Source organism: Cyprinus carpio, chromosome A16 (assembly GCF_018340385.1).
Source record: "Cyprinus carpio isolate SPL01 chromosome A16, ASM1834038v1, whole genome shotgun sequence".
Classification (NCBI taxonomy): Eukaryota; Metazoa; Chordata; class Actinopteri; order Cypriniformes; family Cyprinidae; genus Cyprinus; species Cyprinus carpio.
In genome coordinates, this window is record NC_056587.1 from 11,757,444 (window position 1) to 11,809,105 (window position 51,662).

At 35.6% G+C, this 51,662-nt stretch overlaps 5 protein-coding genes across 5 annotated transcripts in view; 2 read left to right on the forward strand and 3 right to left on the reverse strand.

Moving 5' to 3' along the window:
* Positions 1-531: 531 nt before the first annotated feature.
* Positions 532-11,470, reverse strand: rhbg (Rh family B glycoprotein). The gene is made up of 10 exons (XM_019073603.2): positions 11,166-11,470; positions 8,730-8,916; positions 7,984-8,134; positions 6,460-6,607; positions 6,201-6,367; positions 5,979-6,116; positions 5,756-5,889; positions 5,339-5,460; positions 1,668-1,741; positions 532-1,436 (listed from the first exon to the last, which is right to left on the reverse strand). Exons 1-10 carry the CDS (start codon positions 11,353-11,355, stop codon positions 1,359-1,361), a joined length of 1,389 nt encoding a protein of 462 aa, XP_018929148.1. The 5' UTR covers positions 11,356-11,470; the 3' UTR covers positions 532-1,358.
* Positions 11,471-21,752: 10,282 nt separating this feature from the next.
* hapln2 (hyaluronan and proteoglycan link protein 2) lies at positions 21,753-25,734 on the forward strand. Its single transcript, XM_042772660.1, has 6 exons — positions 21,753-22,198; positions 22,278-22,375; positions 22,546-22,905; positions 23,295-23,411; positions 23,551-23,733; positions 24,790-25,734. The coding sequence occupies exons 2-6, from the start codon at positions 22,297-22,299 to the stop codon at positions 25,065-25,067; spliced, it is 1,017 nt and encodes a 338-aa protein (XP_042628594.1). The 5' UTR covers positions 21,753-22,198; positions 22,278-22,296; the 3' UTR covers positions 25,068-25,734.
* A 121-nt stretch (positions 25,735-25,855) lies between these two features.
* Positions 25,856-41,606, reverse strand: bcan (brevican). Its single transcript, XM_042772659.1, has 14 exons — positions 41,340-41,606; positions 35,407-35,489; positions 34,704-35,084; positions 33,980-34,154; positions 33,496-33,623; positions 33,014-33,307; positions 31,707-32,708; positions 30,404-31,372; positions 29,142-29,249; positions 28,822-28,980; positions 27,869-27,951; positions 27,573-27,717; positions 27,312-27,497; positions 25,856-27,213 (listed from the first exon to the last, which is right to left on the reverse strand). The coding sequence occupies exons 1-14, from the start codon at positions 41,342-41,344 to the stop codon at positions 27,095-27,097; spliced, it is 3,837 nt and encodes a 1,278-aa protein (XP_042628593.1). The 5' UTR covers positions 41,345-41,606; the 3' UTR covers positions 25,856-27,094.
* Positions 41,607-44,091: 2,485 nt separating this feature from the next.
* Positions 44,092-48,098, reverse strand: isg20l2 (interferon stimulated exonuclease gene 20-like 2). The gene is made up of 4 exons (XM_042772670.1): positions 47,950-48,098; positions 46,542-47,209; positions 45,454-45,654; positions 44,092-45,219 (listed from the first exon to the last, which is right to left on the reverse strand). Exons 2-4 carry the CDS (start codon positions 47,151-47,153, stop codon positions 45,082-45,084), a joined length of 951 nt encoding a protein of 316 aa, XP_042628604.1. The 5' UTR covers positions 47,154-47,209; positions 47,950-48,098; the 3' UTR covers positions 44,092-45,081.
* A 597-nt stretch (positions 48,099-48,695) lies between these two features.
* Positions 48,696-51,662, forward strand: part of mettl25b (methyltransferase like 25B) — a 5,227-nt gene continuing 2,260 nt past the window's right edge. Inside the window, exons 1-6 of the mRNA XM_019073602.2 lie at positions 48,696-49,063; positions 49,264-49,382; positions 50,065-50,281; positions 50,418-50,480; positions 50,579-50,713; positions 51,581-51,662. The exon at positions 51,581-51,662 is cut by the window's right edge and continues 736 nt beyond it. Of these exons, the coding sequence (XP_018929147.2) occupies positions 48,962-49,063; positions 49,264-49,382; positions 50,065-50,281; positions 50,418-50,480; positions 50,579-50,713; positions 51,581-51,662 (718 nt within the window). The 5' untranslated portion in view covers positions 48,696-48,961. The remainder of the gene's footprint in view (positions 49,064-49,263; positions 49,383-50,064; positions 50,282-50,417; positions 50,481-50,578; positions 50,714-51,580) is intronic.

Genomic DNA, 51,662 nt, shown 5'->3' on the forward strand with positions numbered 1-51,662 from the left:
CACTTCAGCATTAGCGCCTATTCACATCCCAGCTGTCCACCTGTCTGAGGCCTGGGAAAAGACCTTGGCGCTGGTTCACGCCGCGGCGCCGTCTCTGTAAAACACGCACTGCACGAATGAAAAGGGGCGTAGAGCTGCTCCTCGCACAGCCCGCGAGCTCCAGGCGCTCCTAATAACGTGCTATCAAAATAAGACCCCCCACTTTCTCTTCTCCGTTTGATCCTGTAAGTGAAACTGTGCTAATAACGCGACGGAGACCATCTGGACTCTTCGTTAACCCCTTCCACAGTGATTGTTGGTGCCATTAAGTATTCTTGAATTAAACGGCGCCTTCACTAGGAATCAGCGTGATTCGTTGTTTATTGTCGATCTGAATAAACTGTAGAATTCACGCCCTGACACGTGACTGAAAAATATCTTAGCCTACATTTCTGGAAAAAAAAAACACATTCCCATTTCGAAAAATAAACAGTGCCTTTCTATCAAACACCTTCAAAGGATTAATGAAATAACAATGACTTTTCAGCAATATAAATCTTAACAATTTATTTAAATGTCACTCCATACAAACCCAGGTTATGCGGGGTAGAAATAATCCTTGTAAAGAATTTTTTTTCTTTCCTTAAAACAGATAAACATATAACTATATACATTTAAAATCTTAAATCAATCCAGATATTTTTTTCCTCCAATTTTAGTAGTTATTAAAATATGTTCATCAATGTCCCATATTCACAGCATTTATAAACTTTTATGTAGCCTATTTAATCTGTGAAACAAATAATCCATATAAAAATCTCAGATAGAATGTGTGCTCCTAGGAAACCTTTTAGAAAATCTCTAAATCACCGAGAGTTTTATGTTGTAGGCATTAAATTCCAACTGTTTAGGATTAATACATTTCATATTAAATTTTAGGAAATTAAAAATATATAGCCTACCAAATGAATACAAAATATTTTCCCATATATCCCACAACAGATACTCATTGTTCTTGCAAAAATATTCAAAATAAAAGGAAAGCATAAACTGTATTTTGCAGTTAAATTACAAATATTTCTAGAAGCTAATCATGAGTATAATCTAGTCCTCTGAACCACTGACAGCTCTGCATCACCACCTAGTGGTGTTATAAGGAATCACAGATTTGTTGACTCGGTTGTACATTCTAAATATTCCTCAGGTAAACTGGGCAAATCATTTTATATAATAACATATAATGATATTAACAATAATGTAACAAAGTTTACCATTTTATTTCAAGAGTGTAAGTAAAATAAATGGCACTTGCGGCGAACATCACAGGTGACAGGACTTGTGCAGGTTTATGTAGTAATGAACAAATGCAAACAGGTAATTTAGCTGTTGAGTTTTTCCGTTTCGTTTGGCGTGGCCACTTCGTTAAGCTCATGATGACCTTCCTCCTCCCCTGGTACCTGAAACACATTCACATTTCCTAATAGCACGACTAGACTGAGTATAGTTTAAAATACTCAAACTGTCTCTGCATACTGTACATACAGTGTCCCATAATTCATCACTGCACATTAAGCAATAATGCCTAATAATTACACTGTCAAAGACAGTCAAAGAATCTTTGGTTGAAACTGTCTTATGGAATACAGCATAAACTATAAATGCTAAAAATGATATTAAAAAATCTTCACCTCCCAGTAGAGTCCATCCTCAAAGCAGTGAGTATCAGGAGGAGCACCGTAGATGGGCAGCTTCAGAATGAACCCTGAGAAAAACACAGGCATATTTTGTTTGATCTGAGTTCAATAAATCACAACATACCTCGCACACATGTATAGCCTACACAGCAAAGCATGAACAATCTAGAGTTGTCATGATGATAAAATTTTGGCTGATGATTAATTGTAACTGTAATTTAAGAATTCAAGTTGGAGTTACACAATAAAAAATTATGATTTTCTTTAAAGCTTTGTAAACAATCACTGAGCATTACTCTTACAAAAATTAACCATGGTTTTACTACAGTAAAAGTGTAGTAACCATGTTTTTTGGCGTATTGATTACTGTATAACCACAGTTTTATTACAAATACCATAGTTAAACTATAGTTAGTGTAGCAAAACCATGGTTAATTTGTGGTTACCATGGTTTAACTATAGTAAGCATGGTTTTTGGTTTTTATTTGTAGTAAAACCATGGTTCATTTTTGTAAGGGTAGGGGTGTAACACTACACAGAAGTCACGGTTCAGTACATACCTCGGTTTTGGGGTACAAAAGGGTACAACAGGAAATGTATTTTTTCATTTATTTTGAACAGACAGAAGTGCTACATTTATGTAGCATGAGCAGTTTATTTTTGATTTGAATTAGATTGTATTATTTCAAGATTTAAAGCAAAAACAGAATGGTCTAACTCTAACTTTGTGAAATTATGCTACATCAGACAACTGCACAAAACAAAAACAGCAGACTGACTGAAAGAAAATGCAAATTTATTCTCTGACAGCAGGTGGTGCTTGTGGAACAGCAGCAATATACTGTTTCCTTGGTTACCGCTGTAAAGAAAGCAGCTGCACTTATAAACATATATACTAAGGGGCTGTTGAATGCTTGAATCTGATTGGCTGATGAACGTTTGAAGGTGTGCAAAAAGTAGTTTCAGTCACAAAATAACCCAATTATATAAAAGCCCCTAACACCCCACAAAATCATTTCAGTTATTTCAAAGGTCCTTACAGCCTACAACAGCAAAAGAACCAAAACCAAAAATAACACTGACCAAGCAAATTAATATAGTAAACAACCAGATAAAAACGCCAAATTATTTTCATGTTTAACATGTACAGAAAGCATTCTTTCTCCCACTCTCTCCCATACAAACACACACTCTCACACGAAAACACATGCACAGAAACATGTTCAGTAAAATATTTCAGCAACTTAAAAGCTACCTGTCATTTCTTACTAGTGAGGTAATAGGATGCTTTTATTTAAGCAGATGAACTGTAACAGTTTCGCTATTAGTAAAGACGCTGCTGCTGAACACTGTTGAGAGACACATAGACTAATTCTAACACACTTAGTCTCTCTCTCTCTCTCTCTTGCTCTCTCTCTCGTGGGATGAGATGCATAAGAAATTAATCCTACACATAAGACCATTTTAAGGACAAAAACCTCACTAGTGTATTGAAATATATCATCTGAATAATGTGTTAAGGTTTGGTCACCATAGTATAATTGGAATAATTGGCTCCGGTCTGTTGAATTATTAGAAAATAATGTACACCTGCTTCAAATCGTGGCCACATCACCACCTTGGGTGTGCATTATTTTCTAATAATTCAATGGCTCGTCATCAATTATTCCTTACTTATGCAAGGAATAAAATGGCATCAAATCTTTTCTGAAGATAGTTCCCCTCAGAAACACATTCATATAACTTAAGCATCTTAAGCATCTTTGGCCTCTGTTAGCATCCTGTTTGCAGACTTTGTAATATTTCCACACAAATTGCATTTTGGTAAATGATTGCAACACAGTTTGTGTGCAGTTTAGGGGCTGAACGACTTCTGATTTTTTAAAGTCAACTGTTATGTGATGAAAGTCAAGTCAAAGTCGACTAGTCGCTGATGACGTCATTAATGAATAAATAAGTCTGGAGCTGTGACAAACCCCTTGTGTACAGCTATGGCATAAGACACAGCGCTGCCTACATGGCTATTGCTCCTATAACAGCTAATTTTTATCAGTTCGTTTGCCTTAGGGTCGTTTTATTTCTCACAGATTTCTGTTCGTTCTAAATCAGATATAGATAAAGTAGCACAGTAAAGATTACATTTATATGAATGCATTAGTGAGAGCGATTGCGTGTGTGAATTCTACATGGCAGCGTCTCTCTAGTAGTAGTGATGCTGTGGGATTTAGTTATAAAGAAATATATGCTTGAACTTTTCAGTTTCTAAGCTATTTTATTGAGAAATTACAGAACAGTTTTGACTGTACATTTCCGCGCTCAATGATTCTGTGCGTGCATGATCTGCACGTGACGTACGAGCTACTGTCTGTGGCCTATGTGTGTGCGATACAGTGCAGCAGCGCATTAGATTAGAACAGTGATTAACTTACCTGTACAATAAGCTGTTTAGGATGTGTATTCTCCCGTTCAATTTCGAGTATCCAGTAATATAATCACACATGTCTTGTGGAGCTTTCGGAGTATACATTTATTTTTAATTTTAACTGTTTGGAAACGGAGCATAAATGCGGAAGTCCTTCAAAGATTTCTTATCCTGTTGCGCCCTCTACAGGACCAGCGACTAGATGACGTCAAGCTTAAAGTGTCATGGCAGAGAATTGAAGTCGACTAGTCGATTAGTCTGTGTAACCCCTAGTGCAGTTCCAGAATAGAGAAAAATAAAATAAATAAAAAGCCAAAATGAAACTATTTTTTTTTTTTTTTGATTTATGTGTGGTCGACTGTCTTATCTCTAGAACCCAAAACTTTCCCACACTGATTTAAAACAAGCAGGTGGTTCTTCGAGCCCTTGCGTGCCATTTGAACTCGCCATTCTTGGGTGCTTTTTATTTCTTATTTGTGCATCCTAGTTTCCTTTCCTCACTTCCTTTCCTTTCTCTGTATCCTCGTTCATGACTTTTAAGGAAGCTTCCTCGCGTCCTCATGGTGCAATTAGAAAATTGAGATGCCCTTCAAGATCAAGCACCCCTTGTTTCGGGTTTGTGCGTAGATCATCTCTTCTTCTGCTCTTTCCTGTTGTGACAGTTAGCGTTACATTACTGCCCCCTTTTGGATTGATCGCCTATGACTGACTGTATTCGTTGTCTGACCGCATGAACCGAATCATGAAGTCCGTACCGTGATGGTTCAGGACGGGTTCATGTACCGTTACACCCCTAATGTGCAAAGACTGAATGTCATTTATTACAAAATATTTCTATTTTCTGTTTTGTTACTGTTTTTAGTATATGTTTAGTCTGTATTCCATTCACAACCATTTAACCAATCCAAACTGAATATATCACAGTGATTATTATTGTTGTTGTCATTGTTGTTGTGAATATTACAATATTATTATGCAATAATAATATATTTCTGTCCTAAATTGATGATGAAATGGAAATATTTGCCATTTTGCAATTAACAAAACATTAAGCTCTATGCATTTTGCCTTGTTTATGTTTTCAGTGTGTGGTGCAAATGTTTCGTAACTTTTGTATATTTACTTCAAATTCTCTCATTTGAATGGCACAGTATGATAACAGTGGTAAACTTAAAATAGATCAGATCAAATGATTTGCCTAGTGGAAGCATGCACTCACTGCACTTTCCAACTTTATACCCACCTGTAACTAGACCACCAATCAGAGCCATTCCTAGTGTGACAACCAGAGAAATAGCCTGAAATCCACCCCTAGATTGAGCGTTCCATTCCCCAGGTTCACCATCAGCGAAAACTCTTTGCAATCTGTGTAAGATGGGAAACAGAGGCACATATGTGTCAGTTCTCATACAGAATTAGTTCTGCAATATTTTCAGCAACAAAGCAAAAATATTAACCTTATTAAATAACAGTAATTAACATTAAATATGAAAACAATTCAAACCATCATAAAATAATAAAGTGTAAATTCCATATTGTTCCTAAGCAATTAAAATAAATATACTGTTGTGTGACAGATGTATTCATGGACCAAATTAATAACACAATCACAAATCATTAATTATGGAAATATTTACATATTTATTAACTACTGACTTACCCATTTCCATATACGGCTGGAGATGCCAGGGCAGAGGTGACGGCACCCACCACAGCTCCCAGAACCCCTGGCATTCCATGCAGGTTATGAATGCCACAAGTGTCCTGGATCTTCAATTTTGATTCCAAAACGGGCTAAAAGAGCATAAAACAACAACAAGCATGATACTGAGGCTTCTTGTGGACGTTCACAGTTATGTGTCAAAGAAGTGTGCTCTACTAACCGTGAGGTATTTGTATCCCAGTACTGAAATAGTTCCAGCTAGGAATCCCACAATCATAGAGCCAAAAGGAGTCAGCATCATCTCTCCAGCTGTTCCCACAGCAACACCACCAGCCAGTGCGGCATTCTGAATGTGCACCTGAAAATGACAGAGGCTCGTATGAGGGTTTGTAATGTGAAGTTTGTAACATAATATCAAAGATGGCCACAAAGAGATACTCACCATGTCCAATTTGCCTTCTGGGTTGACTAGGGCAGAGAAAGCAAATGTAGCCAGTGTGCAGGAGGCCAGAGAGTAGTAAGTGTTCATGGCGGTTCTGTGCTGGGGGTCCCCATAATTTGTAATGGCGGAGTTGAAGCTGGGCCAGAACATCCACAGATAGATGGTACCTGAGCAGAACCAAAGTTTTAGAGGATTGAAGACTTCTAGATGACTTTTAAGCTAGAATTTTTAAGGTATGTAAGTTATTCAAGTGACTCACCGATCATAGCAAAGAGATCAGAGTGGTAGACAGAAGAGTTTCTGTGTTTGCTCTTGTCCAGGTTTGGCCTGTACAGGACACGGGTCACCACTAGGCCGAAGTATGCACCAAATGTATGAATGGTCATGGATCCGCCAGCATCATTGGCCTATAGATACCATTGACATTTACATTTTTACTGTTATGATAACACTCATAAATGTTTGGATACAAATATGTAAATAGTTTTTGAACTGCTTCTGCAAACTTCAGCTTATTTGTATTAGTTTTCTCTGTGGGTATTTAAAGGGGTCATGAATTAAGAAATCAAGTTTCAGAACTGTAAATATCCTTGTTACTGAAATAAAAGCTTTTATTGACACCAGGCCCAGCGAACGGCAGATCCTGGAATGTACCTACCTATGATAGGTTAAACACCGCCTCCACAGAAGAATATCAACACCTAATTATGTAGCCCGCCCACTGATTCGCGCATGACATAGTAGGGAAATAACATAAGTGACGCTAAACCGGATCAAGCAACCAAGCAATAAACATGCTGTTGAAGATTGCAAAATATCGTGCAATGCCTGGTTGTGGAAGAACACAGTTGCTGCATAACCTCCCTTCAGATTCAAATATTAGAAATGTGTGGTTGAACTTTATTTTTAATGATGTTTCAGCTCATGTGAGTAAAACATTGAGTGTTTGTTCGCTTCATTTCACCGCGGATTCTTTTGTAAACAAGACACAGCTCGAAGCTGGATTTGCAGAAAGACTGATATTAAAAAGCAATGCTGTGCCGTCTATATTGGATTTGACAGGAATAGTGCAGCACACTTATGTGAGTAAAAAATATTTGAACTATCATATGTGTCATTATCACTTTGTTAGAGATCACTTGATATGTCCTAATTATCTTCAATGTTATAACAAAATTCAAAAAAGTCACAAAATAATAACAACATAGCCTTCAAAACAGACACACAGAAAGTTAGTTAACTATGGAAACTGTTATCCAATCATAGCAGTGAGCATTTACTTACAAGTCTTCAATGCAGTACGCCCATAAAAACTGAGCATTTCTCGAGCCGGCCTCAAAACCAGGGTAGAAAATAGCCTTTTACTTATTGATTTGGATGTTTTTGAATGTAAAAACCACACGAACATCATAAGTGGACCTCAGACAAAAGTATAAAATAATAAAAAAGCCAGTTCATGAACCCTTTAAATGTAAATGTAAATTAAATGTAAATGTGAAGTACTCAAATGTAATCTAGTCTTTATTATGCATGTAGGAAATATTAGAAGCTCATAATATATTGGTACCATTTCATTTAACAGTCACGATTACAGATTTTTAAAATTTCTTGTATCAGTCGATATTGGATATTCAATTGTGCAAGCTCTATTTTTACATTTAGATCACCTTTTTTAGAAAAGTAAGTTATTTCTGTGAAAATCAAATTTAGTAATAATCTTAAAATTCCAATGACATTTTTTCTGGTGCTTTTGTAGATAAACAGATTGTGTGTTCACACTTACCCCAAGGATAGTAAGCAGGATGAACTCGTTGACGGCGAACAATGTCACCTCAAAAATGGCCATTACAAGTAGCTGCACAGGACTGGTCTTCCCCAAAACAGCGCCAAAAGAGATCAGCACAGAACCCGTGCAGAAGTCTGCATTTATCATGCTGCAGAACAAACATATTCACTGTGAGTAATTATAAATTCATTAGTGCATGTGCCTGTGAGTCAGGGGCTGCACAGTCTAGTCAGCTGCTCAACTGCCACGTCCACTTGGTGGTGCTGTGTTCAGCTGCAATTCACTTTACACACAAGGCCACAGCAGCAGAAAATGTGAAGCCTCACCTAATACTTACACAAATACAGAATTTTATCTGTCCTTTTTTCATTAATTACCTTTTCCTGAAGTGATTAGACCAGGGCTGTCCATACTCTGTCCTGGAGGGCCGGTGTCCTGCAGAGTTTAGCTCCGACCCTAATTAAACACACCTGATCCAGTTAATCAAGCTCTTACTAGGTATAGAAACGTCCGGTTAGGTGTGTTGAGGCAAGTTGGAGCTAAACTCTGCAGGACACCAGCCCTCCAGGACAGAGTTTGAACAGCCCTGGATTAGACTGTTGTAGCCCATTTTTTCTTTGATAACAAATCTTTATTAGCCACTACTCCTGCTGGCCTTCAGACATCAGCAGTCTCTTTAAAATACAAATTGCTGGATGTAGGAAACAGAAATGTAAGTCTGATATGTGTGGTTCAGGTTTTACCTAGTCACGCCAACGTGGATCTTGCCATGGTGCATGCCGTGGAAAAAGCCCTGCATAAGTGTGGCCCACTGTAGGGAAAAGGCTGCGATGAGGAAGTTAAATCCGACACTACTGAACCCATAACGCTGCAGAAACGTCATTAAGAATCCGAAGCCCACGAAGATCATGACATGCACATCCTGGAAACCTAAAACACACAGTCAGTTAGCCGTTTTCCTATTCTTCTCCCTCACATTTCCATAGTTTTACATTTTAATAGTCATTTCATAAACTGTAACTGCGCACTGATATGTGTGTAAACACATACAGAAAGATGTTTTTCATGATGCGGGTACTTAGCAGCACCATTCAGGGCCAATTTTACACTATGGGTATACTGAACCCAACATTAACCCCTGTGTTCTTCCTTGTGTAGTCCCATTCATTCACCTATTTCTCTTCTTTTGACACAATTACACTGTTGCCAAGCAACTGGCCATTGACCTGGGCACCAATGAGGATGGCACAGTCTCTGTGGGCAACTGTCCTACATACCTTTCACACTCACTCTTCTTTGGCACTCCATAAATAAGTCTATGAACTCTATGTGTAAGCTGAGTTTACTGTAGGACAAATCTTAAAGTCTTAAAAATGGATAGTTAACTAGTTAACCCAAAATGATACTAATGTCTCTCCAAATCAGCATGAATTTATTTCTTTTTTTATCTCTTTGTTTTTTTATGGTCCATACAATAAAAAGTCGATGGGGTCCAACAACTTTGGACCCCATTAATGAAACCAATAAGTGCACTGTGAAGCAATGTATTTGCATCCATACAAAGCAGACAACCTAAACTGTGATCAGCAGAGACCTCTCAAATAATTACAATACATTATAATTTATTGTATTTGTAGACATAATATATAAAAATGTGATTGATCAATCGTCGTACACCCCTGAATGCAGATTTTTCTTATGTCACACCTGTTGTGTATGTGTCCAGCTGTTGAGCAGTGACAGTCAAAACAGATGCGACCACACCCAAAAAGGTGAAGATGCATATTGTTAAAGATTAGTGACTAAATAATGTACAGACAAGATGTCTTTTACAAGACCAGTGTTTCCCACAAATATATTTTACTTGGGCGGCCGTCAATACATCTGGGCGGCCCACCAAAGTAAGGTCTATGAATAGAACACATTTATGCCAAGCAATTGCTTATGAACTCAAGTTGATGAATTATGAAAATGTCTACTTTATGACCTTTATATATATTATGTTTTAGATAGTTGTAAAAATGCATATTTTATCTCTCATCTGAAGGATCGGCCTGCAGTAATATAGAAATTTCATAATAAGAGTTCAGGGGTTTTTCTGGTTTGTTTATAATTAAAAGTCACACGTTAAGTTTTTTTTTTTTTTTTTTTTTCTGGGCATTATTGGTATTTTGGTAACACAATAAATTGTATTTAATATAATTTCCATTTAATTCATAGTAAATTGCTGTTTCTAGCTGGGATGCTTCCCCACAGGAAGAAAAGTCAAAGAACATCCTTTGACATATGTTACGCAATATATAGGTTTGACTAGTATCAGTAAAATCTGTGTCCCATTCACTGAGAGAGACACTATATGATAAAGCAAGGAGAACTCTACCATTTAAATGCTGTCATTTTGCATAATTTACAATGAATAATAATTTATAATGAGCATGTAATTAAATGTAATAGTAGCTAATGTAATTATAAAAATCACATATAATTTGTTATTTGTCACATGTAGAAGACAATTTTTGTGCCGTGGGTAATAGGAGGATTTTCTACCTGTCTACCACCGCAAGTATATTTCAAACCTGTGGAAAGACAATAAAATCAATTTGTAGAAGATTTGCCCCTTTATCCTACCTGATTTATGAAGAATTCTGTTAAACCTGATAAGTGAAGTCTGTGAAATCTGTCATGATTTATGTGAGTCACATGTAGGTGTGTTCTGGGCTTGCAGTGCAGACACAATAATGGAATGCAGTAAATTTAATTAAGTGCTTCGCACAAATCTGGTGCTGAGGGTAAGTTTAGTGCAAGATCAAAGGACGAGACAGTTTTAGTAAAGAGAGATGGGTGGGAAATCAATTACGTTTGAAATTTGCACAATACAAGCAATAAATCAAGCTTTTAAAGACATCAAATTCTGCATGAAATGTAAACATGCTTCACTTAAACCAGTCAGACCACTCAAACACAAGTTACACAATTTAGGCCAATGTTCATCTGCAGTTCAACCAATCAAACACATTCTTTGGTTATCAAGTTAAAGACACCACATGTGTGTTTCTACTGGTGAACTCAATAATTACCCAACTGCATGATCATTATAGTTATGTATATTAATATGTTCTCAACAATGAGTGCTGAACATAAAATCCAGCCCTATTTTTTCATTTAAAAGTGTCACTTACTAGGATAACGATAGTAGAACTCATTCTCATAATCATGTCTAGTAGCACTTTGGTTTTTGTTTGCATTCCACAGCTTGGCATCAGTGTCTACGTTATACTCCACCAGCGTTCCAAAGAGGATGATGAGGATGACTTCCAAGATGATGCATAACAGCGGCAGCCGTAGCCTCATGTTAGTAGCCTCAGCCATGGTGCTTCCCTTTTGCCAGTATCCTTTGCTCACTCTCTTTCCCCTTTTCCCCCAGAGGTTTCTGGAGCAGGGCACAGGGCTCTGATGAGTCTGGAGGCAGAGTGCAAGAGAATATTAGCTCACACAAGTCTTTTTATTGTTAGTTTGGCCACTTGATGATCTTGGTAACGCCCACCTGCTCTCTCAAGTCTGCTGATTTGCAGCAGTTCTGAGCTCCTCCCTCACTTTTTTGCTCATGAGGTGCACGAGGAGTACATTTTGGGCCAATGAGAATATTCAAGTAAAATGTGAACAATGCTATTATAACAGAGCGATTTTTTAAACAGGAAGATCAAAGAGATCGTAAAAGATTTGTGTGGATAGATGAAAAATTAATTTCTGGATTTTTCACTGGAAATGGGAGGCATAAAGTGGCTAAGTGTAAATGGGCTCAGTGTATTGAGGTCAATAATAATCGCTGTGCCATTAATATTGCCATTGGGAGATGTAAATAGAAATCTAAAGGTGAGGCATGTCTCATATTTGAACATGGTGGCACATGTTTTATCCACATTTAAAGCAGTTAAACATAACAATTACAAACACACATTTTTCCCCCCACAAGAACTTTTTTTTCCCAGGATTTACTTTCAAACACATTCCACAACCGACACATACATTTTGAATTGACAAGGACATGAACTCAAAACCTTCAGTATTGGTTATGATTGATGAATAGTATCTGTCTTTGTGACAGATGGCATGTCAGCTAGAGATTGGATATGAAACTGCAAGTGACATAATGACCTGAACTGTTTGCCTTAGATATACAATTAAAAGCAGCTTTACAAATCCACTGTCATATATATATATCCACTCACACACAAAAGTTTGGCAAGATTTTAAATATTTTTGAAAAAAGTCTCCCATATATATTTGATTAAAAATAAAGTACGAATGGTTTTATTGTGAAATATTATTAAAATTTAAATTGACAGTTTATATACAGTATATTTTAAAATGTAATTTATTCCTGTGATTAATTTTCACCAGCCATTACTCCAGCTTTCATAGTCATGTAATCCTCCAAAATTTTGAATGGTAGTGTCTATATATATATATTATATAATAGTGCAAAATATTAGTAAACATACATGTGTGTAGGCAGGAGTAACACTAGAAAATGTAACATGACATTGTCAAAACCAGCAAACATCCCACTGGCTGGTTTAAACTGTTTCTAAATTCACAGGAATCATTTACACTGTGATGTTTATACAACACCGTTGATAAAGGCCTACAAAGGAAATCTACTAATCCAGAACTCAGGCTGACAAGGGCAATTTAAAGGAAAGCATACAAAAAAAAGAGGGTTTAATCCCTTCTTGCACTCTTGTGGCTGAAGTATGATAATAGGATGAGAAGTAATTCTACTCGCTTTGGAAAATAAATAAAGAAACTTTTGAGTGTTACCTCTTTGTGTGAATGTGTTACTCCCCAAACCACCAAACTGACGTCATCAGAGAAGGAACATCATTCCAAAAGGGAAGCAAATTTTCAGATTTCAACTAAGATTCAAATTTCAACATGTTTTCTTTTTTGTGTGGATTAACTTGCACAGATTAACCACAAGACTAGTAAGGGTCAGTTTTGATTTAATGTGATCTTTAACAAGCTGACAAAATGTTAAAACAACTTCACCAAAAATTAACTAAGAACTTTTTAGGCACAGCTTTCTGGACTAACCCGAAAGCTACACCCGTCAAGTGTCACTTTGACTCTTCTGGTCAACAGTGCTTGACCTTTCACAATCTCTTTCACCTCTGCTTTCATCTATGAGTAGCTGAAGAATGCTGGGTTTCCAAACACCTGTGTGTACAAGTCCTTTCTCAAATCTCACTTTTCCCTTTCAGACTGAAGCTTTGTGAGAACACTGATATCTCAGGTACCAATGTTTCAAGCTCAGAAAAAGTGGGTTGGATACGTTTGTAGGAAATAATAATATGACAAGTGCACTCTCTCTTGTCTGAAGTGCTTTTAAAGGAGAGTGAGAAAAAAAAATAACAACAAAACCAATCAAAAGAAGCAGTGTAGCTCTCATGAACAGAAGTTTTAACAAGACAAATATTCTCCGTGTGAACCAGCACATTGTACACCAGAGGGAAATTCATGGTGCAGGAAATATCAAGTAAAACCTGCACTCCCACTAAAGTCTGTCACTGCTTTGGGTGCAAAAGACAAAACTGAACAATTACTGAGTGTTCAAAGAGGTGAACTTGATGGTAAACAAGGCCTGTAGCTAAATCCTTACAAGATAACGCCACTTCCAAAGGATTCTCTTCTCCATCAACAAAGCTATTGGCCAGTGGGGGTCTGTTGAAAGATCTTGAGATCCCGTACTCCAGGATTCCTTTACATGCAGCTACAGGCCCTGGTACGCACATACATTCATCTTGTACAAGAGAAAACAGTTACTTTAAACTATAACCAGTGAACCGCTAAATGTCTTTCAGAAACTTAATGTACACTTTTATATAACTGCCATGAAGGAATGCCAAATGTCCTCATTCTGACAAAGGGGGGAAAAACATTCTTTATCCAATGATGAAGAGCTGCAGCAACCATTAAGGAAGCAGGTAAAAATTATTGTGTTGCATCAGTGCAGGACAATTGTGAAGATCGATTTGAAATGTCTCATTTAAAATATTGTTAGTAATCCAATTATTTTAACAGCTACTGATAGGAAGGACAATATCTTTAAAAATGACAGAAGTCATATCTGAACCCATTACTTTATGTATTAACTGGGAGTGAGTGACCTCGTAAAAGTGTTTAGAAACATCAACAAATTTTGTATATTGACAGTAAACAAACAAGAAGCCTAAGTGGCCCTCTGAGTCAGAGAGCAGCCTGAGGGTAAGGACAGGACTGTTACCAGGGCATGACAAGTCATTTCACCTTGTCTCTTTAAACTCAGTCTTTAACTGATAAAATGTTTGCACATTCATTTTATGCTATGGAGGTCTTGGGTATGTGATCCTGTCATAGGCACCTAATATATGAGATCAAGCAAACATAGAAATCTATTTCACTTTCTTTTATATCTATCTCTATTCACACAATAAACTAAATGCTACAGTAAATGATGATGTAAATTATGTACCAGTATGAAAATCTAACTTTGACAGACTTTGAAGTTCTCCAGTTCGTCATGTTGGTAACTATACCAGATTTTTAAAAAATCAAACAATGAACATTCAAACTATATTTCTGGTCAACCATTAAAAATATAAAACAGAAAACATGCAGAGTTCGGCGATGTTTAAGTTGACTCTAATTGGTCAGGTAGGATAGGTCTGCTTAATGATTTTCATATTTAAAATTTTCACTGCATAATATTTAGTGCACATAAGAGTTTCAGACTACACTGTAAAGGCCTGTTCACACCCAGAACAACAACTGTAGGATAACTATGTTAGCAACATCTACACCGCTTTATTCCAAAACATATAGCTATACTCTGTGTTGGGTAAGATGGTTCCACATTTTCTCATTAAACATTGTATAAAGATTGCTACTGCAGATTTCTTTTTGTTGGGTAAAAAAGTGAGCAATCACTGTTATGAGGAAAAAAAAAACCTGGAGATTTGAATGCATCTGAAATCTCCCATGTGCCCCTAGAGGAAGACTATCTGTCCCACCTTAGGTTAGCACTACATTAATTAGCAATTAACCAATACACAATATTGTATTGTTGCCACTGCTGCCATTTCCTGAAGATACTGTGTGTTTCATTGTAAAAGCGAAAATACTTTGTTTGGCGTTCCAAAAGAGGACACAACTAGAAATCAGTGGTTAAGTTGTATTGACAACACTGTTCCAGAACGGTTCAACCCAAATATTCAGATGTGTGCAGAACATTTTATGGAGGACTGTTTCCTGATCCTGGGAGAGTAGCTTACAATGCCAGCTGTTCTGACTCACAGTCTCTAAGTATGTTTTCATATTTAAAGAATTTGCCACTGATGATTCAAACGTGAGTTCTGAGCAGTGTAGAGTAGCGCTTGTTGTTTGTCGTTTCTCCGATCACAAATGCCGGCATGGTTTTATGTTTACGCGGGACGATGCAACACAGTGCGTTAAAAGACAGTATAAGTCATTATAATCAGTAATTATGTCCCCATTAGATGCAACAAATGCCTTGTTTGTAATGGGTTTTATTGTTTTTTTCTCATAGTGCCGGGACGCACCATCACAGTATTGTAAGGGGCGTAAGATTTCCTTCACACACTTGAGGCATTCAGCCAATCACAACACACTGAATAGCTGGCCAATCAGACCACACCTGACTTTTCAGAAAGATGAGCTTTGTAAAAATCCATGGGGCATAGAGGAGAAACAGCAATGTACAGTATGTGGAAAATATTGTGTTTTTAACCTTAAACCGCATAAACATTTCATTACACCAAATACACAAAATAATGTTCTTTTTAGCAACGTCATATGACCCCTTTAACAAGCTTCAAGATGCTAACCATACACATTTGAATACAATAAAGGCTATGCCTCAATCAAATATATAAAAGGCCTAGATCCCATCCCGGTACATTCAGTTATATCGGGTTAAAGGTTACAGTGAGAAGCTCTTCAACTTTAAAACTCGGCGTTTCTAAAACAGGCTCCTTAAACATGCATGACATTTACGATAAACGTTTTATGTCCAATTTACACACGATTAGCCTACAATAAGGTATGGATTATATAACCATTGTTTTACACATTGCATACCTGACTGAACGGGAAGAAGACGTTAGTCGACCCCAAAAGAGCAAAGAGTTGCCTAAACGAAATTAAGCGAGGATCTGTTTGCAGTACGGTTCGTATGGGATGCAGAAGCAGCACAGGCTCATTGTGCTTTCACATGTTTGTAATGCGCTATGATCCGCGGCTATTTACCATTATTTGATTTCAAATCCGAACGTTAATAAAAAAAAAATTTTTGTAAACCAGTGATTTTTTTTTTTTTTTACACAGAAGCTAATACAATCTTTAATAGACATACACGTGCTATAGGGGAAGGACAATATCATAGGGGTGTGCTACTGACACGAAAGCTACTCAGAAACAAAATAGGCTGTTATGAGTAAAAATTATTAAAAAAAAAAAATCTTCTTTTTTTTTCTTTTAATAAAAATAAGTTTACATGAGAAGCTTTTTTCCCAGTATAAATCCTGTTAAATGTATTTTTTTTTCTCTCTGATGGCGACTTTTTGCTTTGAGGTGCTTAAAGGTGCAGTGAATAATTTTGTTTTCTTTAAAAAACGTGTTACACAAAGTGTGACCACATGATTAATTTCAATACCCTAATAAAATCTGTTTTTATATTACATGCAGTGAATTTTTCTACAATGGACTCTTGTCACATTTACGGGATTCACAGAAGCGGAAGCTGTCAAAGTTTGGCAAATGGAATGGAAATTTGCGCTAACCACAAAAGAAAAAACCCACAGGAGTGTTTCTATGACTTTCAAAAAGATTAAATAAATAAATAAATAAATAACTGTGATTTAATGCCAAGGTAATAAAACACAAGTACAGTGTTATAAATGTAGGTTTACATTATTTTAAAACAAAAACCATGGGTACCATCATTTGACTCACAAATTTATTTCAGTAAATTATTTCATGTTTTTTATTTTGTTTTTATTTTTTTAGTTTTGTACAGTATAACCGAATGTAAGATTTCAGCATTACATAAATATGATTTTAAAATGCACAAACAAACGTTGCATAAGACCCCCTATCCACCCTTCATCCCACAAAAAACAAATTCTTGCCAAAACCGCCACAAGCATACCATGCATGCAATAGATTGCTGTGAAGTGTGAATTTGTGTCACTTGATCATTCCACTTCATCTCTGTCAGATAACACAATCAAATGATCAGGGAGTATACATGGGGGGTGCGGTGATAAAGTGAGGAACATATAGGTAACAGAAGCAGCTTCAGGAGACGCCAGCCAAGATCCCACAAGATAAGAACATGACAAGACCTGCCATTACATAACAGACACATACATACACAGCTTCAAATAGAAATCAACAGACACTGAATATATAGCAGAGAGGGAGAAAAGGAGAGCGTGCTTATTATGCATAAAATATAAAATCAGTAGCATTGCTCTGTAAACACAGCATCTTTAACCTTTTAACAGATGTTCTTTTTTTCACACAGTTGCTCAATCTTGAGCTGGTCATGTGCGTTCTGCTGGCCCTCTGAATGAGGATCACTTCAGGAAGCTATAGGTGAGCGCTGAGATGTGTGTGAGTGAAATTCCTTTCATGTGTGACTGAGAGAGAAAGAGATGTCTATCTAGATGTGTGACTGTCACGTGGAAACACGTGCCCAAAAAATTCTCTGCAAAAATGTCAGCCATCAGCAGTTTTAAAGACATAGGTTTGATGTCTGGGATAGAGAGGATAAAAAAGAATTTACAGCATAATGACAACTGCAACACTGTAACTATAATTAAAATTGATTTACATATTTTCACTTGTTTGCCTGATTCATTAGTTGTACATGTGAGCCAAAGCACTGCAGGTGCTGTTTTAGTGCTGTGGAGAAACCTTATAACCTTGTATGGATACACTAAAATAAATAAATAAATAAATAATGCATTAACTAACAAACTTATAATGAACAATGGGTTTTACAGCATTTATTAACCTTTGTTAATGTTGGTTAATAAAATTAATTTAACTGTGCATTAAAAAATAAACTTTAAGTGCATTAACTAATATTAACAGATACAGCTTTGATTTTCGTAATGTATTAGTACATGGAGAACTTTGCATTAATTAATATTAAAAAATGCTGCATAAGTATTGTTCATATTAACTAATTAACTAATGCTAATAAACCTTATTTTAAAGTGTTACCAAAAATGCACAAAACCATGCGAATTTATAAACATATACTGAAAGATCATTTACATAGATTGTACGATTAAAGTTAAATTTAATTAAATTGCAAATATTTTTTTAATTAGTTGCATTTTTTTAACTTAATTTGAGGTTTCATTTACGTTGTTTAATTTTATTATATAATCATTTATTTTCATGTTTTCAAATAATAATTTTTTCTTTATATTTTTTTTACTTCATTGTATTTTATTATTTCTTGCAGATTTATTTTGATGATTTCATTATTTAATTTGCTTGCATATGTAAAATGCAGCACATGCAGGAAAAAACTGTAAGTAGTCCAGTGTGTTCAGATCAATATAAATGAGTGATGCAGAACATTTTGTGCTGGTACACCTGAACAGCAGACCTGAACTGCAGACTTCGCATGCGAGTGAATGACACAGTCCCTCTTCAGAACTTTATCTGATCTGAAGTCAACGCCAATCTGCTATAAGAATCTCAAACTAGTGGCAGACAATGAACATCTGACCAAAAAGAATGAAATGGCTATTCACAGAGGAATGTATGAAGATAACCAGTCTTATCAGGCAGCCCATCAGGGACTGCAGATTTTATAGCAAGAATAGAATTCCTGCTGATAAAAGGGGTGTAAAACTGCCCAGAGATGTTCCTGTCCCTGGTAATTGAACCCACAACCTTTTGCGCTATGCTCTACCACTGAGCCACAGGAACAAAAAAACAAAAATAACACAGAGGGATAAAAAACACACAAATAACATAAATACGTGATAGAAAACCAGCTCTCTTGCAGATTTATCTGAATTTTACATTGCTTCTTGTCTGACACCAAATGATCTTACTGCATTTTTTGCGGGCATGAAAGAGAATAAATGTATACAATAATATTATAACTCCACTTATCTCTTGAAACTCAGCATTTAGCTTCTAAATACAAATGACATAATACAGATATCAGGCCACACTGGACACCTGAAGAGCTCTTCTATCCCATTGTTGAATCTGTTATGTTTGACTTGGAGTCTGACTCCAACTAGACTGAACCTGGTTTGCACTGTACACATTGTTACACTTCATGTTGACTTAAAAAGCCCGACTAACCTGCTACTGTCTATACATAGAGAGAGAAGTAATGTGTTGGGTTATGATAGACCCACATACTGTACACATGATCAGGAACACACAAAAAACACCATAGAAGTCTAGCTACACTACCATTCAAAAGTTTGGGTTGGTAAAATGTTTTAATGTTTTAATGTTTAAAATAAATCTTTTATTCTCATTATTTTATCAAAAATAGAACAGTGTAAGAAATAAATCTGTAAATTAACAGAAAAAGTACTGGAAGCTCATTACTAGGACATTATCCATTAATTTTACAATCATGAATGCAATGAAATTGTGAAATTCAAAATGAAGCACCCAGAAAAAAATATATATATATATTATTTCAAATTAATACATTGTGCCCTATTTTTACAGATTTTTTTTAGAGTGTTGAAAGAGTAATATTGCGAAATATTATTACAGTTGAACATAAAGGTTTTCTATTTTAATTTATTTAATTAAATAAATTAAAACTGGGATTAAAAAGCTGAATTTCAACAGGCATTACTTCAGTCTTCAATGTCACATGATCATTTAGAATGTCAAGGTTAAAAACAGTTGCTGCTTAAATTGTATTTATTTATTTAGGATTCTTTGATGGACTTCAAAACTTCAAAAGAATGCTGTTTATTTTTGGAATAATCTATAACAAAATCTGTAACAAGCAAGTCTTTACAAGTCACTTTTGATCAGTTTAATGCTGAATAAAAGCATTCATTTCTCTTAAAACGGTATAGTGTATATGGGAACTATTCTTTCAGATAATCAGATTTCCATGAACACTCAGCAATATGATACTGATAGAACTTGTTTGATTGTTCAAAAGATATAGGACCCAAAGCAAAATAATATGTGAAGGTGGCAGTGTGGGGGCTGAGCAACAAGAAAATAGCAAGCCTGTGCTTGACATCAGAGTTAGGAAAAACGGTTATCCTCTGGGGCGAGTCTATCATTTATCAACTACTGTCTCTTGTACCTGAGAGCACATGCTTCATTAGAACTACACAACCTTGACTCAAACCCCACTTTCCCAGGGGCTGGGTTAACATGAGGTTAAAGAGTGAGCCTGGGTATGTGTGTATGTGCATGTACAGTTTAGGGGTGGGAGAGGGTCTTCACTGATCAACTATGCATGCTAGATTCCCGAAATCTTACTTAAAGAAATCAGTAAATAACAATAATATATTTAATAGGTTTTGAAGTTTAGAACTAATATAGAAGACTGTGAGTGAGTGAAAGAGACGAATATAGACAGAGCGAGACAAAGGTCATCTAGACATGCCTTTGTGAGCACAAACAGTGGAAGATGACAAAAAGAGCCATTGATGGAGCAGCACAATGCGAAGTACACTGACAAATGCTTGAATCCCATTATACCGCTTTTCCTCCAACTGGTTGCTTCCTTTTCGTGTTTGCATGCTCACTGCTGCCCATGGGTCAGTGCTGGGGAGTTTAGTGACAAAGCTGTCATTGTGCTCTCAGGTTAGAGAGAGACAGAGAACACAAACTGGCCCATTCCACTTCCTCTTTCTGTTCTGGCCTGGTCAGCTATGGCTAAAACTGACTGTTCACGCAAACATTTATGACTGCACAACCTGAACAGTCTAGTCAGATTGCATTAATTATATGACCTCTTAAAATAACCATGTAGTGTCTAGGAAACAGGGTTGTTATTCTTAACTAAAACTAAAATAATAAAAATTTGTTACTTGAAGTGAAATAATGGTAAGTGAAATAAAATATACAAAATATTATTATTATTACTTTATTATTCATTTTATTACAGCCAGTTGGAAACAAGGAAACATTTTTCATTCTCATTAAGTTTAACTTGATTTACTAAAATAAGGAAATTAAAATAGGAATGAATGAAAATTTAAAACGTAATTTTAGTTAAAAAAATAAACTTTAACTTTAACTTTAATTAAAATTAAAATGAAAACAGAAAACTATTAATAAAAACTATAATAATATCTCAGTGGTTCTGAAACACTGGTAAGTCACTTTCCTTGCTCAGAAAGTTTTGATTGCCTTAAAACTATTTAATAAAAAAACATATATATTACATGAATAATATAAATGCACATAATGTTAAAAACGCTAAAAATATAAATAAATATAAAAAAAAAAAATAATGTATTATATATTGCAAACACACTTTTCCAACAAAATGTTTCACAAAAAAACAAAATAAATAAATAAATAAAATGTTCAAAATTGAGACATAAAAGTATTTGGACACTTTCTCATCATCAAATGTTAGTGGATCATGTTTAAAGTTGATGTAATGAAGTACACCTGTGGTTTTTCTGCTAGAACACACAATGACAGAAAAGTGAAATTACTTCTGCAAAAAAGGTCTATCATCATTTGTTAGTAGATATCACTTGAGTGAACAAAAAAGGGGGGGGTCACAGCACATCTGTTGCCTGGTTTCTGGCAGACAACATGCTTAATCACCCCAACAAAAACACACTGTGTGGGCTTGAAAATTACATATATTTTAACCTCAGCACCTTTTATGACTACAACAAAAATGTGAAGTTGCCTCCATCATCTGAGATTGCCAGGTTTCAGGCATTCCTGGTCTGTCTGTCAGAGAAGAGTCGCTGAAAGAAACAATGAGAGTCAGTGTGATACTCATTAACATCTGAAACAGAGGAGAAAAAGCCTGCGTACACATCCAACACTTGTCAGATGACCCTGATCACTGTGTTTCTCCACTGCAACCAGAGCAGAAGAAAACAAGATTACTGTCATGGACTTTTTCTGGATGTCCTTAAAAAATTGAGGAAGAAGGCTGAAGACTACGGTAAGACTTTTTTCTTTCCTCAAAGCTTTCAGTTTGAATCAAATATCAGTGAAACTGTAATCATCATTATGTTGTTTAGAGAAAAGGTGAAATCCACAATGAACTTTATTGCTGTGCTGGTGATTTCATCCGGATTCTTCTCTTGCAACTCTGCAAAATACCACCACTATAATCAAGGTAATATCGTTTAAATATGAGAGACTTTGTGATTACAATATAAACATGATTTGAAAGCCCCTACAAGATATTTTAACACATAATATTAAATTACAAAATGCTTTAACAACATGTTTTTATTTATTTATTTATATTTATCTTTTTTTAATTTTTATATATTTTTTTTCTAGACAAGGACAAAGATCTGAAATACCTCTTGGAACCTCTGGTATATGCTGAGGTCACTGCTCGCCGTGGACACACAGTTGTTTTGCCATGTGTGATGAGATTCAAACCACCGCACTACAGAGTAAAGTGGACTAAAATTGAACCCCCTAGTCAAGGAGTGGAAAACATAGTGCTTATAACAAACGGACACGCAGATAAGCAGTATGGCTCAGTCGGGCCTCGGGCGTCTCTCCTGCATGCACATAACCTGGATGTTTCTCTCCGTCTTACTGACCTGGAGCTGGAAGATGATGGCAGCTACCGCTGTGAACTGATCAATGGAATTGAGGATGAAAGTGTCATTATTACTCTGAGAATTGAAGGTAGGACAAGCTGACAAACAGTCATGATCATTTTGATTTTAATTTTGTGCACACATCATGACACTGAACAACAGTAAATAACAAGAATAATAATTATTATTTCTTATCTTCTTAAATAATTAGTAAATGAAAGGACTTTAAAACTGATGACAATGATAATAGTAATAATACAATTATTATAATTATTATTGTTGTTGCTCATATTAAATAATTAGTAAATGCAGAGGGCTTTTACATTGATAATGATGATGATGAAGTTGATATTGATAATTAATTATGATTATTTATAAATTACTTATGCTCAATCCTAAATATTTTACATATATTAAATATATTCATATACATGAATATATTTTAATATATTAATTATAATTGGCCATGTATTTCAGGTGTTGTATTTCCTTATCAGAGCCACCATGGTCGGTACAGATTTACATTCTTTGATGCTAAAGAAGCTTGTGCTGAACAGGATGCCACACTTGCCACTTACAAGCAGCTTTACAGGGGTAATAATAATATTAACACAACTATATTGCTTACTTTAACATATATACCTTTGAGCAATTTTGGCAAAAGACTTATATGTTTGGTGCTTACCTATATTAATTAATTCTGTGATACTCTTATGATGATCGATCTTGACAGCGTGGACTGAAGGGTTGGACTGGTGCAATGCTGGATGGCTGAGCGATGGAACTGTCAGTTACCCAGTCCTGCAACCACGGCCGGCTTGTGGAGGGGATCTTCTATCAGGCATCCGAAGTTACGGGCCCCGTCACAAAACACGGGACCACTATGATGCTTTCTGCTTTACCTCGACCACTAAGGGTCAGTGAATGGGGATTCTGCTGTGATGGAGATTAGAACGGGATTCAGATGATGACAAAAATTATTTCACACATATTACAAAACCTGTTAGTAATGTTAGGACAGAGGTTTTCTCACCTACTGTATGTTAAATAGTTTAGAAAATACTATTCTGAAGTTTGGGGTTAGTAAGTTTTAATCTTTATTTGAATGAATTAAAATTAATACTTTTAGTTAACAGGGATGCATTAAATTGATCAAAAGTGACAGTAAAGACATTTATAATGTTACAAAAGATCACAGTTTACACAAAAATATTAAGCAGAACAACTGTTTTCAGCACTGATAATAAAAATAAATGTTTTATGTTTTATGTTTAAATAAATGAAGTATCATGTGACACTGAAGACTGGAGTAATGATGCTGAAAATTTTGCAAAATATATTAAAATAGAAAACTTATTTTAAAATGCAATAATAAATCACAATATTACTATATTTACAGTATTTTTCAAATAAATGCTGACTTTGTGATCATAAGAGACTTATAAAAAAAATAAAAAATAAATAAAACCCCAAACTTTTGAATAGTAGTGTATATTATGTTTTTCCCAAACATGTGTATACGGTGATCCATGGTCCTTTCCTGAAAGAATAATTGTTACATTGGTATACAGGTCATCTGATACAGAGATTTATAGAAGGCATCATCCCTACTAAAATGTTTCTGTTTAAAACAAAAGGCCATTAGAAACACAGTCACTGTTTGTTCCCCAAATATACTAGAAGTGACACAGCCAATCAGCTCAGTTGTTTTTGTATTTAGGAAAGACAAAGAGTCTGTTACTCTGTAGAGTGACATTTGAGCTCCCATTATGCCCACATGAGACTGTTGAATATGGTACTAACTGAATGTCAATAACAGAGATACAGGAATTACTCCTAGAAAACAGTGCAGTTTGTTGTGCAGATCAGTTATTCACTAAATGTAATTATTTTACATATAGTGTTATTATTTCTATGTTGCACTTATAAATACATAAATGTTTAAAAGATTCCTTCACTTTTTGCTTTTCAGGCTCTGTGTTCTTCATTCCGGGGCCATTCAATTCTGCCGAGGCTGAACGTGCCTGCAGACAGGATGGTGCCAGTCTAGCGAAGGTTGGTCAGATCTACTCATCTTGGAAGTTTCAGCAGCTTGACCACTGCGATGGAGGCTGGCTGCAGGATGGCAGTGTACGATTCCCCATCATCAACCCAAGGGAGCACTGTGGAGGGATTGCAGAACCAGGGGTTCGTAGCTTCGGGTACCTCAGCAAAAGTTTACGGCTTTATGGGGCTTATTGCTACAGATAACTGCTCCATGTTTTGCTGCCTGGTAAATTTCTGCTACAGAATGTATCCTTCATTTGTGGAACATAACGGTATGAGCACCACTAGAGGCTCTCTGCAGTGTAGAGCTGCAGGAAAGGGAATGTATGAGCTATACAGTTAGCGTTCTGGATTCAGTATATATCAGTTCATTTAGTAAGCTTTTTTTTTTAAAGCAGAAACTTTTGGGTTCTGCTGGGAATACATCACTTTCAGATTAAATGTGGATTGACACAAAGGCTTAACCCTTGCTTGAATAGCTGCTACTGTAGCTTGAAATGCTAACTCAATAGCTTTGACTAAAGCTGTGCTGTAAATTTCAGCTGCACAGGCATTTAATATATAGCAGCAAGAACAATATGTCAACCAAGTCTAACAATTATTCAATCAACGTATTTATAACAACATATGCAGATTCCACAAACTTTTATTTGTAAAAAGAGATGGACTTAAATTAATATTGTTTTTTTTTTTTTCATAAACTTGTACAAAGGGAACAAATTATCCTTATGGTCTTATGTATTAATGTTACATTGTTAGCACCATGTACTGAATGGTGCCTTATAGTTGGATTTTATTTATTTATTTTAACAGTGAACAAAATAGTAAGATTGTAAAATGTGTGAATAAATTTACCAATGAAAATATGAAATCTGTATTTACATACACTCAATTCTTCTATGACAGTCCTAAAGTGCAGTATAAGTTACATATCCATGCACAGTGTTTCAAAACTACAGAAAACAGCAATCAATTCAAAAGGCAAATTTCCATAAAATATTTTTTACTTTAAGTGTTTCACAAATCACAGGTGAACTACTAGTAATGCTGAGAATATTAACCACAGATTTGTTAAACTAATACTTAATAACAATTAAGGATACACATATTCACATAATGCAAGAAAATTCATAAACATTTTGCTCTGATTGCTTTCATGTTTCTAGAGTGATAACATACGCCCTGGTTTCAGGCCATCAAAAACTAAAATAGGGTTTTGTTACTGATGCATCTCTGAAACAAATGAAACTGACAGTAGTCTATTGAAAATGGCCATCCTCCAGAGTACAACACAGACCTGAAAATCTGAGCACCAAGTCATTGAATGACCAGCTATGGGCCTGGAAATCATAAACATTTGTGGAATGCTTAAGGAACTGTCCCTGCTTCATAAAGCTTTGCTGACCCAACATTAACACAAAGGATGGATTGATATGCATCCACTGACTTGATTGAGTTTACAAAGGTTACAGAATTTTCTTTTAAACATTTATTGTTGTTTTTCCAGAGTATTTTTAAGCCAAAAACAAGCATAAGATATTCTTGCTGTGTTTATTAAGGAATTCCTGTTAGTTTACGACAATGTTGGGTCATTATTAGTCGAAGAATTCTTGATCTTAAGTTGGCAGAAAGTTTTAAGCAAAAAAAATAAAAAAACACAGGACACTAAATGTTTAAGAATGGTTAAGTAATACTGCTGAAGGGAGACATATTTAGTCACTACAGGGCAACAATGTAAAACAAAATGATTCAGACCAGCTGATGTTAGACAGCATTTGTTCATAGGTTTATCTCATAATTTATAAAAAAAAAAAAAAAGGATGAAATGAAACAGAACAGGTGTCTGGTCCAAATGGTTACAAGCTTTGTTTGGAAGCTGCATTTTATCAAGTGTGCTTTTACGGTTTCTTAGAATTACAAAATGTAATTCAGTGTCATGGTCTATACAGAGAAAAATGGAAAAGAAAAGAGCTGAGAGAAGAAAAACAAACACGAATAACTCTTTAGTCTAATTTAAGTATCCTGTTATAAATGTTTGGTGTATTTAAACTGTTATCCAGTTGGAAGTACCATTTAAAAAAAGTTAAGTGGGACCGTTTTTTATATAACATTGGTGTTATATAAAGAAATCTGAATGTTTTTAAGGAGGATAAACGAAGGGATGACATGATAAACATGAGAGTGAAAGAAATAGTGAAATGCAACTATGCCGTGTGCTTGGTTTAAAAGTTTCATTTTATATCCAAATATTCCGGTGTTGTTGTTTTTGTTGTTGTCTCTCCTATGATTATTTCCTTGTTCTGACCTGTGGGCCATGTTACCAGTTCTCCATTTGAATATGCTGCTCCTGCTGTGAGCAAAATACATGAAATAAACACAATATTATATAATGTAATGTAATACAATATAATAAAATAATATAATATACAACAACAACAAAAAATTCACCTGGTGAACAAGTGATCTTAGGTTCCTCCCACTGTCCGTTGCTCTGACATGTGATGATAGGGTTTTGTCTCTGGATGAAGCCTGGCTCACAGTAGTAGCGCACCTGTGAATTGGCCCTGTACTTTAATTGACGACGTCCAAATATCTTAGTGTGCAGCACGAGAGGGGGCTGGTCACAGAAGGCTGCTAAAAAAAAAAAAAACAAGATGACCTTTTGCTCTGCCTGGGCCCAAGCACTCCCACAAATGGTGACGTACTCACCAATGCCTTTCTTGCAGGTGTAGGACAGCTGGTAGTTGCAAGGGATATCACTCCAACGGCCATCATCGTACCATGCCATGACAACACAATCCTCCCCTGACAGGAAGTAGCTGTCTGGTTGTCCACGATACCAGTTCTCATACAACTGATACAGAGAGACAGGTCAAAAGTTTGGAAAAATCTTTCATCAAGTCACGAACCCCTTGCAGTTCCAGTCTGGAAAACTCTTGAAGAAACACTTGTTTTTTATGTTGTTTGTTTTTTTTTACTACAGAAAGCCAGATCAGTAGACTCACCAGAGGGTTCCCGTCTGACCAACGGAAATCTCCCTCAATGGTCTTGTCATTGAGACCTGTCCACTGATACTCCCTGTACTTATCTAATGAAAGAAAAAAAACAAAGAAATGCCAAAGAACCAGCATACACTGTCAGTAAGACACAACATAGACTCCACTTCAAGTTTAACACCCGGATACATAATACTGTATATGACAGACATGCACAGGACCTTTAAACACAACCCTCATTCACTCACATGAATAAGGTGACAGGTTCAAAGCCTGATGGTATAGAAATGCAGAACAAAATGCAGGGCCTCTCAATGTTATGTCAACAAACCTGGTCCTTTATGAATTCCTTTATGTACTGTAAGCTAAACCACTTCGGTAGCTTGACACTCTTTTTGACTTTTAGTTTAAGCAATATCGAGCAAGAGTACTGCTTTTCAGATATACAACAGTTCAATAAGCAAGAAGTTAGTATTGAGTAAGCTAACTTCTAGTTTGGAGAAATGATTGGCATTTTAATTTGTCTATTTTTGCACTTCACCAATAAAAATAGTTTCAAATGAAGCCAACTCAGATTTAAACAGTGCACATCTCTGAGTAAACTTACCTTAATTGAGTTTCTTCCTGTTTTTGAATGAATTGGTTAAGGAAATAATTCAACGGCTCACTTATAATAAAGACATTACTTGGTTTGATCCTGAATTAATCTAACAAATTGGTTGAACAAATGACAATTCACTCATAAATACACTCACTTCTGCACCACCTACTGACAGAAAGAGTTCCGGAAAAATAAACACACTTGCTAAGACTGACAGCCTGTCTCATGACACCTTGTTAAACACATTCCATCAGGTTCAAATCAAGTTAAATCAAGTTAAAATTTTTAACATATGATAAGAAGTCAAAATGATTAGATCAACAGGAAAGGGCCACCTCTGCAAGCACTTGTTCAAACATACCATTGATAAACTTCTGTTCCTCAGGTGACATAACAGAGACCAGGTGACCTCCGCCCATGCGACAGTGCTGCTCTGCCACCTCCCATTTCTGCCGTTTGGTGAAATGTTTGTAACAAAAACCTTGGAACTTTTCCCAGCCTGGTTCACAGTGCTCTAGATCTTTGTTGGGAGATGTAAAAATATTAAAGAAATCAAACCAGAATCAAGATCAGGGTACCAAAAAAAGAAAAAATAATAATAAAAACAAAATTAAAAAGTTCTGGAACAATTGCTCCACTTTTTCCAGTGTAGAAGTACAATGAGATATGCAGGTAACTCACCTGTCTCACAAACATCTCCTCCATAACTTGGTAGACAGAGACACCTATGACCTTCTCCACTGTCCACACATGTGCCTCCATTTTTACAAGGGTTCTCCAGACATGCATCTAAAAGGCCATTCACATGCTTTATAACTCACAATAAAAAATATTGGACCCAAGTGAAGGATTTGAAATAAAGCATGATTATACTAAACACAGGGTGGTGCTACTACGCAGCTGCACTGAGAGTATGGCATAAAATTTGTGGACCCCAGTTAAAAAATAAAATAAAATAAAAAAGCCCGGCTAAATCTAGGTCCCTGATTGGTTCTGTTAACCTCTAGCCACATAAACCATGCCGTATCAGCACCGGTTACATTGCCGTTTCTTTCCAATTGTTCTCTTATCACTTTCTAGTCATCACGGCCCCACTAAACCAAACTCTTCCTTCATGCACGACTGAAACTATTTGTTGTGATGGGGGTTAAACAATCCTGATAATTTTTTTCTGTCTCTCTGTCTGCACTGTACTCTTTGAAAGACGCGGTACTCAGTTGTTACAGATCAGTGCATATCAGTTATCAAGTTTCCAGGTATTTTAAAGAGATTTAGGCTATCTGCCAGTGTTTGGAGGGAAATAGCGCCCCCTTTTGAGAGCACATGCTTTGCTCAAGTAATTTAAACAACCAATAGAGGGTGCAATCACTCCCAGATGGATAAAGCAGCGTTGTTATTACCTAAAACTAAAATGATTAAAAAATATGATCTGTATGGGTAATTTGAAATAAAGCTGAAACATATGAATTAGATGAAAAATCTGAATATTACATGAAAAAAAGTTAAAAAGAACTTGAAATGCACATTAGAAATGTAGCCTTGTCAACTAATTGAAATAAAATATGCTGAATTATTATAATGACTAAAACTTAAACTGAAAAAAACTAAAGCTTCAAACAAAATTACTAATTTACTAAAAATTAAACAAATTAAATTGAAAACTGAAAAAAATGTACTTTAAAATATGTACTATAAATAATACTAAAATAACCAATTTAAGGGGCCATGTGCTTTTTTAACTTATTTAATGGTTTATTTATCAGTTAATATCACTGAAATAATTTTGGGCAAGTTTTTTTTTTTTCTTTTGTTAAATGCCCACTTTAAGAAACTTCTCTTCCCCCGCTGTAAATGCATGGAGATCTACTACAACCCAGACAGACAAGCAGTTTTTAAAATACAAATTGCACCCTGGAAGATAATACATACAATAATATGTTTACCTGAAATGTATTCTATCCTGACCAACACTCTCTGGGTAGGTCTGGCAGGTAGAGTGGAAGACTCAGGTGTGGTTTTGACATCATTCTTCATAATCATTGTCATGAGTTCATAATCATTATCGTCATCATCTTTATTGTTGGCTGTCGTAGTAGATGGTTTTTGGGTTTGCGTTGTCTGCTCATTGGTGGGTGCATTGGTGGAGTCAGATTCATCTAAGGCTTTGATGTCATCTGTGGTAAGTGCTGCTTCCCCACTGAATTCAACATCTGCTCTGAACTCTCCTGGGTTTGTGGAAGAGGACACAGTTTGCCAGATGGGACTTTGGGTCCCATGAGGAAGAAGTGTAACCTCCAGACTTACTGTGGGTCCCACAGTGCTGGCCTGATTATCATCATCACTATTTGTTTCAATAAGGTCTTGAATATCTGTCAGATTAGAGGGAGTGATGGTGACCATATTTGAGTATGGATGCTTAATAACTGAAGACCCGTTTCCTGGAAGTTCTCTTTCTCCGGAAGAGACATTCTCATCACTGCCATCAACACTGAAAGTTACAGTAGAATTATTAAGCTCATTGGATATGGTGACTCGTTGAATAGGTTCCTCTCCAAGCCCTTCCTGATCCACTTTCTCCAATTCTTCTTCCACAATCCCAAGGACAGATGGAGTGGTGCTTTCAGAAAAGACTCCTTCCATTTCCTGTGGAGACTTGATTTCTACCTGTACAGGCCCATGTGTGGTTGATGTGCCCAATAGATGAAACATAGGGGTGGTCAACAGTGTGAGTGGCAGGATGTCATCATGATCAGCAGAACCTTCAGAAGATTGAGTTTCCTTCGGTGTTGTGCTCCCAGTTGAATAATCACTGGCATCATCAACTGCACCAAGAGACATAGGAAGAGTCTCAGTTGAGGTCTCTTCAGCATTTTGATGGTGTCCAGAACTGCTTTCATGTCTGGGTTTAAAAGCTGCAAATGAACAAATCAAACAAAACAATTTCATTTTACAGTTTTACAGATTTACAGTTTATCTATGGCAATTTATTCACAATTTTAATTCCATCCACCCATCATTTAAATCATTCCGTCTGTCCATGAGGCCTATAAAACTTCAAAGTTCAAGGCTTTTTTCTAAAATATTTCAAATATGGATCTCTTTGAATTTCAGTTTATTTTAAGTCCTTTTCTCAATTCAGTTCAGGGCATACAACCCTAAATTTGGTATTTCTGTGGTTATTAAAAAGCACACAAAAACATTACTTGCTGACACACTGTATAAGTAGATTGTTTATTTTTTACTTACTCGGACTAATACTGCTCAGATGTGTTAATGAGAAGCTCTCTGTCATAGTCTCAGGTGTAGATGCTCCATATGTCTCAGATTTTTGCGAGGTGATTAAATGTTTGGCTTTTTGTGTGGATAACAAGGTCAAATCCTCACTGGAACCCTCCAACCAATCTTCAGTGCTGGATGGTCTTATTGAGGTAGACTGAGTTGTGTGAGTAAAGAGACCAAGGTCTTCATCTGGCTCTGGAGTTACTGTGATATGTCCTGCATTTTCATCTACTGCAGCACCTTCAGGTAGGTATGTTGAGGGACTTGACTGGACTGGAGCATCCTGACTTGTGACAGCATTGCTTGAGTCATATTCCAGTGTTGTACCCTCAGTGGTCATAAAAATCTTACTAGTCACATGATCTTTATCCTCGTCCTCCAGGTTGGTGTTTGGCATGGGTTGGAAGTGTTTGGACCCATCTATCTCCTTCGGATGAGAGGATGGTTCCTCTGTTGTCTCTGGCTGAGCCTCTGTAGGTGGGATGAAGTCGATGGGCTCTCCCGGCTGTAGGTTGGTATCTGGCATTGGTTGGTAGTGTCTATGATTGCTGCTCTCAACACCATCAATTGTTGAAGCTTTTATATCTGGTTCTCCTTCTTGTGTGAAATCATTGTGTATTGGATCCATGTAAATCTCTGGAACAGACTCAACTTTTTGCCAGGTGACCTCAGTGGACTCAAGATATCTCTCTGTGCTGGTTGGGATGGTGGAGTCTCTATAGGTGCTGGCAGTGACATGTAACTGAGGGCTTGTGTTGTGTTTGTGTTCCTCAGGTTGTGAAGTAGTCTGTGTGCTGTAAATGGAGAAGGACTCAACAGCCCCCTGAGCTTCATTTTCTGACTGTTGAGTGATCTGATCCAAATTGTACTCCTCTTGGCGATCTGCTAAAGTCATAATATGCTGCTCAGTGTCCTCTGGCTCTGTTGCCATATGATCTATAAGTAAGTCTGTCTGAGAGTTTCTGTTAGCTGCAGAGGAAGAGTAGAAGAGATACCAATAACCAAAGGGGGACTGACTTTTTGATGCCATGGATCCCAATGATATCATTTGGAGGGAATCCATTTCTTTCATGTGAATCCATTTATGAAAAATATTATCACATCTTAAGCGCACAGCCCTAGAAATGTTGTTTTTTGTTAGCCCTAAAATTTTATCACAGACCCCCTGGCACCCTTTGCACCCCCTTGGGCATCCCTGGACTACAGATTGAACCTTCTTAAGACAATTTTGTAAACTTTTATAAAAACTCAAATTCAAACATATCTGTAAATACCTCTGAAGCAGTAAGTGTCATGGCGGGTGTGTGGTTCGGGGAAACCTGTTTGATTGCTAAAACGATAAACTGTCTTGACACCAGGTTCAGAACCCTCACACCGTCCGTGAGAGATCACAAGGGGATATCGAACGCTTCCATCAGCAAGCCAGCCTGGACTGCAGTGGTTCAGACCATCATTCCATGCAGCGTACAGTTGACCAGTGGTGGCTAGCTGAGCTCCCTGCTGCTCACAGTATGTCTTAGCCTCCGTCAAGCTGAAGCGCTGTGGGGATGAGCCATGAAAAACCTCCCCTAAAAAAGGATACATCAATAAATGATCAACCAATTTTTGCTTTTAAAAGACTGACAATCACAAACAAGTCATTGTAAACAGAGTGTATTCTTTAAACATGGACTGCTTGCCAGTATCAATAGTTTGGATGCAGAGTTAGCATTGTTTGCAAAAGTGTAATATTAGCAATGATATGGGAGTGGTTTACCATGAATGTTCTCCACATAGCAATACACGTCATTTAATTCATCATTATCCACCGTGCCATAGTTTCGAACACCTGGTGATCCATCCATGTCTCCAAAACACCCTTCACGTGGAATCTGGATTGGGTATCTAAGAAGGCAAAGGCATAGTATAAAAACATTTTAATGAATTCTAAAGATACTTGTATTGTTGTTATTAGGCAAAACCAACTAAGCTTAACCTCATTAACTAATATAATTTCTTATTTTGTTTTTATATCCTAAGCACTGCAACAGAACAATGTTCAGCTCTGCCCTCAGATATTATTGGTCCAGAAATCCATTCCAAATATTAAATGGCAAATATGTTCTGACAGACTGTGACTGTGAGAATAGACAAATTGCTAGCACCTAGAAAGTTGTCTGCATCACATTCACTGCTAAGATACTGCAAGTATCTACAGGATATGCTTAGTAGTTGGTTATTTGATGTATCTGTCCACTCACCTAACAGAGCGATCTGAAAGCCAGCCAGCGTCACACTGCTCATAACCACTGCGGTGCGCAGCCAGCAGCTGTTCTGGAGAAGCAATCTGAGCTCCAATGTCCTCACACGCGTCTTTGGCCTTATCAAACGTAAAGGCGTAGCGACTTGAGGGATGCCGGTAGTGGAAGACAACACCTAAGAACACACATCATGTCACTGTTCTCATATATCATAGCTTTTGACCTGTTATGAAATGTTGTTTGACATTTACTGGTCGTGACAATAAATGTTTCTTGAGCACCAAATTAGCATATTACAATGATTTTTGATGAAATTCGTAAGAATAAATTACATTTTAAAATACATTCAAATGAAAAAGTTATTTTAAGTTTTAATAATATTTCTCAATATTACTGCTTTTACTGTATTTTTTGATAAATGCAGTCTTGGTGAGCATAAGAGATTTCTTTCAAAAACATTAAAAATCTTTCTGATCCTTAACTTTTGAAAGGTGGTATGCATTTGTGTGTATAGTGTGTGTGTGTGTGTGTGTGTGTATATATATATGTTCTTAATTATATACATTTCCTGCTTATATACAGTAAGCAGGAATTTTTTCCAAATCTTATTAATTAATTTGGTTCAAAACACTTTTGTCTAAATGTGGCAAATCTACAGTTTTGTCACAGACAGTCTGGGGCTGCCAGTGATCTTTGCATGTAAAGTAGTTTAAATAATAATCACCTTTTACTTTAACTTGTGCCTGGTCATGAGCATCCTCCAAGCCATGCTGGACTTCACAGCGGTAGAAGCCTGTATCATTGTGTATCAGTCCATCCAGTCTGAGGGTGAGATCAGCTGAAGAGGCAGCATAATTCAGCAGTGACGCCCTGCCTTTATACAACTCACTCACCTTTACCCGCTCACCACGGGCCACCAAGATTTCTGTCTCTCTGTTTGATGAAAGAAAGCTCCATTTGACTCGTGGCTGGTTCAATACAGCATGTCGGCCCAAAGATGTGGTCCGGGAGAGACTCACCAGACAGGGGAGAGTCAGGGAGCCCCCCAAAATTGTAGACACTGGGGGGCTATCAGGAATGGTCACTTGTAAGAATGCGGTCTCATCTGAGAAAAAGAAAATAATGATTGAGATGCTAATCATCTGACAGTTTAATACTGAACTGGATTTTCATTTCCAATATTCAAAGCTTAGAATTTAATTTCAGTGTGTGTTTTTAGACTTTACATTTACATTACATTTATGCATTTAGCAGATGCTTTTATCCAAAGCGACTTACAGTGCATTCAGGCTAACATTTTTTACCTAACTTTGTATTGTTAAAAAGCAATAAAAGTGTATTAACACTCAGTAACCACACTGTCTGTGACCTTTACTGTTATTTCACTAATTATATCCAGTGTGTTGAACGGTAGAGGTGAGGCACACCTGCTGCATGGCTGAAGACAGCAGAAGATGTCAAGACAAAGAGGCAGATGGCACACAGCAGTCTATGCAGGAACATCGCTGATCTGAGACCGAACAGAGAGGGAGAGAATGAAAGAATATAGAAACAAATTCAAACAACAGCATTATAAAAGTCAAACAGAACTGTAACATACCACAACATCAGATCATTATTTTGAAGTGAAAGATGCAAACATTTATTTCCAGTACAGGAATTTAGCTAATTTATGTCAATTAATTGAACTGCATTCTGTTCCGGCGTAACTTCATGGATATTCACAGGGGAAAATGACACACTGCCTTGTATAAGAACGTGAGAAAATGAGAAAGAGGGAGAGAAAGTTCTTTGTGCCTCTGCTGTTGCCAGATTGTGTGACTTCACACTCTCACTGAATTTCTGACTGCAAATTTTGAATAGCTATTGTAATAGCATTAAGTCATTAAGTCTGTATATATATATATATATATATATATATGTGTGTGTGTGAGTGTGTGTGTGTGTGTGTTTGTGTGTGTGTGTGTGTTTGTGTTTGTATTTTATTTAACATCTCCTCCACAGATCCTTTTTGTAGACCTTGAGTTGAAAACTCTGGTTTTAAAGGCATGAGACTGAATAGAACAAAACAGAAAGGCTTGCCTGCAGTTCTTTGGAAAGAAGCAACAAAATGCTCAAATAGCGCAGTAAACTAATTTTCACTGCAGACCCACAGCACAGTCTTTAGAGGGTGTGTTTATTCTTTACACGAGGAGACTTCGCAGACTTATAATTTGTGCTGAATAACATTTTTATTTATTTTATTCAGCTATATGTGTGGAATTGCATCACAAGCTTTCTGGATCAGAGGTTAGCCGAGAGCTTCCTGGACAGAGCATTTGGCAACCCTGTGCTACGTCCAGCTGGCATGATTCAGAGTCTTTGGAGATCTTGTATGTGCTCAGAATTCTGATGAGTCACCAAACAGACTAACTATCCTTTTCTAAACATGAGCATCTCTTTACCAGTACATCCATCTCCACTAAATTCATCTTTATGCACCTGTCTCTGTGCAGTCATTAATCTACACACAGAGCACAATATAGACTGTGTTTAGATAAACGGCCTAGTGAAAGGGAATGTTTTTAGTAGTTAGATGGTTTCTAAGTGAGACATAAATAAATAAAAGACCACCTGCTAGATCCACTGAAATACTGCTTTTAAAGACTGAATGAACTGAATAGTCACGCCTCAAAGAGTGAGCCAGAAAAGCAAGTAGATGTAACAGTGGTTCAGTGGTTCTAACAATTTTAAATATCCCTGTATATTTTTTAAAACCCTTACAAAACAAAAATCCAGGCACCAGGCACCATTTAAATGAAGTGGAAGGTAATGAGTTGATTACATCAATTTTAGATGATAACATATCATGTTATTTTAATGACAGGATGTTAACAGTGATGTCTGTGCAAAATAAGGGGTCATTTAAGTATCTAATTGTTACTCTTCTCTGTTTGCATGAAATCTTTTGCAACCAACCAGATGTAAAATTACAGACTAAAGTCCCTACAGAAAGACCATGATTCCTGATGTGCAATGTTACCTAATAGAGCACAGGCTGATGAAGTGGACATTTACTGATGCAGTGTGAGTTTTAATTAACGAAACATCCATGGAAATGCACTGGAACAGGAGTTTTTATCCTCTGAACAATCTTGTGTACTACTGCTTTGGGCTTGGACTTTTGGACATATAAAGTGCAAGAACACCAAATTCTTAACAGCAAACCTTCCTTATGGACTCATTTAAAATTAAAATCAATAAATGCATTAAAATGCATAAAGAAGTTTATAAATTAACAAAACAAGCAACCAGTCACAACACCAATTTGGTGTTTAAAAGTTTTTTCTTTTTTTAATGGAATTTTTTGATGGAATTTTTTATGTTTCTTAAAGAAAATGTCTTATTATTTTCAATGATGTAAACTTTTTTTTACTGATTGATTGATTGATGGATTGATTTTTGTGGAAACTGTGATAACAGTACCATTTAAAAGTTTAAGAAAATAAATTCATATATTTTAAGTGACAGTAAAGACATTTATAATTCTATAATGTCATTATAAATAACTTAAAATAACTTTTTTATTCATCAGTGATCCTGAAAAAAATTATCAGTTTCCACCATAAACTATGAAGCAGCAAACTGTTTCCAACATCGATGAACTAAGATTAAAATAAAATACATTCAAATAATAAAAAAACAGTCGTTTTAAATTGTAATATTATTTCACAATAATAATGTTTTACTGTATTTTCTCATCAAATAAATGCAGCCTTGGTGAGCACAAGAGACCACACAATGACGAGATTCTTGGTTTTTCAGATTTGTACGTTAAGAGAAAAAACAGTATATGATTTTTATGTTTTCTCAGAAAAGCAACTCAACAATTCAGTACACTTCCTTAATGTTACCTTTCTGTCCTGATACCTTTCTATGACCCATTAAGCTCTCTGATCCAGAGGTCTAACAGAAGTGGTTTACTGTAAGTACAAAACAGGAACTACAAAGCCAAGTAAAAAACAGAATTCAGGGCACAAAAGCCTCAGACGCACAAGAGCAGAAAGTGCATTTTTTTAGTGATGTAGTGTAATGGGTACATGGAAACAGTTCACCTGAGAGGAAGAGAGAGAGAGAGAGAGAGAGAGAGAGAGAGATGGAGGTACTGGTTGACCTTAAGTTAGATACATGAATGCATGTTAAAGACTACTGCCATGGAGAAGTAGGGATGCGTACTGTATGCACATTCACTGTACCTCCTCTAAAAGTGCATCTGGACTTGAATCTCCAAAATTAAGGATAGAAGCAAATATATTTTGACCGTTTTTAAAAAGTAAACATCAAGAACTATAATACGGAGAAGACTTAACAAAGCTTTAAGTTTAACTGCAAGTATTTGATCTGTATCTCTGCTTGTCTTGTATCCTGTTCTTGAGAACATTACCAACAGACACAACCACAGCCAAATTTCCATAAACCAAAAGTAAAGCCAGACTGCTATAAGGGCATACATGAAGGACGGGGCCCAGCAACCTCAAGAGTGCTTAGGCAGGCATCTCCACGGATACCTGCTGTCTGTAATACAGAATGACTTCATTTGGATGGGAAATGGGGAAGGAGACGGTCTATTTCACTTACATCACAGCAGTGATTTTACAGACCATTTAAGAGGCTCATTATTTCTTGCTGAAGATTTGGTTTTAGTTTGCCATATTATGCCAATGCTGGAAAATTCTCAGACAGACAAGGGATGGTAAAAGAAAGAAGAAAAACTTTCCCATGCACATCATTCACTGTAGAATGGTGCTCTGTTTCGCATTTTCCCCTTATTTTTTCCTTTACTTTTCTCTGCGTTGTCTGTAAGTTTGGTCATGGAATCTTCCCTTGCTTTTCTTCTCTTTCAGTGCCACACTCACCCTCAAACTCAAGCCCTTTCTAACCTTGCATGACTCTCTGTGACTTCGTCCATCACCCAGGGCAACCAGCACTGTCCTCAGAAATACAGACCAGCCGGAACTCACACAGAGAGAGACAGAGAGGGTAATTCACCCATGCTGCAGAGGTCTGAGGTGTATTTAGACAGGCAGCCCGTGGTAGATCTGGCTAGCCAAGCATACAGTCATTCTCTGAGCTCTGTAAGAACCTGCAGAGAATAGAACTGAATAGTGGACTGAACCTCACAACCTTATAAATGAACAACACTATATATTGTATATAACCATTAATGTAGATGCATAAATGCTATACAAAAATATATAATATAATATAATATAATATAATATAATATAATATAATATAATATAATATAATATAATATAATATAATATAATATTCATCAACGTTAACATGTTAAATAAAACAATTACTGTCAAATGATTAATCACGATTAATCACATCCAAAATAAAAGTTTTGTTTACATAATATATGTATGTGTACAGGGTATATTTATTATGTATATATAAATACACACACATAAATTATATATTTAGAAAATATTTACATGTATCTACATTTATATATTTATATTCTTATATTTATATTATATATAAATATATTTAATATATAAACATAACATATTCTTCTTAAATATATACATGCATGTGTGTGTATTTATATATACATAATAAATATACACAGTATACACACATATATTATGTAAACAAAAACTTTTATTTTGGATGTGATTAATCGTGATTAATCATTTGACAGCCCTAAACATAATATAATATAATATAATATAATATAATATAAAATATAATATAATATAATATAATATAATATAATATAATATAATATAAATATAATATAATAGACAAATTGAAGTCAATGCACGAGTAAATGTTTGAAAGAAAAACAGTTTAACTTAATCTGTCAGGTGGTATGAAAGATCTTTATCTTATAACTCCTTGAAAAACAGTCACACATCGACTTACTTCAGCTTTGCTACACCTTTTTGAGTGATGGGTTTAGAAACAAGCTGAGCCACTGTGAAGATGAATGGTTGCTGTGGCACCACAACCAATAAAGTGTTGCAGTTTTACAGCTGAAAACACAATGCAGACATTAACACTCAATGTCTCAATAGAATTAAGGTGACTCACCTAAGCATTGGAATAACTGCAGATGTAGACCAAACAGTTATTCAAGAATCATGTCTCTCATGCTACATTTGGCACCTGGATTTCTGCTTAGTTTGTACCACAAAGCAAACTCATCCAGCAGCTGTGTTGCAGACGTCTTTTCCTCATTTGCTCTGAAACCTCTAATATATTTGTGTCTGCAAAGCCTTTAGTCTCAGGCACAATATGGAGATATATTAAGAGCTAAACTCAGCACACTAATATTATTTTATTTTTCACCAATTCAATTCCAACACCAGTACAGGAATAGATCCTGCAATTGAACTGGTGTTTGGCAAGCCTTTGCAACACTCAGTAATCTTAAAAGTATTATTTTCAGAACTAAATAACTGGTCATTGTTGTGCAGTAATTGCATATTTAGGTAATGGAGATAAAAATAAATGATTACAAGTTGAGTGTTTGCTAAGTTTGCTGCAAATTCATTTATCTCAACTGCAGTTTCCGCTCATGCATATAGGGCATGCATTCATTTAGAAATGTCAAGAACAGGTGTCTTCTCTTTGAAGGCTCAGTCTGTATAAAGCACTTACGCACCATTGAACACTGGCAAGCTTTCAAACATATTCTAAACAAATTCTAAAATTAATTCTCAGTTCAAGGACTCCAGGAATAGATGTTCTCAGCAATAACAGATCCACATGAAAAGAGCTTTACAGAGAGAGCCGTTTTAGTTCCATTAAAAAAAAAACAACTTTTAATGCTTCAGTTGCTTAGAAAAAAATGTGCTGGTGCTTTAAAAATCCAGATACAAATAGACTGATCTGAAGACCCTATAATGTAACATTAAAAACTTTTTAATCTCCAAAGAACCATTTGCAGCCAAAAAAATGATCCCTGCTGCCTGATGTCATAGGAGTTTTTTTAGTTTCACAAAAACTTTTTATTTCTCAGTTCCTTAGAATATTATGCACTGGTTAAGACACAGTTTATCAAACAACAATTATAAAATGGTGTTATGTTATAATAACAATCTGAATGGATAGTGCTCTGCATAATAGTCTGCAGTAGACTAATGGCCAAATCACATTGGCTGATGAAACATGCATATTCAGCACAGTAATGTCCTCCATAACATCTTATAATGTGCCCTCAAACTTAAAAATGCATAGACATAATTCACTTACCCTAAAAATTATGCCCAAAAAGTCAAAATCCAAAAGCCATGAAATCAATTTGCTAAGTTGCAGTTATTTTTACTGAATCATTAAGGACATTTTAAATGCATTCAAAGGCACATACCTCATTCCTCTTGGATTCCTCTTGAAAAGCCCCCGTGCAGATGGAGAATTGTATAGAGTCTCATAGAGTGCAGGCTGATGATGGATGCTGTGAGCTCGTCCAGAGGAGGAGAAGAAAGACAGAGGATGACAGAGAGTGGAGGAATAAAGACGCAGGAAGAATCTGCGTTCAACCCACTCTCTTTAACCAAGAGTTCATTTTCCTATTTGTCCCTGGCATGATAAATAAGTGGGAAGGGACGGAGGAAAAGTTAAAATGTTCTAAATTAGAATGAGCTGAGAGAGAGAGAGAGAGCACGCTATTAATCAAGTATCATATACACACCTGAAATGTTGCTCGATGTCCGTTAATTGTCCTATAAAAAGGGTAAACCCAGAAGAATTCATTGCTGGTTCATAATCTTCTTGACCGACACACTGATTCTGTCAAGGCATTAAAGGATTAAAACCTGTCGAGGTGAAGACAGCTGCAATTTCTCTATGGTAAAAAAAAAAAAAAAAAAGATCAAACTGACACATGAGAAACACACACACGATATAAGTGAAAAAGACCGTAAAATTATTCAAATGAATAATAACTCATAAATTAATTCTAAACATAATTGTGAGACAATACTGAGTGGTGTTTTGTTTAAAATTAACATTTTCATGATCAACATGCACAATTGCATGGTTAATTTTAGTTTTGAATTAAAGGAATGGTTCATCCAAAAACATGAAAATTTGTTGAAAATGTACTCACCCTGAAATCCAAGATGTGGATGAGTTTGTTTCTTCATTGGTAAGAGATTTGGAGATATTTAGCATTACATCACTTCCTCACCAATGGATCCAGTGAATGGGTGCCATCAGAATGAGTCCAAACAGCTGATAAAAACATCACATTAATCCACAAGTAATCAACAGGACTCCTGTCCATCAATTAACATTGTGAGGTGAAAAGTTGCGTGTTTGTAATAATGGCTTGAGGGGGTATATTTTCAGCAAGTTTCATTTTTGGGTGAATTATTTCTCTAACAAAGCGTTTTCAAAAACTTTTATTTTTGGGTTGTCTTATTGTTTGTTCCAGAAATATTCAACAGAGTGAAAACTGTGCCAACAAGTTCTCGTAAAGTCTTAGTATGTAGGGTAATCATTTTGTTACATGGATAAACATCTTGAGGAAACTTTCACTCTAAGTGAATTTACCCATTGTTTAAAGGAAGGATTCCTATTTAAGACAAGGATCGACTTTGCACTGAGCAAGATTCCAAGGGCTGAGTGCCACAATGAATGCTTTGGTTCACTCAATTGCTAGGCACAACAACAACATTGTAAATGAGAATTAAATGGTTATGTAAGCATCCATTACTGCAAGCATATTAAGATAGTAAACACTGTCATGGCTAAATATAAACTACACAGTGATGAAACTGAGTGCAACTTTCGGTCACATCTGTATAACAGAAGTGTGTATACCTTTCGTGATTGGCTGTGCTGACTCTCTCCAAGCTAGGAGAAATTTGTGTCAAGATTGGTGAGCTTTAATAACCAGATCCTTCAGTAATGATGAAACAACTGCTTATTCAGAGAAATGATCAGTTTGAATTGGTTTTGAGGCATGAGTCACTGCTAATTCACATCTGTATGTTTGAATCTGATCCATTTGAGTCATGTCTGTGAAGGTAACCGCATGTGGACACAGCAGACCAGAGCCTAGCCTCCTGCTAAACAGTAGCAAACTTTCAGAGATGAGAGTCTGGATGACAGAAGCAAGGAATAGCTTCCGCACGCAGAGAGAGGAGGGTGAATATGGCTTTGTATATCACATATTCTTCAACAGAGTCATATACGAGACGAATGTAACATATCAACACAGATGACAGTCTCAGAAATCCTAAAACATGCTGAAGATGAGGAATCAGGTAACATCTACAGTAAATGACTATGCATTAAGACCAGCCTTAAGTTTATATAAAAACAACATGCATTGTTTATTGGCTCTTGCGTTACGGTAATCCAAGATTACCACTGCCTGCCAGCCACTGAGGATTTTAATACTTAAACCATCAACATCCAAGCCATAATTGGGAAAGTATGAGGTCACAAACTGCTGTCTTTCTACAGCACATCCCATTAACCCTGATTTCATTAGGAACACTTTCAAATAAAATTAAAATTACTAACATCAGTGAATGAAATCGGTATCATAAACCAACAATTTACAGCATTTATTATTTTTTTTATATATATTTTATGCATATTTAATTATATTTAATGTCACTTTGTGTATAATACTTAGTTTATAAATAATGTTTATTTATACCACTTGAAATGTTAATGCATTAGTACATGTAGAAATTAATATAAGCCAGTATTAATAAATGCTGTAAATGTATAATTTATAAAGACAAATACTAATAATTACAAATATTAATATGAATATCGATGTATAGAACTTAAAAATATTAAAATGTCATCATTTACCAAGTCATTAAAAGACCATTTAAAGAGAAATTTCATATTTAATGTCAATTAAATTGATCAAAGGGGGTTTTTACTCAATATTTATATTTCAAATAATTCTTTTTAACTTTCTATTCACAGAATCCTAAAAAAATGATCAAGGATTCCATATAAATTTTATATTAAATATTAATATTAAATATAAGTAGCACAAATGTTCTCTAAATTAATAAGAAAAGTTTCTTGAGCAGCAAATCTACATATTAGAATGATTTTAGAATTATATAATCAAAAATATTAATTACATGTTAAGAGCTGATGGCAATCTGGTTTATTTTTAATGTGGTGACACAATCAAACTTAATGTTGGTATGATACAAAGATTAACAATAAAAATTACAGACTTGAACTATAATGTCAAAAACATCCATGTTTTAGAATAAGACACTGGTGGCTGAGGCAAACCTCACAGATAATATATAACAGTTGTCATCAGAGAACCCTTTTGCACTAAAAGTTTTTACAGCAACTCTAAATATGTGGGCCTAAATGTTCTATGTTAAATCAGTTTAGCATATTTTAGAGAATAATTATCCTTAAACATACAAAAAAGATGCAAAAAGGGAGATTACTGCATGCAATGCAAGTATCAGGTTGTGTTCTACAGTTTGTTAGATTGAAACCTTCTGATTATGCAAAATAGAATCCCAAGTAAGACTAAAAATCAGTCCAATACGAGCTTGTTCAGCTGCTGGGAAACTGGTGGGCAAAAAACATCTATCTGCTTCCCAAACATCACCAATGTTGTGTGACTGGACTCTTAAACACAGACTGACTGATGATTGAGTGGGTTTGGAAGAAAAAACACTTTGACTGTAATCTCAAGGATGGTAGTTGAGGCCCTGTTCATTTGGACAGTTAAATACAGGAGGAACAGTTATTCATGTGATGGTGTTGAATTCATAGAAGAAGAGGAATGCTGACTCGTCCTGTTCAGAAGACATCAGAAAGACAGACAGCCGGAGAGTGGAACAGCGAGGGCAATTATTATTATTATTTTTTTTACTTTCTGTAAAATTCTGAACATAACTCAAAACACCATGTGTACAGTTAGCATAAAGTCTAATTATCTGCAACCTAATTACTTTAAATAGCCAACAAACCAAAATATTTTACTTAAAATACTTTTCTTTTACAGAAACTGAAGAGCCCCCTAGTGGAATTTAAAACCTAGCACTGCTGAGATGTTTTGCTGATATAAAAGGTGGGAAGTAAAAAATATTTTCTTTAAAAAACTCTTATGTTTTTTGATTCAGAGCTAGATCCACTGCTTTAGCTGAAGCTGAGAGTTTTTGCTCCCACATGCTTTCCACTACTTTGTACAGTTCCATGGTGGCTTTGGCATCTTCTACTGATGAGTGGCCTCCCTTCCCTGTCTGAAAATATAAGAAGAGAGAGAGTTATTCAGTGGAAAGCCATCTTTATTTTCTTTATAAAAATAGTCTGACTTGTCCTTTGTCAATCCAAGAGCTGCTTTGAACTGATTCCAGATTTACCCTGTCTTAAATTTCTGACAGATGAACTCCTCTAAGCACTCTGATCTTTGTGGCAGAGATGAAACTTACATCCACTGAGACATGTTACAATGTTCTGTGCCGAGTTAAACCCACCTGTATGTCCTTTTTGAAAATAGCCTTAGTGAGCCTCTTCAGAGACACCATTTCATTCTCAGGCAGCCCAGCTTTCTGGTTTAGCAGTGGAATCCGTGCCGTATCTCGTGTTTGGCAAGCAGGATGGAAATATTTTAAGGCCTTGAAGTCATTATTGATGGCATGGCCCACAACCACTTTCCCTGTTATTATCTTCACAATCTGTTTGCAAAATGTATAATAATGCTTAGTAGACTTAGTAGACAAAACTCTGAAAAAAATCTAACTATTACTGGACTGTCATTACTTAGTTTGAGCACAATGAACCAATGGATGATGCTTTATCTACATAATTAAAAATAAAACAATAAAATTATAATAAAAACAAAATCTAAAATCAGTCATTTTAAATGCTGCAAATTTAGGCATCAAAACTTTATAACATACAGTATGAAAATGGAGATTCATTTGGAGATAAATAATATATTTTAATATATTTTATTTTAGTTATATTGAATTATTAGTGATTTAATTGAGTAACTTTAAAGTGAGCATTAGATGATGGCAAAGGTCTTTTAAATGTAAAAATGTTAAAATAAGCATGAACTATTAAGCAAGCAGATTATCACACTGTGATCTTATGTGATCTGAAAAACAAAACAAAACAAACAAAAAAAGACCCATCAAGCCTTATTATCATTTCCATTAACGTTTTAGTAATTTTGTTGTTTTTATCATTTTTATTACTCAATTTTAGTTATTTAAGTGCATCAGTGTTAACTAAATGGAAATGAGAAAGGTTGCTTTGACAAGTTGCTGAAGTAAAATAAGTTTTTTTAAATAATTTATTTCAGTTAACATTTATTTCAAGTAACAATATCTATATAAGCTATACATAATAAATGCAATATACAGTGGGTACAGAAAAGAATCACCTCCCTTTAAAATAATCACATTTAGAAATTTTGAGTAAATACAGATGAATAAAACAAAAACTTTGTCCGTCTTCAATTCAGACTGCAAAGCAACTAAATGTGATCATTTTAAAGGGGGGTGTTTTTTTCTATACCCACTCTAACATGATCACTTAAGTAGATACTCTTTCATACCTCTTTCTGTGCCTGATCAAAGGGTATGGCATGGAGTAGGTCCTGCCTCCTGATTCCACTCCAGCGAGTGCGGAAATCTGTCACTGGGTAGATGGGTTTGATATATTTATCATAAATCACATCACCCTCGTAGGATACAATACTGCAGCGGGCGAGTTCATTGCGACACCCCTTCGGTCCTGTTCCCACCATCTCACAGTCCATTGCCACGTATTTTAAAGGTCCGAGTGTGCGGGGTGCCGCTTGGTCTGTCGGATGCCTCTGAGATGTGGAGGCAGTGGAAGGAAATGAAAATGTGGATTTCCTTGAAAACGTCTGCGCAGAACTAGAAGGCTCACTTGTCTTATTAGGCAGATAAGAGGTAAATTTTGGAAAAATAGCACTTGGTTTTGACTGATCGCCTCCATTGTGCTGCGTGTTTAATAACTTTTTTTTATTTTTCTGCTTGTTCTTTTTGTTTCTCTTTTGATTTTGTTTCTCTTTTAACAAACCCTTGTGCTCCAGGTAATGTCTCCTTCCAAGGAAACGCTCATGCTTAGCATTTCCTCTGGATTTATCTGATTTGCCTCCACTACTAGGCTCATAAACCAGGTTCAACATAAGCCCTGACATTCTTGTACTTCCTCAAAGGTTGATTACAGCAGGTGTCTTCTTGGTGTTCTTTTACTCTTAAATAGAGAAAAAGGAAAAGAACGACTGTTAAGACAAAGAACTAATGTGACTACACAGAATGATTGTGATAATCTTTCTGTAGAAAAGTTCAGTGTGAAAATGTTTAAATAATAAAAATAATTAGAGATATATATAATAACATTAACAAATAAAAACACAACCAAAAAAAATAAAAAAAAGTATTGAAATAATTAAAAGGATTACAATAAATAACTAACAAAAATCAGTCATACAACACAATACTACAGTGAATAGAAAAAAAACGTAATTATGGAATAGAAACTAATATTTTACACATTTTTATAATAACTTTTCACCGTGTAAAATACATTAAAATATATAGATGCCTTTTAAATTAAGCTCAGACGACCATAATCACATTGGGGGGAACGTGGCATGTAAAAGTTTCAAAACAGCATTTATTAATCTATGCAAAGGCACCAGCATCTATTCACAATATGAGATAAACACTCCACATCGAAAGGAGAGCTGACAGTTTTACTAGACAAACTTGACATTTTCAATTTTCTTACAGTTCCTGAGTCTTATAAGTTTTAAATAAAAATAGCAGGTCTGTCTTTCAGTCACATAAATTATGAACATTGCTCTTGAATTGCACATCAGAGCACATTTTCATTACCGAGGACAACTTATCTAATTTAGCCAAATCCCTGAGTATTAACTTACACTGTGCATTTCTATTGTACATAGGCTTTCAAAATTTACGCACACATACCATTATTTGCTCCAAAATGTCGATCTTTGATATTTTTTGTCGTATTATTGCGTTCAAAACAAGCATGTCGTACGTGTGACTGCCTATGTACTTCCGGGTCGGAGTTTAACGGTTTATGGGAAGTTCGAATCTTTCGAACATTTCATTTGAAAGAACCGGTTCAAAAAGTAATTCAGTGATTCTTTTCTCCGTCAGGAAGTACGTGAATGCAGTAGCGCAGGTTCTAAAGGTTTCTGTTTACTGTTTATAAGTTTTCGTTCGACGCCAGTTTTATTTATGGTGATTATTTTCTCCTCCACCTGCCAGTTTTATTTATTATGGTGATTATGGTATATCATAATTTTAATTTCAATTTTCAAACACACACGCACAATTCCATTGTTCGTAAATCAACTCCCATTTGTAATTCACTCATCACCTAAGTTTACTTGACATTCCGTACAGTAGACGGCGATAATGCTCCTAAGGAGTTAATCGCCATTAAGCAACAAGAAGAAGAAGAACTGCCATTTGTGAACGAATCGTTCATGTGGGTTTTATTTCAACCGAATCATTGATTTGTTCACGAATCGGATAGCACTAGTAGGCGGTAGTGATGGGAAGTTCGAATCATTTTACTGACTCGGATCTTTGAATCTCGTTCAGCTAAATGAACGAATCCTTTTTCAAGTCATTTTGTTCATGTCAGCAGAATATAATTAAAATGTTACATGTTACAGAACGAACGACTCGGGGGGTGAACTAATCATTTTTGTTTCCTGTTCAGAAATGAACGAATCCCTCGCTGAGACAACTCGTCGTTCCCGAGTCATATTAAAGATTCATTCAAAATGAACGAATCGTTCAAGAACGACCCATCACTAGTAGGAGGCGCGCTTCACGTGTGGTCGGATTGCTACATGTAAACACAAAAGTCTTAATACGTTCCCAATTAGGTTGTGTAATTAAATGGCTGCTCGGAATATTAAAGGGCACCCGGTTTACTCTGCATGGTGTTTTTAGTGCTGAAGAAATGTTTGTTGCGGCTTTTTCAGAGCAGGAGCAGAGGGAACTAGCTGAGAAGCTGACTTCGCTCCTGTCAACCTACAGACACATATCAGACTCCTACATAATAGTAATGAATCAACAACTTCTGCTATTTCAGTGTTTGAGCATTATAAACATATGTTTTGATGTTTGTCAAGAATTCAAGCGTGAGTGTAACAGTAAACGAATAACGTTAATCCCTTAAAGTTAAGCCGTGGGGTTTCTGTCAGCTGAAATATTTATGTAGCCTACATGTGAAAGTGTATCTGTGTTTCTCCGTCCACGCAGGAGTTCTTCAGTGAGAGTTTGTGGGATACTCTACCTGTGAGCTGGCAGGACGCCCTCGGTGATCTTACACCCCCACAGATCGCTGATCTGCTGCTGGATAAAGAGACTCAGGACAGGCGGTAAACGAGTTCATTCTGATATAAGTTAATTTAAGATAATGTTACAAAGGCAGAACATTGCTCAAAATCCACTTTGTAACCTGACAAGGAGCATTTGCCTGTAGAAAAAGCTTTGAGATAGATAGGAATGCATGAAATTTTAAAATATATACTTATAATAGAAAAGGAAATTTCTTTGGATGAAGGGGTCTGCAAAAACTAGTTTTATTGTACCAGTGTAATTTTGGTATCCCTGAAATGCTTTTATGTTATTAATATTTTGAATTAGTTTTTCTTTTTTTCTTTTCTGTTTTCATTTTAATTTTGTTTAAAATTGTAGTCATTTTGTTGTTTTTGTCGTTTTCATTACTTTTTTCAGTAAATTTAAATATAAAATAACATAAATCAAGTAAATGTTTCCTCTGCAACTGGTTTGCTATAAAATAAGTTTATTTTTAAATTGTTTATTTAAATGTATTTATTTCAGTTAATGTTTTTACTACAATTAATGAAAACGTTTTTTTCATGGTTTTAGTTTGTTAACTATAATAACACTGTACTGTATAAAGGTAAAATGTATGTAATGGATTTCTTTTAAAAAGTGCAACATATGATAGTTTTTTTTTTTTTTTACCATTTTAAATAGTAAACATGTCAGTAATGGAAGTAATTTCAAAGATGTTGTATTTATTCTCTCTTTTAGGTACCCATCTGTGTGGCCTCTTTCCTTACTGGCGCTGCGGACAGCAGCACATGCGCTGACGTTTCCACGTAAAGCACCAGGTGGGCACAGTCAGGACACAGGTGCAGCTGTGCCAGAGGAGTTTCAGTTGAACCAGAGTCAGAGTTCTTTGTTAGGACACATTTTCCGTAAACACGTCAAGCCAAAGAAGCAGCATGAAATCTGCCAACTAGGCACGGTATGGGTATATTATACTGCATGTAATGTCAACGTGGAAAATTCTGAATGGCTTTATTAAAGAAATATGACTCCATTATGATTATTTGATAATCTGAAGATTATTCAAAAATGTTTCTTCTGCTGAATGTCTCTAGCTGGTCAAGAAGTTGTGTGATCAGGCTAACTGTAAGTGTGTGGTTGATGTTGGATCTGGGCAGGTAAAGCAATATCTAGCTTAATTTTCTTATTGTAAATGTTACAATCTTTATATTATAAATATGCAAATTACTCACTTTAATTTGATCCATCCCTCCAGGGCCATTTGACACGGTTTCTGTCTTTTGGACTCGGCCTGGATGTCACTGGAATTGAAGCTGACCCTAACCTTGTTTCCATGGCTACTAAATTTGATAGACAGCTTCTATTGACACTCACCAAAGAGAATCAAAAGGTATGACCCTCATAAATTATTCTATGAAATAATCTATTAATATTATCCTTTTAATTATGTATTTTCTATTTTGTAACCATATTTTGATATTACATAATGATTGATAAAAAAATTTTAAGCTTGCATTATCACTCAGACCATTTTTTATCTCATTTTTTAAATTTTGTTTTATTATAATATTTTGGATTATATATATATATATATATATATATATATATATATATATATATATATATATATATATACATACATACATACATACATACATACATACATACATACATACATACATACACATACACACACGCACACACACACACAGTGGGGAAATCTTTATTTGATCCCCTGCTGATTTTGTAAGTTTGCCCACTAACAAAGAAATGAATGGTCTGTCATTTTTATGGGAAGTTTATTTTAACGTATAGAGAGAGAATAGCAACCATTATATAAAGGTTACAAATTGATTTGCATTTCAGTGAGTGAAATAAGTATTTGATCCGCAAGTAAAACATGACTTAGTACTTGGTACATATATATATATATATATATATATATATATATATATATATATATATATATATATATATATATATATGTGTGTGTATATATATATATTGTATATGTATATATATATATGTGTGTGTATATATGTATGTATATGTATATATATATATGTGTATATATATATATGTATATATATATATGTGTATATATATATAATATATATATATATATATATATATATATATATATATATGTATGTGTGTGTGTGTGTGTGTGTGTGTGTGTGTGTGTGTGTGTGTGTGTGTGTAAACCAAATGTTTTTTGTATGTGCTGTGATAATTCTCATCAGTGTTTCTGTTGTAGTCAGGAAATGCTCAGAGTCTTCATTCTGCACCTGGTCCTTCTCCTCGTCATGTGGTGGGCTGGGTCAACCCAAAGGCTTCAT

Excerpts from the sequence above, each read along its gene's own strand:
- rhbg (XM_019073603.2), bottom strand. The coding sequence starts at position 11,355 with ATGGCTGAGGCTACTAACATGAGGCTACGGCTGCCGCTGTTATGCATC. Across the intron at positions 8,917-11,165 it reads GTTCTACTATCGTTATCCTA|GTTTCCAGGATGTGCATGTC; the intron begins GTAAGTGACACT and ends TGTGTGTTTTAG. Across the intron at positions 6,608-7,983 it reads TCCTGCTTACTATCCTTGGG|GCCAATGATGCTGGCGGATC; the intron begins GTAAGTGTGAAC and ends TGGTATCTATAG.
- hapln2 (XM_042772660.1), top strand. The coding sequence starts at position 22,297 with ATGAACTTTATTGCTGTGCTGGTGATTTCATCCGGATTCTTCTCTTGC. Across the intron at positions 22,906-23,294 it reads TATTACTCTGAGAATTGAAG|GTGTTGTATTTCCTTATCAG; the intron begins GTAGGACAAGCT and ends CATGTATTTCAG. Across the intron at positions 23,412-23,550 it reads TTACAAGCAGCTTTACAGGG|CGTGGACTGAAGGGTTGGAC; the intron begins GTAATAATAATA and ends CGATCTTGACAG.
- bcan (XM_042772659.1), bottom strand. Across the intron at positions 28,981-29,141 it reads AGGAGATGTTTGTGAGACAG|ATCTAGAGCACTGTGAACCA; the intron begins GTGAGTTACCTG and ends CTCCCAACAAAG. Across the intron at positions 27,718-27,868 it reads GGTCAGACGGGAACCCTCTG|TTGTATGAGAACTGGTATCG; the intron begins GTGAGTCTACTG and ends TCTCTGTATCAG.
- isg20l2 (XM_042772670.1), bottom strand. The coding sequence starts at position 47,153 with ATGTCAGGGCTTATGTTGAACCTGGTTTATGAGCCTAGTAGTGGAGGC. Across the intron at positions 45,655-46,541 it reads TTGATCAGGCACAGAAAGAG|ATTGTGAAGATAATAACAGG; the intron begins GTATGAAAGAGT and ends TTTTGCAAACAG. Across the intron at positions 45,220-45,453 it reads TTTTCAAAAAGGACATACAG|ACAGGGAAGGGAGGCCACTC; the intron begins GTGGGTTTAACT and ends TTATATTTTCAG.